The 52,500-nt window shown below is 44.0% G+C and overlaps 1 protein-coding gene across 3 annotated transcripts; it reads right to left on the bottom strand.

Annotated features, from left to right (window-relative positions):
- Positions 1 to 18,900: 18,900 nt before the first annotated feature.
- LOC134442378 (succinate dehydrogenase assembly factor 3, mitochondrial-like) lies at positions 18,901 to 39,970 on the bottom strand. 3 transcript variants are annotated; one of them, XM_063192550.1, is made up of 4 exons: positions 39,899 to 39,970; positions 39,517 to 39,788; positions 20,572 to 20,712; positions 18,901 to 20,234 (listed from the first exon to the last, which is right to left on the bottom strand). In XM_063192550.1, exons 2-4 carry the CDS (start codon positions 39,691 to 39,693, stop codon positions 20,157 to 20,159), a joined length of 396 nt encoding a protein of 131 aa, XP_063048620.1. In that variant the 5' UTR covers positions 39,694 to 39,788; positions 39,899 to 39,970; the 3' UTR covers positions 18,901 to 20,156. The 3 variants fall into 3 exon arrangements, with proteins under 3 accessions (XP_063048620.1, XP_063048621.1, XP_063048619.1); XM_063192551.1 differs by having other exon boundaries at positions 39,935 to 39,951; XM_063192549.1 differs by lacking the exon at positions 39,899 to 39,970 and having other exon boundaries at positions 39,517 to 39,863.
- Positions 39,971 to 52,500: the final 12,530 nt, after the last annotated feature.

Raw genomic sequence — 52,500 nt, 5'->3', positions numbered from 1 at the left:
GTCACTCAGAATTAAAGATGCAAAGGGAATAATTACCATAGTTATTACATACATTTTTGAATTCCCTTTGATTTACCATGATTGAGTGTATATAAGACATATTTTTGTTAATAAAATCATTGTATAGGTTCAGGACATCATGAAATATATATTGGCTGTAGTCTCACTCTAATTCCTGGAGTGCTAGAGCTATTGAAAATTGACCATATTAAGAATGCTTAATGCATGAAAATGATACAGGGGTGTAACATTCTCCTAAGCACCTGAGCTCACTTGAAATAGACCCAGAAGACATGGGAAACTGTCCTTTGCTTACAGAAGTCAGCAGAAGTTGTAGAAGTCCATTCTTTTCGACAATAATAGAGCATTGCACATCCTGTGCTACAGTGAAAATGGACCATCCAACTTGTGTTAGTGCTAGCTTCAAAAGTCAGCCTCCATGATGGCATGCGGGTGCAGTAGTGCATTGGTTAAGATGTTCTCACTCATCTGTAGAGTTAAATACAGTGCTGAATGGTATAAATGGGTTTTAAAAAGCATGAAAAGCCACCCATGCATTATATTTTGAAAGGAGATCTTCGATTACTGCCACATAGTAAGGTCAAATTGCATTCTCTACTATGTTTTAACAGTTTGGCTCCCATCATAAGGACCAGCAGGTGATAAAATGGTGGGTTTTTGGTCAAGACCTGTCACACTGTGAGCACTACAGAAAGGAAAACATTGCAAAACATGACAAGGAATACACCCACCATTTAAGCTGGTGAAATAATGTCCAAGATAGGAATTAACACTGTTTTTTATATAAAATCATCTCATCGGTTAATGTATTTAACTGTTAAGTGTTGTCTTTTGTTTTGTTTTTAGTCTTCCTCGACATTTGCTGCCATTTATTGTCCCCGTCCCAACTCTTTTGAGACGTGTTGGATTTATCAAATTAGAAATGAGTACATATGTCCCCCAAAACAATATTTTTTCTCGGTTTTAACACTTAATATGTTGTCTTTTCACTATTCTCCATCTAATGAATAGATTGAATGTTTTGAAAATGATAGCATTTTGATTTTATTCACTGTTTACCAAACGTCCCAACTTCATCGGAGTTGGGGTTTGTATGTGCAGCCTTATTTTTACGCCGTCATATCTCCAAAAGTTTTGCCAGTTGTCAGATGATATCGAAACACAAATGGCACAACCCTGCTCTTCATGTCAAAGCTGAGATCACTTTTCTAGGCCAAATGGTTCAGTCAAAAAATGGACATATTCAGGCCTATGCGCTGAGCTGTTCACACATTTGTTTGTAAGTGAATGGGGTCACATCATAGGGATTTTAAAACTGCTCTCTTTGAAACATTTTTAAGAGTTGGCTTATGATCTTCACACAGTTTGTATTCAGAGCCAAGACCTCTCTGACAATGCCTTTACCTAGTCGATACCTTGTTAAAAACCCCAGGACAGGTCACCTCTCACTCTAACTGCCACAGTTTGTGACATCATCATCTTGACCATTCTACTATTCATTTCAATGAGGGGGAAAACAGAGAGAAAACTGAGGAAAAACAAGTCTGGTGAACGAATGAAAGGGGGTAGGCCAGCGAAAAATACATCACCCTGAGCCCTTTTCGAGCCGTTCGTTTTGGCACTCGAACCGTGTCTCTATCTCGAACGCTGCAACGATTCAAAGCCGCCGTACTAATGAATGGCGATTCCCATATGCCGAGGTGAATGGGAAAATGTAGAATAATAATAAACTGTTGATGAACAATTAGTATGCTTTCCCGCAAGCATACTAAAACTGTCGGAGAACAATTAGTTTGCTTGCTGGGGGCAAGCAGAGGCCTTTGGCAAGCATACTAAATAATACTATAGGACTATTTCATACATGGTAGACACAATCATCTGCTCTGGGAACTGTCCATTTGTTACCAGCGTAGTTGACAGGAATGAAAACCAGCGTAGTTGCCAGAAATGCCTGCCAATCTGGTAACAAATGAACAGTTCCCAGATTTGGACTACACTACCAAAGATGCAGTTGCCAAAGATGTATTCCAACTAGAGGTGAAGTGCAGCTGTACTAGTACTTGTACAAATAGACCTGCCAGATCTCGGTGCAAGTGCATGAAGGCAGAGTTAAAGTGCACACGTCTGTGCAAGTGCACATGCAATTTCTAAGACTGACCACTGACTGTTTTTGCATCTGTTCTCTGTCATAGTTATTGTAGAGTGGATTATTGGAATAAATGTTAGCCCTATGGTCTTCTGTTTGCTTTTTGAATGCAGGAAAAAATGATGTTCCCCATAGTTTTATCATCATCATCATTATTATTATTATTATTATTGATTTAATTTCTTCCAGATATAAAGTGTTTAAGTTGTGAATAAAATGATGGCTTGATTGAAAAAAAGCTGGTACTCATGATCCTAAATTCATAAACTCAAAGTTGCAAGTTGGGTGCTAAATATCACATAGGCTTTATGCAGCCATATTTGTGTATAGGTATCCTAAGTATCTGTGTGCTTCAGGGATATTCTGAACAAATCAAGTTAAGTGATAACCCAGACTTTATTCACAATAACTTGTAACAATAAATTATGTTTCATTGCAACTTTGAGGGCATTTCCACCCTTTATCTTAAAAAAGCCCGAATTTAGCTGTCCATGGCCTAAAAGTGTGTTTATTACATATTGTGTCTTTAATCTGGTAACCAAATACTTAGCTCACCGGTTTCTCCTCTTCATGCTGCATCCATACATACCTCATATGTTAAATTAGGTTTAACTAATCAAAAGTTATAGCAGTTTATATATTTTAGAGCGCCCCCCGCAGGCCATTTTGTTATCTGTGTGTTTGACACTCGAACTCAAATTGTTCTATAGACCCTAAACTTCAACTTGGAAGTGAAAACCAAACTTTAACACCAATTTGAAATGACTGAGCCTATTACGACCCCACTATAAGTGTGTCCGTACATTCTGTACATATTAGGTACATGTCCTCTGTATGTACAAGCACGTCTGTACATCCATGTCAGTGCTATACCAATAGCAAGCCCATCAGCTTATGCACACAGCCTGGGCAAACATTACATAACCTACACCATCACCTCTTTCTCCTGGTGTACAAGGTTTGTCCATGTGTGTGTGTGTGTGTGTGTGTGTGTGTGTGTGTGTGTGTGTGTGTGTGTGTGTGTGTGTGTGTGTGTGTGTGTGTGTGTGTGTGTGTGTGTGTGTGTGTGTAGAGAGGGGATGGAGAGAGACAGAGAGACAGAGAGGAAAAGACAGAAAATGAAAAAGAGGGAGAGAGAGGCAGACAAAAAAGACAAACACAGAGGAGGTGTACGTGTACAAGTACGTGTACGTGTGACAAGCGTGAGAGAGACAAAGAGAGAGAGAGAGAGAGAGAGAGAGAGAGTTAGGGAGAGAATGGAAGAGAGACAGAGAGAAACAGAAAAAGAGAAAACAGAGAAAGTGTGTGTGTGTGTGTGTGAGTGAGAGAGAGAGAGAGAGAGAGAGAGAGAGAGAGAGAGAGAGAGCAAGCCTTGAGGGAGAGACAGAGTGAAAGAGTATGTGAGAGAGAGAGAGTAAGAGAGAAAGAGAGAGAGAGTACAAATGTATGTGAATGGCAGGGTCATGCGTAGCAGTGTGTTAACAGAGATAATGAATGCCTGGAGGAACATTCTGAACGTGTACGGCTCAAACCACATTGAGACTCTTTAACCCTCAGCTACCGTAACTGAGCTACTCCAGACTAAAAAATGTCATGCTGAAAGGGGCTCTAGGTAGGATTAAAAGTTAAATTAATCACTGTCCCTAGACAGCCGATACTTATTTGAGTCATTAGTAAGTGAACGATGACTCTCGCGACCACTTCCACGGTCCGCTGTCAGAAAACCCCAAATGCAACTATTGACAGAGCGACCCGAACGAGTGTCTTGGGAAACACTTTTCATACGAAAAATCGCTTTACATACCATATTCAGATTTGTATCAACTGCTGGCGTTTTGTGATGAAAAACATTTCACGGCCCTGCCGTGGCCAACCGGTAGGGCACTTGCCTGTCATGCGGCTGACCCGGGTTCGATTCCCGGCCCGGGACCTTTGCCGACACCTCCCTGTCTCTCTCCCAATTCGCTTCCTGTCCACCACTCACAATGTTCTATCAAATAAAGTTAAAAAAGGCCAACAAAAATCTTATATATATTTAAAAAACATTCTCACAGCGATTTTATTTAAAGGGACACTGTGTGAGATTTTTAGTTGTTTATTTCCATAATTCATGCTACCCATGCACTAATGTTACCTTTTTCATGAATACTTACCACCACCATCAAATTCTAAATATTCAGAATGACTGGAAAAGTTACACTTTTCTTACATAAAAAGGGGGATCTTATCCATGATCCGCCATTTGGAATTTCCAGAAATAGCCATTTTCAGCTGCAAAAATGACTTTCATACTAGGTCATACTAGAAAATATTAGTTTATTACTTAGTAAACTTTCATAAAAAGATCAAATTTGGCAATAGGCAACCCAGTTTCAATTATCAGCATAGTTGCAGTACCTTTTTTGACAATTTTCTGCATGGTGTACCTTTAAACAGCATTTTTTCATGACTGTGTAGATTTTGAGACAGGCTTGCCTCGGGCACCGCGCACACAACATCACCCTACATTGTGCCCCTTTATGTAAGTCTGGCTTGCCTGCCTAATGGGAAGGACCGGAGAAGAATTTGTTGGTTTAGGTGCAACAGGGAGTTAGGGAGACGAAGAGATGAAGATGATTAACATAATCATCACACCACCTGCCACATCTCTCACCTTCTTCAGAGGAGCTTTCCACTCCTCCTCTTATTCCCTCTCCACATCCTCCTCTTTTTTCTTCCTCCTCCTCCCCTTTCCTCTCTCCTCTTTCTTTTCCCCTCTCCGTAACCTCCTCTTCTCTTTTCTTTCATCTTCTCATCATCTTTTCTCTCGTTATTCTCTCTCTTATCCCCTTTCTGCATCCTTCTCTTCTCTCTTCTTTCTTCTTCTTTTCTCTCATCATTTCCTCTCTTCTCCCCTCTTTCTTCTTCCCTCTCTGCATCCTTCTCTTCTCTCTTCTTTCTTCCTCTTATCTTCTTCCCTCTCCTCATCCTTTTTAATCACGCGATGACACTTTTCATTGTACAGGACAGAATGCTCCCCTAGACACTCCTTGTCTGTGGGATGAACTCAAGCCACACACACACACACACACACACACACACACACACACACACACACACACACACACACACACACACACACACACACACACACACACACACACACACACCTTGCGTAATATCTTTGTGGGGTCCTCCCATTGACTTCCATTCATATTACTGTAACAACAATAGCAAAAGAATGCTAAACCCAGCCCAAACCAAAATAATACCGTAACCTGTCAGTGAGGAAATGTTTTTACACTTTTAATTTTACCTCCAACAACAAAACTACCCCAGCAAAAGGGGATGGCGTGGCCTCTCAAAGGTAGATTGGTGCAGTACACGCACGCACGCACGCACGCACGCACGCACGCACGCACGCACGCACGCACGCACGCACGCACGCACGCACGCACGCACGCACGCACGCACGCACGCACACACACACACACACACACACACACACACACACACACACAAGCAATCAGAAGTGTGGTGCAACATATGTTCCCAGGTAGCTGGTAAACAACATAAATCCTTTGCATTTGGTAATTTCCCATCTCACTGGTATGAATGAGCAGCAGGAGCAAGGAGGAGAGTGGAGAGATGAATTATAGCCTAAATGTTCACACACACAAGTGCTTTCACAGACACAGACACAGACACACACACACACACACACAGACACACACACACACACAGACACAGACACACACACACACACACACACACACACACACACACACACACACACACACACACACACACACACACACACACACACACACACACACACATATCACACACGCGCAAATACACACATGGACAGATAGACACAAAGATAGGAGAGAGAGAGAGAGAGAGAGAGAGAGAGAGAGAGAGAGAGAGAGAGAGAGAGAGAGAGAGGGAAAGAGATCATGGAATGTAAATCTACAAGGAGAGCGGCCGAAAGCAGAAGCAGAAAAGAAACAAGCATATCAATGCATCCAGAAATGTAACATGCCAAGTGAGAGAGTTAGGAAAGACACAAGGCTGAAAAGAGACAGACGGACAAAAAAGAAGCAGACGAGAGAGACAGTGGAAGAAGAGAGATAAACAGAGAGGAAAGTGAGAGAGAAAGAGAGAGAGGCTAAAACCGTTAAAAAGATAGAAACAGCCTGAGACACAAAAAGAGTCCAAGGGAGAGAGAGGAGGATGTGGAGAGAGAGAGAGAGAGAGAGAGAGAGAGAGAGAGAGAGAGAGAGAGAGAGAGAGAGAGAGAGAGAGAGAAGGAGGAAGGGAAAGGGAGGAAGAGAGAAGAGAAAGGAAAGACATGTAGAGAGAAGGCAAGTGTGTCTGTTGCTGCCTGCCTTATCTATTGTGGAAGGACTCAAGGCTTTTGACACAGTCAATCATCCAGTACTCCTCTCAAAGTTGGCGTGCTTTCAGCTGGCTCCAGGTGTACTAAACTGGATAGAGTCCTATCTATTAAATAGGGCCCAATGTGTTAAGATAAATGATAAAATATCTTCCTTAAAAGCATGCTCTATGGGGGTGCCACAAGGTTCCATATTGGGACCTTTGTTGTTCAGCACTTACATAAATGATCTTCCATCTGTATGTGAGGGTGTGGAGATACTGATGTATGCTGACGACACTGTATTATTTACACACGGCAAAGATCCGGTACAGGTGGCCAGCAAATTGACTCAAACACTAACTAAGGTCTCAATGTGGTTAAAAACCTCCTGTCTCACACTAAATACCAACAAAACTGTCACAATGTATTTTCACAATAGATTTAAACTAAATGTTGTTCCAGACATATATGTTGATGGAACAAAGCTAAATAATGTTGATGAGTTTAAATATTTAGGTGTGACCTTAGATTCTACTCTTAGTTTTAAGAAACACATTAAAAAGCTGGGTAATACTGTAAAGTATAGCATATCAAATTTTAGACATATCCGTAACTCTCTGAGTATTGATGCTGCTGTGACTTATGTCAATGCTATGATCATGTCCCACCTGCATTATTGTTTATCAAGCTGGTCCCAGGCCAACAAGACTGTCTTAAAATCCATTGATTCACTATACAAGCAGGCCCTGAAGGTCCTAGATAGAAGATCTTTTCAGTACCACCATTGTCCTATACTGAGCAAGTATAATATGCTCAGCCTTGAAAACATCATACAATTTTCTGATCTGCGGCTAATCCATAAAATTATTCACAATGCAGCACCCCCACCCCTAAGAACATTTGTTCAACCCTGCTCTGAATTGATGAGCAGAACGTCAAGATCCACCATTAGGGGTGATTGTAGTCTCCCAATCCGACGAACTGCTTTTGCTCAGTCAGCCTTCTCCTTCAGGGCAACCAAAACATGGAATAGTCTACCCAGTAACCTAAAAAGTATTACTGATTATCAGGCCTTCTCAAGGGGTGTGAAAAAATGGATATTAACCAACCAGTCTTGTCAACATTAATCATATGTTTTTAAAATATGACTCACACTGTATGCCATTTTAGTGTGTGTGTGTGTGTGTGTGTGTGTGTGTGTGTGTGTGTGTGTGTGTGTGTGTGTGTGTGTGTGTGTGTGTGTGTGTGTGTGTGTGTGTGTGTGTGTGTGTGTGTGTGTGTGTTTGACCTATGGCCTATGGATGTGCTTACTTGTTTATATCTTGTCTATGTTATTGTATTTTAATATTTGTTTTACCTGTCCAGGGACTGCAGATGGAAATTAGCTATATAGCTATAATCTGGCACAAGCCATCTTTTTACTTCTGTAATCAATGTGTATTGTGCATGGTCCCTGTTGAACTAAACTAAATAAACTAAACTAAAAAAAAAAACTAAAAAACTCTGGCCAAAGATTTCCAATATGGTCACCAAGATAAACCATACCGCCTGTCACCAGTGCAACAAAGTGGGATCAAGTCTGGTCTCCTAAAATGGGCATGATTATCCATTGAACTCCAATCATTTTCCTTAGTCTCCTTGTCTCCTAAAGGGCCATGGCCGACATAGGATTCCATCTTAGAACCTTGCGTCAAATGGATTCCGGAAGGAACTCCCCGTGAACCGTCTCTACCTTATCAATCGCCTCTGCTGCTGCACAGGGCCATCTCATCTCATCTCACGCATGTCACATCCCCTCACATCACTCCAGCTTTGTGCCATCACTTCTGATTGCCCAGCTCCAATGAGTTAGGAAGTTATGTGTGTGTGTGTGTGTGCGTGTGTGCGCGCACGTTTGCTCAGATGAGTTGAGAAGTGCGTGTGTATGCGTGAGTGTGTGTGTGCGAACGCATCTCTTCTCATATGAGTTGAGAAGTGTGTGTGTGTGTGTGTATGTCTGTGTGTGTGTGTGTGTGTGTGTGTGTGTGTGTGTGTGTGTGTGTGTGTGTGTGTGTGTGTGTGTGTGTGTGTGTGTGTGTGTGTGTGTGTGTGTGTGTGTGTGTGTGTGTGTGTGTGTGTGTGTGTGACACAAAGGACCATCTCCATCCATGAATAATTCACTAAGACCTGTAGTAATTATTTCATCAGGCGTCTCCACACATTCAATGCGTGACTGTGTGTGTGTGTGTGTGTGTGTGTGTGTGTGTGTGTGTGTGTGTGTGTGTGTATGTCTGTGTGTGTGTGTGTGTGTGTGTGTGTGTGTGTGTGTGTGTGTGTGTGTGTGTGTGTGTGTGTGTGTGTGTGCCTGTCTGATACATAATAGATGGACGTACCTTTGAAATGATAGACAGACACACACAAACAACCCAAAGTGCAGTTTTGGAGAAGGGAGTACAGTATGTACCTATAACCAGGGCTGCTGACAGCTTTGGCCAATCCCAGGACAAAGTCTTTGGAAAGGGCCCCCCTGTTCTTGTAATGAGGGCCCAGTTCTGGGGCCCCTCTCTTCCTGGGCCCGGAACAACTGACCAGTTTGTTCCCTACAGTCGACGTTCCTTACAAAGCAACCATGCTACTTTGCTATGTGGTTGTATGTATATGTTGTTACATTGTACGTAGCATCAAAATGTCTATTGTTTCACCAGTGGGCACCGGCGACCCCAGTCACTATTTGCTGAAAAAGCTTTACTACATCATAACAACATTGCTATGACAGTACAGAGAGCCTTAAGCAACAGATAGTCATTACCATTTTGTTGACAATATAAGCTATGGCTATAGGCTCTACATGAAAGGGTTAACATGGACATCTCTAAATAAAGTACAGTGGAACATTTTGTTTAAAAAAAACAGCTTTCAGGGTCTTCTTTATGGTTGTAACACAGTCTTCTATAACCTTTACCATACCCACTCATCAATGATTAAAATGCCGCTTCAATTCCTGAGTGGGATTCCAGCTCACCTCTCGGCAATGTAAATAGAGAGCACATCCCTCACACACACGCACGCACGCATGCACGCACACACACACACACACACACACTCGAAAGACCTCCTCAAGAGATTTCTTCCCATTAGACTGTCTTACTCCATCCAATCGATCGGCTTAGAAATCCAGCCCCACTTCAGGGACACTCACAGAAACGCACGCGCAACACGCACGCACGCACGCATACACACAGGCAGGCACGCACACTCACTGACACTGCAACTCCCAACCCTGACTCATTCAGACTGACTCTCCATTTTAGAATACCATTTTAGAATATGTTTACTGGCAAGTCCCCGTCCTGTGAAAGGGGGAAAGCTATTTATGAGGATGGCGTTGAAGGGTAACCAATCATATTTTCTGTCTGTCCAATGAACTTCACTCTCACCGTTCGTTCACTGGTCAGCTGTCAAAAAAATGGAAGTAAATGATAAATGTCCGCAACACTGTTAATGCTCCAGTTATTTGGTTTTGTCCTCAAGCACCTGTGCCACTGATTCGCACTCTCTGCTTTCTTCAGCTGTCAAAAAAACTCATTTTTAATTTAGAAAGTAACATTCTTTTCAACTTGAACATCACAGTGTTTTGAAAAGAGCCAAGGTCGTTCTTTCCCCCCAAAAAACACCATGTATTATAAGAATTGTATGGACTGTGAAATATTCACCAGCATCTGAGGAAAAAAACACTGAATGTGAACAGGCCCAAAGGCTACACTGAGTTTAGCATTTCCTGTAAGCAGGGGCGAATAGGGCTCCTTCCCCGGGCCCATGGGCCCCACCTGTGGAGGGTCTGTATTTGTGGGGGCCCCATCTTAACCTTGGCTGGCCGTATAGAGGCCCTATCAGTGTTTTGCCAATGGGAAATTACACTGCAAATAACAAAGAAGCTAACATAGTTAGCAACTATGGCTTCGAGAAACACACAACTGGTCAGCTCTCTGCCCTGGGCTGACAGTAGGGTAAGCGGCATCACCCGAGTTCACCTGGAGTGTGTCGGCCGTGATACCAATCAAAGGCCAATATAGAGGCGTAATTACTGTTGAAAAGGTTTGATCAACTCAGTATGACCTTTAGCTGGGCAGGCCAGGGGAGGGACAATTGCAGTACCTGTGTGTGTGTGTGTGTGTGTGTGTGTGTGTGTGTGTGTGTGTGTGTGCGTGCGTGCGTGTGTGTGTGTGTGTGTGTGTGTGTGTGTGTGTGTGTGTGTGTGTGTGTGTGTGTGTGTGAGTGCAGGGGCGCCGACAGGAGGGGAAAAGTGGTACTGATTCTAACGGCCCAGACCAACGCAACGGCCCGTCCGAGGATGGTAATGAATAGCCTAATAAAATATTAAATATTCTTGCCTTTAAAAATGTCTATTTACAAAGAAATAGTAATTGGAAATGAACGTGGGCCCATTAAACACACAACTATCGATTTCCATAACGTTTTCGTCAGTTCTTTAGGACCCTTCCCCCCTTAGCTCTTGCGAAATGGTGCGGTCCAATCTGGCGGCGCGCGAGGCGTTGAATCGCACAGCATCCGAAATACTGGCAGCAGGAGTACAGAGCGACTTGAGGTCTTCTTAACCCATAAGGCTAGAATGATAGTAATATAGGCTACAGTAGGCTACAATCTATGTCTTAACCACATGATGGTGAGCTGGTGGTGACAGAGTAGTCAGGTTGGCAAAAACTCAAGAAAAGACGGCAGAAAGAAGAGAGGGTCAGAAGCAGGCAACTGGTCACGCAATTTTTTCTCCAAGAAAGAAGGTATGCTCACTCAATGGCATTGCGTTTGCAAACGCAATCAAATGATAGGCCTAACTAACAAGTAGAATCCTCCTTGGATAAACTTCCAAGAGAGCACGTTAGCATGGCTCCTATTTAAAAATTCCACCTTTATTGTCACAGCGAGCAAACGGCCAAAGGGATAAACTTAGCCTCCAAACAAAGCCTACTTTCCCGACTACCATAGGCCTACTGTTGAAGCGATTGCAGGGCTGACAGAATCGCTTGCCTCGTGGGTATTAAGTGCCAAAATAATGTTTTTATATATATATATAACTTAATGGTTCGGCCATTATCCTGCATAGCAATGGCACAACACTCGTGATGGAGGGGTTGTTGTTTTGTCCATATCAAGTGTGCAGATAGTATCCGCGTTTCGTGATGAATGTTGCACGTCTATCAACTGTCAATGTCAGCGCGGTGTGGACCAACAGCGCAAGGGGGGAACACAACACTCGTTGACCTGCTTTTGTTTGTGTTCGGTTTTGACCCTCTCATCAGTAAAGTTTTGGTTCTCTCTGGTCACCCAACAGCATCAGTTGAAACTTAAGAGAGGGGAATGAAGGCTGATTTGACAACAACTTGTAGCCTAAGTTTTGGATGCTCTCATCAGCCATTTAATTATCATGTTTGCGCAGGAGAGCGGTGCCTTTGACAAGCGGTGGCTATTTTTACAATCATTCCTCACAACAATGTAACAACACGGAGTAGGCTAACCTAATGGCTAGGGCAAGAGATTTTCTTGTTCTCATGAAGTTACAAATAGTTTTACCCTTGGCACGAAATAGGCTAAATGCTTATCGGACGTCTAAATTAGACTAATATCAGCGTGGTGCTGATGGACAGCGCACCACAATCTGTTAGTTTCAGTCCGACGGAAAACTTGGATGCAGAAAATGAACAGCCATTTGACGAGACAGCTGCAGGTTAGATAGGCTATTGCCGTCAGTCACCAAATCATTTTGGATAATCTGCGCACACGGCACAGCCTATGTGTAATACCAGACTGACGCGGACTACCAATAAGCTCTGTGGAATTGCGTCCCGTAGGCTACCCAGGCGGCTAACCACACGGGGTAGGCGCAAAGAAAGGAAAATGGCCTCTATGTTGAGTAGCTATCTGCGCTATTTTAATTAAGAGTTCATGGAAATGATATTGGGAAATCTGTCTCATTTGAATATGGAAAAACAAAAGCCTCAGTTTTTCCGACCATAATGCTTTATGTCTTTCAGAAAGATTATTTGCCCACTCTGAAGATTCTTAACAATTCACATTAGGCCTATATAAATCTATGTGTTGGATTCATGCCCTTCATGCCCCCCTCCGCTCCCCTAAATAAAAATAGGCCTAATAATAATTTAAAAAGAAAAAAAAGAAGGGGGGGGGTAGGCCCAAAATTAGAATCTTTCATAGGGCCCAAAATTCCTGGCGGCGCCCCTGTGTGTGTGTGTACATTTGCCCTAGCGACGTTAACAGTAAGTGCCAGACCGGGGGCATGATAACCATCCAAGAGCTGGTGACAGGAAATTAACCTGCATTCATCCCTTCCACTGATGACTAGAGATGGGCACACGGCTGAGGACACTTTGCCTTTTTTTTCCATGGAAAGCCCCCCCAGCCCCCCATCCCTCTGCAGCAGGGGCGTCGCCAGACCTATTTTACCGGGGCACATGCCTGGGTATTGATTTGCTGTGCCCTGTTATGAGTTTCACAAAAAAACAACAACCTTGAATTTAGCTGAAGTTTAGCACGCAGAGTAATCTACACACACAAATCTGAACAAAATAGCGCAAATGCACTACTTGCAATAATATAATTAATAAGCTTTTAAAAATAAATGACTGCAATTTTTTCGCGCACTCGCATTATCCCTCGGTGCCCTACTGTGCCCCTTTGTAGCATGAGGTCTGCTGACGCCCCTGCTCTGCAGTGTCCGACGTGTCCGCCAACATGCCTGTCTGAAAAATCTACACTGTCATAGAAAATCTTTTTGTCCTCCCTTCACGGTTCACGGAGTGTTTGTCACCCCAGAGTACAGACAGCCAAAACGAATGTGACTATGTCTATTGCAGTAGGTTAAGTCAGATATCCTTCTGGAAAGGTTTTCTTTGACCCCTCACAACACTTCACAACGCATCTGTCAACCATAAGGTACGAGAGGCAATTTCTGACACCAGTTACAGTGAAGGTCGAGTCAGGAGAGTCCACGTTTGCCCTTAAATGACTGATGACATACCAAGTAACGGCTGACTTGTGAAGGTAATTATTTCAATTGAAAATCCTGTTTAGTCTTCCTATAAATGAAAGTCAAATCTGCTTATTTGAACTGGATTTCACTGTTATTATCCTACCCCTGGCCAAAATGATGGGATGTGTGTATGTTTACTTGTTTGAATTTGTGGGTAGTCGTGGCTAAGGTTGCCAATCACTACTCACCAGGGCTCTAAATTAACTTTTTCCACCACCAGCCAATTTGGCTAGTAGACATTTTTTCTTACTAGCCAAATGGAAGGTCAACTAGCCATTTTTTTCTCACCAAAATAAACCATGTGTTAATTATGTTGCTTTTAATTATTTTATTAAACTAGGCTATGTCCTCAACACAGATAAACAATATAAATATTATACTCAATATAATTCAGTCTATTCTATAATTATTTAGTAATTATATTTTTATTACTTGCATTTCATTATTTTTCATTCCATTTCCATATACTGTACAGACAGCCAAACACTAGCCTATTACTTCACACACCATCACCCAAACCTCACATACAGTATAGGCCTACAACTCACACAAACACAGCATGCCTTCAACACTAATGTCACAAACATAGGCCTACCAGACTTTCAACATACACTAGCCAAACACACACACAACCAAACACTGCAAAACCTCATATCCCCTACACAGCATCACTTCACACACACTGGGCCAAATACCATGGACAATGCACAGAAGAGAGGGGAAATGGAGAAGAGATGAAGGGAGGAGAAGGAGACTGAGAGGAGAAGAACAGGAGAGGACGCGTGCGCGCACACACACACACGCACGCACGCACGCATACACACACACACACACAGAGCGTGAATGATGTCTGCATTGTGTGTTAATGCTGCTGCTGCTGCTGCTGCTGCTACTGCTGCTGCGTGACACCTTCAAGTTCCTCCAGGTCAAATTAATATTAGCTTTAGGCCTACTTACAATGCGCTTGGAATGACAATTACCGCGTTACGCTATGTCAACTAGATATCCAATAACACAATGGAGACCATGCTTACTTTGTTACTTTCGTCGCTATTTTTTGTTAGGTTTTTTTCACTTACTCGTATATCCATGTCAAACTCGTGCAGGGTCTTTGCGATGGCGTGGGCATTATTAGGAAACGACAACTCCATCGTTTGTAGTTGCGAGGACCTCGCAAATATCAGACGGCTTCTGACGGCAACAACACTTTTGACAGACAGCTGTCCTGTTCCTCCACTCACTCATGCCGTTTTTGCTCCACCAATACTCTATTTCACCGTCACAACAGTTACGCTGCTATTACTTGCATTCATTGACACATAACCTTGCTTTAACCACTGCCACATTCTTTTTCACCTGACCAAAACCTACAAAACCGAAGTAATCCGTGCTTGTCCGCTCATTGAAAACATTTTATCAACACTAGTTCCAGCGCGCGGGTATCAAACATGCAGCCAATGGATGTGAGGCTGCGTTATTGTGATTAACGGTCAGTCAATGGGTGTGGGCTAGCCTACATCATGACGGTAGGACTAATGTTCATGGGTAATGTAGGCGACGTTTTAACGTTCATCAGACGGCAGCTAAAGATCTGTGCTGGCAGCTGTCCAAAGTTCAGTCGGGCGCATGCAACCGGCCAATTTGGCTTGTGGATGATTTTTTCTACCAGCCAAAATGAATTTTCGGCTTGAATTTTCCGCCAACATTTGGCGTGTTGGCGGGCGTTAATTTAGAGCCCTGCTAGCTAGTCACTATTGAGGAGAATGAATTCACTATAGTTAACCATTACGTTCATTATGTCTAACTGTTAAAGGGGCTCCAGGTAGGATTAAAAGTTGAATTAATCACTGTCCCGAGTTAGCCTATGCTTATGCGTGTCATTAGAAAGTGAACAATGGCTATCCCGACCACTTCCACGATCCGCTGTCAGAAAACCCCACATGCGTCAGACCGAACAAGTGTTGTGAGAAATACTTTTCATTTGAAACATCACTTTACATACCATATTCAGATGTGTATCAACTGCTGGCATTCCGTGATGAAAAACAGCCTCACAGCGAGTTTATTTGAACAGAATTTTTCCATTGCAGTGTAGATTTTGAGACAGACATGCCACGGGCACCGCGCAAATGACGTAATCCTACCTTGTGCCCCTTTAAATCAAGTCCTGAGTTTTTCTTTTGTTTCAGACACGGAAAAGTTGTATCCTTTACTTGACATGTTTCGACGGTGTAAATTCCGCCTGACGGACACAGGCACGCACAGACACACACCTCAAGGCATTTTAACCTGGAAAAACACACACATATAACACGGACATTTTATTCTTTGCCCTTTAGAGACACTCCTCTGTGGTTTGTTTGAAGGCTGCATCATGGTCAGAAAGTCAAGTGGAATTTTACAGCTTAGCAACACACACACACAAACAAACACACACACACACACACGCATGCACGCACGCACGCGTTCATGCGCGCACACACACACACACACACACACACACACACACACACACACACCCTTATTGATTTCTCCCAGCAGGAGATAGAGAGAGCGAGAGAGTGAGAGAGACAGAAAAAAGTAGAATAAAAAGTAGAATACTTCCACTTAAAAAAAACACATTCACATTCACATTCAGCTGCATAGACTGTCTTCACCCACACAATATCTTTTTTTTCTCCTGCATGCACATGCTGTAAACACTTGATAGTCCTTTGCACACACTCAGTGCTCTCTCTCTCTCTCTCTCTCTCTTTCTCTCTCTCATTCACACACACACACACACACACACACACACACACACACACACACACACACACACACACACACACACACTGAATAGATGTGGAGAACAGTCTGTGCAGTAATGTGTCAGACACAGTGACAATAGTGTGGGGCCCATGGGTGTTACTATAGGCGGGGCAAGCAGGGCATTTGCCCCGGGGCCCAGGGCCCTCCTGTATTGGTGGTGGGGGCCCTATTGTGACCTTAGCAGGCCATATGGGGCCCCCTATCAGTGTCTTACCCAGGGGCCCTGTCTGCAATTGTCCCGCCACTGCCTGAGCCTACTTGCGGCCTGTTTTCTTATCACTCCTGTTCTCTTGGGCCTGCACTGGCTTCCGCTCTCTCATAGAATTGATTTCAAAATACTGTTGACAGCTGCTCAAAGCCTTGGTCAGTGGTCTTCCTCCATGCTACATCTCTGTCACGCTGTCTTTTTTTATACCCCTGCTCAAGCCTTCAGATCCGCTGATCTGCTAAGTATTCCATCCCCTCCACCAAAGAAGACTGGTGAAGCAGTCATCACATACTGCTTATGCACCCAAGGGATGGAATGCCCTTCCATCGCACATCAGGGAAGCCCTACCCACTGACACCTCCAAGCGACAGCTGAAAAACCACCGCGTCACCCTCGCCTACTCTTAGCTGCATGGATCCCACATCTGACACCTGTAGAGATGCTTGCTGACAAAAGGGGACAAATGAGTCAGTTTCAGGGTTGATAGTGAAAAATCCTGAGCCTAAAATGTTTTCCCTGCTCTAACGACGACGACAAGATACTGCATAGTAACGTAACGTAGGCCTGACATATTATTCAAACATTTAATAGCCTGTGTATGACCATTATTCAATATAGTAGAAGAAAACCCTGAACCTGTAACACTTTCTGAGATAAGAATAACGTAATGGCTAATTATTATCAATGTTTTTATTTGAGCAGATGACCCTCAACCCAACGTTCTTCTAGATCTCTCTGATTACTTGTCAAACATTTGTACCAGACCTGGTAGGGAGCTTCCCTGTGTACTCGTCAGTCTCTGCCCGAGCTTGCTTCTTAAACTTAACTAAAAGGGAGTTATCTTCACCCCTGCTGCAGTTGTTTTTCTGAATTTATTTCTTGATCTCATTGTTTTTCTGATTCTTGATTTCTTTTTAACTTTTGACCCACCATAGCTACCCGACATACCTTATTATACCTTTTCCTTTGATCATAACATTAAAATCTGTTGCTGGGGCCCTTGCCGTGGCCAACCGGTGGGACACTTGCCTGCCATGCAGCTGACCCGGGTTCGATTTCCGGCCCGGGTCCTTTGCCGAACCCTCATCGTCTCTCTCTCTCCCACTTCGCTTCCTGTCTACCTCTCACAATGTCCTATCAAAATAAAGTCGAAAAAGACCAAAAAAAGAAGTGGGTTTACAAAGTTAGTTGGCCAGGCCAAGCTACCTAATAAGGTGGCTCCTGGACTCACAAGTAGCTTTCAAAGTGCTCTTCAGAAGAGCATCGTCTAGACAGTCTAATATTACAATTTTATTGCTATTCCTTAGTCATGCAAAACATAAAAAAGAAACAAAAAAACACATTTCCACAATCAAAGCCTTTATGGCAGTTGTACTTTGCAAGTCCGAGCCTTCAAACCTGCATACTGATTTGGTATGAGATTTAACTTAATCACCCTGTGATTAGTGCTGCCACACTCGATAGCAATGCAATGTGCTTTGAGAACACACATACAGACACTTGTGTAGGATCTAGTTTGAGGAGAACCGATCGTCTTCATATAGATGCCTATGGTTTATTAAATATGTAGAAGTACAGACTTAACATGCTGAATGTAGGAGTGTGTTAGTAGACACTGCAGATGGATTTTGATTTGTGTGTGTGTGTGTGTGTGTGATCCCGTGTGTACATGTATGGGTGTGTATGCAAAGCCATACTTCTGTGTGTGGGTGTGTGTGCGTGTGAAGCCGTATTTCTGTCTGTCGAGTGTGTGTGTGTGTGTGTGTGTGTGTGTTTTTCATCGTCTCCCACTCACATGTCAGCGGGGGGTCATGCTGGTATTGATTGGCTTGTGTTAGGAAGATCTGAAGCAGAGATGAGATGAGGACACACAGTGTGTGTGTGTGTGTATGTGTGTGTTTGCGTGTGTTTAGACTGGCTGCGATACACAAAATACAATAACTTATGGCCAAATGTCTGGCCACATTTGCAGTTTGTCTGAAGTCTACGAACAGAACTGCTTGAATTATTGCAAGAGGTCAACCGCTTCTCACCCCTACTGTCTTCCTTTCACTGTCATGTGCGCATGCACACGCACACACGCACACACGCACACACGCACACACACACACACACACACACACACACACACACACACACACACACACACACACACACACACACACACACACACACACACACACACACACACGCGCACACACACGTCACTTTACTTCATCCCAGTAATAGAGGAAACAATAGAAATTGAAAAATTGCAGTCAGGCAATCAGACACGACTACTCTTCTTACTTTCTTTCTTCAAAGCACTTTAATATAATTACACTTCTTGAATAGCCCATGGCAACTCACATTTACGCATTTACGTCTGACATAACAGTTTCATCTTAATCCGCACGTCAACCCTTAGACATGCAGACTCACACACACTCACATTCATGCAGGCACGTGCATGCACGAGCACACACACACACGCACACGCACACGCACACGCACACACACACACACACACACACACTTAATGATGGTTCTACCCCTTTATCAGACCCCGGCACCCAGTCCGTTACCCAATGTTCCAACCCATCGCCCAAAGCCCATCCGGCGATGATGCCATTTTGGTTCTGATCCATTACCCCCTCCCATGCCCGCGTGATGCCAGGATAGGTTCTTCTGACCAATTACCCCCCCCTGTCATCGTGATTTAACAACGGGTCATGATCCATTACCCACCCCTCCCGAGTCTTGACAGTTTCACTGGTTCCGATTCAAGCTCACCAAACCCACAGGGAATAAAGCTATGGTTATAGTCCATTAGCCGACCGGTACCAGATGATTTATCAATAGAGAGTAATGGTGGTGATTATTCTCTAGTCTGGGCCAACTCTGTATCCCCCCGCCTGGCCCATTGACTCTCATGGCATTCCAGATGAATAGCATCACACCCAGACAGACACATACTAAATCAGGAGCTGGATCCTCAAAAGCGATTCTAAACTGGGCTGGACTCGACTAGTCTCGTGGATGGTCTGGTCGGCTCTGATGGCACCAGGAATGGGTGGAACTGGATGTGTGGGTGGGTTCTGAGGGGCGTTGCTAGGTCCAGCCGTGCTGGATGTTAAACTGGTGGCTGGACTAGTCTGGTTAATGGGCTGGTGGCTCTGATGTCATGGGTGGATGGGTTCTGGTGGGGGTTACAAGGTCCTTGATGTCAACATCAGTGGCTCAAACTGGTGGTTGGACTGAATTGGACTATTCTGGTTGATGGTCTGGAGGTTCTGATGACCCCAGCATGGGTAGCTGGGTGGATGGGTTCTGGCGAGGGATTGGGCTTCGAGGTATGGTCATCATGGATGTCAAACTGGTTGCTCCAACTGATGGCTGGCCTGAACTGGCTGATGGTCTGGTGGACCAGAAGACACCTGAATGGGTCAGTCTGATCAAGCGGCTGGTTCTGGCGGAGGTTGCCAGGTCCGGCTGTTCTGGATGTCAAAGTGGTGACTAGGCTGAACTGGTGGTTCTGGTGGCTCCAGGATGGGTGGCTGGGTTAGGGTGGGTTGGTTCTGGATTTCTAGGTGCGGTCGTCCTGGATGTCAAACTGGCGACTGGGCTTAGTGGCCTCCAGCATCAACTCATACAGCTGCCCCACCTGATAGACAAACACAACATGACAATGAGTGTGTGTGTGCGTGTGTGTGCGTGTGTGTTCAGGGCAGTGGATATGATGGAAATGCACCTGCTCCACAGAACACCACAATACTGACAATGGTGTATGTATGTGTGTGTGGCCAGAATGTGGTGCTATATACAACGGTGTTACAAGAAATGTTTACCAATAAATCAGTCAGCCCAAATACAGAAGTAAAGTGTGTGTGTGTGTGTGTGTGTGTGTGTGTGTGTGTGTGTGTGTGTGTGTGTGTGTGTGTGTGTGTGTGTGTGTGTGTGTGTGTGTGTGTGTGTGTGTGTGTGTGTGTCCGTCTCATCACCTGTTCATCCTGGAAGCTTTTGAGCTGATCCTCCGAGAGCTCTGAGCCAAACTGCTTCCTCTTCCCCGGGCCAGAATCAGGACCCGAGCCCGAAGCAGCCACCGCGTCCAGAACCTGGGTCTGCATAGTGTCACGGTACTTCTACAGGAGAGGAAGAGGAGGAGGAGGAGAAGAGGAGAGGAGGAGAAGAGGAGAAGAGGAGAAGAGGAGGAGGAAGAGAGGAGATGAAGAGGACGAGAGGGGGAGAGGAGGAGGAGAGGAGAGGGACAGAAAAGGAGAGGAGACGAGGAGGAGAGGAAAGGAAAAGGATGAGGAGAGGGAGATGGGGGAGGGGAGAAGAGAGGGGAGAGGAGAGCAGATGAAGAGGGGAGGAGAGTGGGGAGGAAGACGAGGGAGATGGGGGAAGAGGAGATGAAGAGGAGAATGAGACATGGACAGGAGAGGAGAGCAGGAGAGGAGGATGAGAAGAATCAAAAAAGAAGCAGAGAGAAAGAAAATAATGTGAAGATGATCATCCGCCCATAGGTTTCCGCAAAAATGTGAGCATGTTGTCATCATTGAACCCAAACAGACGTCTCTATCGCCATGTTCCGGAATGGAATGCCAACTTTTCTGATCACATTGAGAATGCCACGTCTATTACTTTCTCCTGGATGGAATATAGAAATGGTTTGGTGTGTGAATGAGTTCTTTAGTACAGAGTGTTCTTCTTGACGTACAACACATTTATTAAATAACAATGAAGCACACACAGACACACACGCCCACACACACACACACACGTACACACTAAAAGAGAACATGTGCGTGTGCTCATTTAAAAGTCTTGAGATGCTTTTGACCTTTTTTGACCCTTCTGGGCTCCTGTATAGGGATGAGGGGTGTGCGGGAAGAGAGCTGGGCGGGGGTTGCCACGGGTTACCTGGCAGGGTTAATGGAAGTCCCTTTCTTTCCCCCTCAGACCCTCCATTAGGCAGTCACCGTCACGAGCATACACGCGCACACACGCGCACACACACACACACACACACACACACACACACACACACACACACACACACACACACACACACACACACACACACACACACACACACACACACACACACACACACACACACACACACACACACACACACACGTCTGCAAGTATGCACGTGCACACACACACATGTCATTTCTTCCCTCCCGCTCTCTGTGACACATGGACACACGTGTGTGTGTGTGTGGTACAGGTGAAGACATTAATTCACACTCAGGTGGACACAATGATACACACATTCACACCACCAGGTGAGCACATACCTGTAGTCTAATATGAGTGGGCAGGTGGATACTACAAAACAAGTACAAGCAGGCATGCGCAAAAATGCACGCTTACACACACGCACACACACACACCTAAGAAGATGCACACTAACACAGACACGAACACAGGTCACAGACACAAACACAGGCTAGACATATAACAATGCACTGTACAACAATGCCAAGGGGAGGATGTGATGGAACAGACAGACACACGCTCACACACACCCAGGCCCCCACACACGCACACACATTTGCTTTGAAGAGTGTGATGGAAGACACAGACAGGAGAGAGAGAGAGAGAGAGAGAGAGAGAGAGAGAGAGAGAGATGGAGAGAGAGAGATGGAGAGAGAGAGAGCCATGACCTCAGCACCACCTCATCAGACGGAAGCTTTCACAGAATGTTCTGGAACTCTGACAAAGGGCATTCTCTCCTTCCAATCCACTCGCTGTGGAGACTTTTAAATAGGATTCTTCTTGTCACACTTGCACATCTAGTAATGATAAAAAACTTCCATTTAGTCTCTTTTTGTCTGTGTGATTGTGGGTACGCGTACATGTGTGTGTATGCACAAAGCATGTGTGAAGTGTTTAGGGAACAATTCCTTCCCTGGACTGTCAAGCCTGGCTCCCTGCCTCCGTACCTGTCTGCCTCTGTACCGGTCTGCCTGTTCACTTTTCTGTCCATGACTCTACCTGTATGTATCCTGGTCTGTCTGTAAATTGGTCCAGCTTTCGTTATGTCAACCTGTCTGCTTCTCTGTCTGTACACATATAACCAGAGGCAAACAGACAGACAACAGGCAGACAGTTAGGCAGGGAGACACACAGAGGCAGATGGACTGTTGCGAAGGGGAGTAGAGTTGCACAGCCGGGACTCGAACCAGGACCTTCTGGGGTAGTAAACTGGGGCTCTGACTGCTACACCAAAGAGCCAGGCTCATTAGCGTGACAGTCAGAACACACCCACAACCCTAGTGAAGGTCACTCCATCACACGGAAAAAATGACAGACAGAGAGGAGAGTGAGGCAGTGCAGGCTGGCATCATGCATCAGGCGCATGTATCTCACGCCAGTGCATTCCTCATTAACCCATTGATGCCTGATGTTGCGTTGTGCAACATTGGCCCTGGCGCCTGGAGCTGCATTACGCAACATTCAGGCACATGAGATTTGAGACAATTTTATTAAAAATCTCTGTTTGTTTGAGACGAATGAACACATTATAATGAAAGATGAGGGTCTTAGTGTTTAAATGCAACTTAGTGCATATTTTTATGTGCTTCAGAAGCTAAGATATTTAGGTTTTTACAGGCTGAGGGCAGCTTTTCTTAAAAAGGGCTCAGGCATTCAGCACCCTTTTTAGCAGGTGCCTTAGGCGTCAATGGGTTAAGGTGCGTCGTGTCACAGGGGGTTGTGGATCATGAGTCGACATGCAAAGTCACGATGCACAAACGCGGCAGAGGGCCCAAAACGGCATCTTACATAGTTTTATGATGCCATGTTTGTCAGAGACAGACATACAGTCAGACAGGAATTAGGACAGACAGAAAGACAGGCAGGCAAACGGACAGAAAGACAGACGTATAGGCATACAGATCGACGGACAGACAGACAGACTGACAGGCAGGCAGAAAGACAGACTGACAGGCAGACTACCATTGGGACATGCCCACGCATCATTTCATTCATCCTGACCAGAGCCATCTAGGACGCAAGACGTACACACACACACACACACACACACACACACACACACACACACACACACACACACACACACACACACACACACACCACACACACACACACACACACACACACACACACACACACACACACACACACACACACACACACATCGCTCCTTGTCCACAAGACTCTTTTCATTCATAAAGTGAAGCAAAGACATAAAGATGCTCTTACACACTGACACACCCACCCACACCCACATTCTTGTCTGCCAGGGGTTGGGCCATTGATCAAGCCAAGCTGATGTTGGCCGCCATTCAGTTCCCTAAAGAAGGGGGAAGACAGGAGGGAGGTAGGGAGGAAGGGGAGGAGAGGAGGAGGGAGGAGGAGGTTGTTTGCTAGAGTGCTCTTCTCTTTTAGCATAATGGAATTATTCTGGGTCGCCGCCAGCCAGGGGAGTGGTGGGGTGTGTGTGTGTGTGTTCGGTAGGGTGGCGGTGGGGTTGGGGGGTTACACTCCACCAAGCCCCCCCCAACGCACCCGCACACACACACACACACACACACACACACACACACACACACACACACAGGAGGAAGGGCCTCATCATCCTTCCCAAGGGACACAAGAGTGTGTGTGTGTGTGTGTGTGTGTGTGTGTGTGTGTGTGTGTGTGTGTGTGTGTTGGCCGGGGGTGGGGGTGGGTTCCCAATGTTTGATCAGAATGTGAATGATTCCAATTTGCGTCATCCCCTAGTTGAGCCACAGGCCACTTCCTGGCTGCTCCTATAACAACGCCGCTTTCCTATTGGCTGATATCCCGCCCTTCATAAATTTGGCCACGCCTTGATGACAGCTCCAAGTTGAGCTCCTTGAATGTGTGTGTGTGTGTGTGTGTGTGTGTGTGTGTGTGTGTGTGTGTGTGTGTGTGTGTGTGTGTGTGTGTGTGTGTGTGTGTGTGTGTGTGTGTGTGTGTGTGTGTGTGTCTGTGTGTGTGTGTGTGTGTGTGTGTCTGTGTGTAGTGTAGTGTGATAATGCATTTAACTACAACCATTCCCATCTCTGGCATTGCAAGACTTTCAAGCCTCCTTCTTGAGTTTTCATGGTGCCTGCAGACATGCCCGCCTGAACATATACACTGCACTAGACTACACTACATTACATTAAATGGCATTACACTTAGCTGACACTTTAATACAAAGACTTACATTTATTACAGAGTATTGTTTTAGTCCCTGCCCTGGAGCATTGTGGGGTTAGATGCCTTTCTCAAGGGCACTTCAGCCATGGGGGGAGGAAGGGATTGGCAGAGCCGGCTGGAGAACCAAGTCATTGGACGTAGGGCTGCACAATTAATCGAAAAATAATCAAAATCGTGATAAAATAGTGAAATCGAACTCATGATTTTAATCGTGATTTAATTGTGGCAAAAGTGACTTACTTTTGAGAGCGTCCTTGAAGCCAGAACATACTGACAGGCTGGTGTTTCTTGCCAGAAATCTGTCCACTTTCATGCTATTGCCTTTACATAATTATTAGGGGCCAAGCAGCGAAGCTGGCGAAGGCCCCTAATGTAGGCGAAGGCCCCTAATGTATTAGCTGGTATTCTTATTATGTCACCTTTCCTCTCCTTAGCAAGTCTATGGCAGCCCATAGAACCGTACGTAGGAAAATGCTGTAAATCGGCACACACATTCGGGCCCGGCTCAGCATTACCCACAGCAATTCATAGGACCCCAGACCCAACGCTCTAGCGCCACCAGCAGGTCAAAGTTGCAGGTACATTTCTGCTTGTAACTTTTGAACCGCTGGGCCAATTGTCATAAACTTGGTATCCCTGGAATCCTTGGGCCAAGACGAATCCAACGCACTCTATGACGTCATTTTCCGCCTGGATAGTTTTCCAGCCATTTTGAATTTTGTAAAATTCAATAAAAATGCTATTTTTCCCGCAATGTTTGACCAATTCGCCCGAAACTTGGTATATAGTATCTCTGGACCGAGCTACACATAGGGTCTCAAGGAATATTAGATATCTTCTATCGTTTTGCCGTGACAGCCAATCAAAATTGTCGTAAAAATGGTGAAACAGGAAATGAGGTCATATCTCAGCAACCGTTTGTTGAATGAGGTTGGGATTTTGTACACACATAGTAGTCCATCCCATGACCTACCACAAAAAAAATCAGAACCCCAGCTCAAACTCTGTAGCGCCACCAGCAGGTCAAAATTTTAGCTACATTTTTGCCTGTAGCTTTTAAACCATATGCACGATGTAAAATATATTATTATCACTAGAATCCTTGGGCCAAGCCGAATTCAACGCACTATATGAAGTTATGTCAACGCAGAAGGGAAATTCCGCCATTTTGAATTTTGTAAAATTCACTGTAAGTCTATGATAGCCCATAGAACCATACATAGACAAATGCTGTAAATTGGCACACATATTTGAGGCAGCATCAACATTACCCACAGCGACTTATAGGTCCCCAGCCCCAATACTGTAGCGCCACCAGCAGGTGAAAGTCGCAGGTACATTTCTGCTTGTAACTTTTGAACCGCTAGGCAAATTTTCATAAACCTGATATCCCTGGAATCCTTGGGCCAAGACGAATCCAACGCACCATATGACGTCATTTTCTACCTGGATAGTTTTCCCGCCATTTTGAATTTTGTAAAAGTCAATACAAATACTATTTTTCCCGCAATTTTTGACCATTTCGCCCAAATTTCGGTATATTGTATCTCTGTACTGAGATTTATATGGGGTCTCAAGGAATATTAGATATCTTTTATCGTTTAGTCGTGACAGCCAATCAAAATTGTTGTAAAAGTGGCAAAACAGGAAGTGAGGTCATATCTCAGCAACCCTTTGTTGGTTTCGGCTAGGATTTTTTACACATATAGATGTCCATCCTATGACCTACTGAAAAAAAATTCAGACCCCCAGCTCAAACTCTGTAGCGCCACCAACAGGTCAAAATTTTAGCTACATTTTTGCCTGTAGCTTTTAAATCATGTGCACAATGTAAAATATATTATTATCACTAGAATCCTTGGGCCAAGCTGAATCCGACGCACTATATAACGTTACGTAAACGCAGAAGGGAAATTCCGCCATTTTGAATTTTGTAAAATTCAATAAAATGCTACTTGTCACACAATTTTTGTCAGAATGACCAGCAAAAAGGTACACATCATCTTCAGACTGATAGGCATTAGGGTATCCAGCTATTTTTTGATACCTCTTATCGTTTGGAGGTGACAGCCAATCAAAATTGTCGTAAAAGTGGCAAAACAGGAAGTGAGGTCATATCTCAGCAACCGTTTGTCAATTTCAGTTAGGATATTTTGCACACATTCTAGTCCATCCCATGACCTCCCACAGACCCCAAGCTCAAACTCTCTAGTGCCACCAACAGGTAACAGGAAGTGAGCTCATATCTCGGCAGCTCTTCAACGGATTCAAACTAAACTTGGTTTACGTGATCACACTCCCCTCCAAGGAATGCACACCAACATTGGCGAGATTTGGACTAAAGGGGGCACTTCAGTTCCTTCTGTTGCCATGGCGACTCTGGCAAGTTTACTGCTTGGCCCCGTATTGCTGCTTGCAGCTATATTTACAATTCATTTTATTATATGTAATTCATTCTTGGTTCTACTTCATCTTCTTATAATTTTCAAAAAAATCTGCAAAAATCAATAATCGTGATTAATAATCGTGATTATGATTTTGACCAAAATAATCGTGATTATGATTTTTTCCATAATCGTGCAGCCCTAATTGGATGGGCATTTGGTGGAGTATGGGGGGGCACCTTGGCGGGGGGTGTGGGGGTCCTCCCCCAGAAAATTGTGTATTTCTTAGATGCAACTTCCTGCATTTTAACCAAATTGTGGGCACAGGAACAGTACTTTTGTTTCTAAATACGGGACAATCCCATTATTTCAAGGGATCACTGTTCACCTATTATTTCACATTTAGGTCTACTGACAATGTCTAATTAGTGTAGCCGGGTCATTTCACGTGAAATCAGACACTTTGGGACCCGACCGACCCGGATTTCAATCATACTTGGTGTGCCTTTTTAGTAGCAAGGTAGCACCCCAGAACTGCATTGGTTTGAATCTGACACTAATATTAAGGGAGAAACAGACTAGGAAAGGTTCACATGTGAGGGTAGGACACTATACATTCAGCCTTGAATATATCAGTCAGTGTTAGTCACAAAAAGATGCCTGTGGTGTTATTTGAAAGCTCTTTTCTGGCTCTACATATTACACAATCAGGTTGGAATACAACAACTCTCAGAATATGAATTATGATAAATTGAAAAATTAAAAATTGAATATCTAAAAAAACTATATTTTAAAATGGCCAGTTCCTTGTCCAAACGTAGCCGGCAATGTCATTAGCAACACCTCAAATGCTGGTGTTCGGTTCTTTATTCATTTCAGAGAGAATTTGACTCACAAATATGGCATCATACAGACCACTTACTAATAATATGGTAATACCATAGTAGCATCACATGACAAAACAAAAACAAAACAAAAATGGTCAGTTTCCATGGTCCCAGGTTTCAGAAACTAAGGCAGATGTCCATTTATACACACCAAATGATGATATGTGAATGTTTGAACATTCCTTCTCTGTGTACCTGTGCCATCTTCCCTTTACCGTACTTTAAAAAGAGATAATCAATGGCTACACTCTCATTTTGTACTCTACCAGTGCATTTGAAGCAGCAGCTGTGTCTTTTGTAGATAATGTATAAGTACGTCCCGTTGCAGTTAGGTTCCACTACCAGAAGCACATCCTGATGATCCATGACAAGTCTATCTGGTCTGAAGGGAAAAGTGAAGGATGGAGATGGTCCATGAGGATGCAGGAAGTTCAGTTTCACCTCTCCAGTGCTTGGCATACATTCCTCGACACATGCTAGCCACCAGTTGCCATCATATACAGCTACAACATACCCTTTGATGCTTGAAAATGTAACACATTCCTTTACTGAGCTCACTCTTTCAACTCTGCCTTCTCTGAATGCTAAAAATGGCCTAACTTCCACTGTGTCCATTGACAATGGGCAGAAGCTGTATAGTTCTTGAGTACCTGGAATAGTTCTTGCAGATTCCAACCTTTTCAACAGGTTCTCAGCTTCATGATGGTACATCTCTGTTGTGGCAAACTGGCAATGGATGTTCTTGAGAGAGATGCACCATCATGAAGCTGAGAACCTGTTGAAGAGGTTTGAATCTGCAAGAACTATTCCAGGTACTCAAAAACTACACAGCTTCTGCCCATTGTCAATGGACATTAGACCATTTTCCGCATTCAGAGAAGGAGTTGAAAGAGTGAGCTCAGTAAAGGAATGTGTTACATTTTCAAGCATCAAAGGGTATGTTGTAGCTGTATATGATGGCAACTGGTGGCTAGCATGTGTTGAGGAATGTATGCTGAGCACTGGAGAGGTGAAACTGAACTTCCTGCATCCTCATGGACCATCTCCATCCTTCACTTTTCCCTTCAGAGCAGAGAGACTTGTCATGGATCATCAGGATGTGCTTCTGGTAGTGGAACCTAACTGCAACGGGACATACTTATACATTATCTACAAAAGACACAGCTGCTGCTTCAAATGCACTGGTAGAGTACAAAATGAGAGTGTAGCCATTGATTATCTCTTTAAAGTACGGTAAAGGGAAGATGACACGGGTACACAGAGAAGGAATGTTCAAACATTCACATATCATCATTTGGTGTGTATAAATGGACATCTGCCTTAGTTTCTGAAACCTGGGACCATGGAAACTGACCATTTTTGTTTTGTTTTTGTTTTGTCATGTGATGCTACTATGGTATTACCATATTATTAGTAAGTGGTCTGTATGATGCCATATTTGTGAGTCAAATTCTCTCTGAAATGAATGAAGAACCGAACACCAGCATTTGAGGTGTTGCTAATGACATTGCCGGCTACGTTTGGACAAGGAACTGGCCATTTTAAAATATAGTTTTTTTAGATATTCAATTTTTAATTTTTCAATTTATCATAATTCATATTCTGAGAGTTGTTGTATTCCAAGCTGATTGTGTAATATGTAGAGCCAGAAAAGAGCTTTCAAACAATACCACAGGCATCTTTTTGTGACTAACACTGACTAATATATTCAAGGCTGAATGTATAGTGTCCTACCCTAAAATGTGAACCTTTCCTAGTCTGTTTCTCCCTTAATATTAGTGTCAGATTCAAACCAATGCAGTTCTGGGGTGCTACCTTGCTACTAAAAAGGCACACCAAGTATGATTGAAATCCGGATCGGTCGGGTCCCAAAGCGTCTGATTTCACGTGAAATGACCCAGCCTATTCATTTATTTCTTTATTAGGGCTATGGTGGTTAAGCACTGGTGGCATTTTATCTTGTACTTTATATTTACTGTATTCAGAAAAAAATACTAATTTGTTGCATATTAATGACCATATCAGCATGTTTAGGTGAATAGGCCCAGGGAGGGCACAGCAGCTTGGCTGGGGTAGCAATGCCCCCTAATGCCCCCCTGTGGTGCCGGCCAGGGATTGGTAAGGGTAGGGACTGAACCCTCAACCCTGTGATCTGCAGTCCAACTCCCTAACTATTACAACACGCCAGCTCAACACTTCATTAAAATGTGCTGTCCTCCCCTCCCGGTTTGAGCGTTTCATACAAAACTGTCGACAGTCGATACATATGTGGACATGTCCTCTGGATATGACAAGTATTTATTTTGTGTGAATGAGTTAATGTGAGGCATACAATGTACAGCGCCGCCAGTTAGTATTGGCACCCTTTAATTTTATTTACAAAGTGTGCAATATATCCAGAAATACATGGAAATATACACAACTTTTAACATCAGGATCTTTTAATTGAACATTATAAGATATTTAGAATCGCCAAGTATTTATTTCCAAATGCATTTTGTAATTTCAAGCAAAAACCAGAAAAAGGGCATGTCCAGGAATATTGGTACCCCTCCTTCAAGGGTTATTAGACAGCAATGGCAGCCTCCGAAGGTTTTGGTTTTCATCAATGACTGTGTTCTTTCATTTTACAACCAATCCACTGTGCATTTGGATGTGTTCTTTGGGGTTTTGTCTTGCTGGAGTGCACACGATGTTCAACTCAAACCAAGTGTTCTTGCCATGGTTACACATTTTCCTGTAAATGATGATACCTGTCATGTCATGATGCCTGTCATGATACCTGTGATACGGTCAAAGCCTCCAATACCTGGTGCAACAATGGGGTGACATAATATTATGGATCGGACACCATGCTTGATTTTTGGTAGGGTGTCCTTTTCCTTAAAGACTTTCTTGCAGAGTATGCAAACATGCTGTTTGTGTAAGTTCACTGAAAAACTGTGCTATTGCTTCATCTGACCTTAAAACATTATTAAAAGGGCTGTGCTATGCCTGTATTTTCTCATACAGCCGTCAGGTGTTCCCTGTTATGACTTTTATTAAGCAATGTGGTCTGCCTTGGTCTCCAACCAAAAGGCACTACTTTGTGTAGTGTTTAACACGGGGTGCTCATTGAAAAAAACTACCCAAAACAGTTCACAGTTGACAGTCAGGGCTGTAGATGTTAGCCCCTGTGTTTTTTCATTATTTGCACCGACTTCCAAATACTTTTATCATAATTTCTTCCCCTACCCCCCACATCCAAGGATGTTCTCTACAGCTCCATGTTTGGCAGATTTCTGAATAACTCAACACAGTGTTGAAAATGTTATACCAAGGTCTTTTCAGATGACCTTTTATTATTTGGAGGTCTTGTTTTTGCAAATGATAGTATTCGTGGTGTCCTCAGGCAGGTCCTCTGTCTTCACATTGGTGAAAGACACACAAGCTGTAACACGTGGTTATTTAAACACAAATATCATAATTCCTTGCCTAATTCATGTTCTATGGTCAAAAGCAAGTAGTCAAAGGTGATTCCCATTTGCGATTTACCATAATTGAGTCAAATTAGGTTTCCACAATGGTATCCAGTAAAGGGTGCCAATACCAGTGATCCAGGGAGCTTTGCCGTCTTCAATTTTTTCCCTCTCATAGTTTAGTATTTAATGCTGTTGATTATTTTTACATTAGTATCAACCACAAGCTATCTATAGAAAAATCATGGTTGACCTTATTATTTGTTGTCTGGAGATATGTCCCATAATGTACTTAAACTTCAAGGGTGCCAATAGTAACTGGCGGCACTGTAAAGCACAGAGTGCTCGAAGGAGTGGAAAGACGCTATAGAAATGCAGTCCATTTGCCATTTACCAATGATTAGAGGAATGAGTTGAGTAAGTTTTGTTATGCGGGGACACTCTCTCGGAAGAGATGACTCTTCACAAGCTTCTTGACGGTTGAGAGGGATGCTCTTGTAGGTATTAGTAGCTTATTCCACCATTGAGGGACAATGATAGAAAACCATTTGGACTGAGATCGCCTTGTGTAAGTAGAGGGCAAGGCTAAATGGTTGGTACTGGAGGAACAGAACACCATACTAGAAGTTATAAACTTCTGTCAATTGTATGTTATTGATAAGAAAAATGTTCATGTAATAGTGCAGAACTGTACATGTAAAGGGCCAATGGAAATATGGATGCTCGTAATTTGAAAAAAAAAAGTGTTGTATTAAAAGCTTTGTGCATGAAAACTACCTATAAATAAAATAATGACAAAAAAAAGCTATAACTGACAATTTCATTTCTGACAGCGGAAGACCTTGAGGACAGGAGAGTCACCGTCTGCCTGTGACTCCTTTAAACATCGGCAGACTCGTGAAAGTAAGGAATTACCTTGAAAATCCTGTCTAGTGCCCCTGCCTAGGGTCTAAGGGGTGAAGCAGCTGGCAAATGAGTTGCACAAAAATACAAACATGCACATCCTCCTGGCCTCCACTCCTTTCAGTTCAAAACCTCAAGGACATAGGACTCAAGGATTTTACACCTTATGTGGTTTTTCAAGAATCTTTCCCTCTCTCTTTCTCTCTCTATCATACACACACACACAAACACACACACACACACACACGCGTGTGTGTGTGTGTGTATGAGAGAGCGAGAGAGAGAGAGAGAGAGAGAGAGAGAGAGAGAGAGAGAGAGAGAGAGAGAGAGAGTAAAGGGTTGTTATGTGTATCAATGTGTGTGTGTGTGTGTGTGTGTGTGTGTGTGTGTGTGTGTGTGTGTGTGTGTGTGTGTGTGTGTGTGTGTATGTGTGTGTGTGTGTATCTGTGTGTGTTTGTTGTGTGCGTGTGTGTGTGTGTGGATGCTGGGTGCTGGGGTGCGTGGGGAGTATGAGTCTGAGTCTGTGCACTAAAATGGATTAGAGTGTCCGTCCGTCCAGAGTTCTAATCACATTTTCCCGTCTTACTGCTCCCCTGCTGTTTCGGGTCCCAACCGTTATGAATACACACGCACACACACACACACACACACACACACACACACACACACACACACACACACACACACACACACACACACACACACACACACACACACACACACACACACACACACACACACACACACACACACGCTGTCCCTGACTGACTCATTCCCTCACCTGCAATGCCCCGCCCAACTCTGCCCAGCTCCCTGCCCCTACCCAACACACACACAGTGCCGCAGCCTTTATACATGGGTTGCACGTAGTGTTGCACCGATACCATTTTTTGGCCCCGATACCGATACCCGATACCTGTCTGTGCAGTATCGGCCGATTCCGATACCATACAGATACCGATACCAGCCTATTTGAAATGTATATATATGAAGGGCTGTATTGCATAAACTTGGATGTAAAATGATTGCATAGCTTTGTCAGGCTGCTGCCTACCTTTGTGAAACAGGAAAAAGACTAACACAAAGTGAATCCTTTTTATGCTTTTTAAATACCTCTAAGATATAACTAATTTCAAGGCTGTTTAAGTGTCATACAAGCACCTGTAAATGGTATCGGTGCCCTATTTGTTGGTACTCGCCGATACCGATACCACCATTTTAGTGCCGATCCACCGATCCACCGATACTGGTATCGGTATCGGTGCAACACTTGCACGTTTGTAAACACCCCCAGCTGCGCACCCCTGGCTGCGCACTCTTCAACCTCTGATTGTTGGAAACTGCTGTCACACAAAAAAAAGCGCTCACATGGTTGACTGCTTAGCCTCTTGCCCCTCGTCACAAAACGAATGTTTGTAAACGTTGTGAAACCTATCTATAGGAGAGTTATGACAACCGGAGGAACCAGAACTAGATTTGTCACTTGTTTCAGTGTCTCCAAACTCCAAACAATGTACGGAAGCAACTTTCCTTTCGCTAGACTAACAGAGAACAACTATATTACAAGCCAAAATGAAGGAGAAATAAATGACATTTCTGGGTTATTACCATCAAATATACTAGCAACTGACTAATCTATGATTAATTTGTCAATATTCTCAGACATAGCGTAAATCTGTGATAATAGACCTATTGTAGGATATTGGCTATACATGGGTTCTCAGTGTTTATCAACACAATGTTATGAGGAGGGGCAAGACACTGGCAGCCAACCACGTGAGCTAATTTTTTGACTGACAGCGGTTTCCAACAATCAGAGGTTGAGTTGTGTGCAGCTAGGTTCGCGCAGTCAGGTTATAAACAACATTTAGAACCCATGTATAGATGGGTTTTTTTTTGTTTATCAACACAGTGGTGTGAGGAGGCACTGGCAGCCAACAACGTGAGCTAATTTTTTGACCGATAGCGGTTTCCAACAATCAGAGGTTGAGTTGTGCGCACAGCGCAGCTAGTTTCGCGCTGTCAGGAGAAAACAAAAATTTCGAACCCATGTACGTATACTACACCCTGCTGTGGAAGCCACTTCCTGGCACTAACAGAGGACCATGAGCAGTCCTGAGCCACCGTTTTTTATACACAAACTCTCCTATAGGGTCATTCCATGTCTATTCTCTTTGGCAAAGTGGTCAGAGTGTTTGTTAGGTACTATACAGTATGTACGTACCCCTATGGCCTGGGTTTGAAGGCAGGTGATGGTTATGTTTGGTTTTGCAAGTAGAGCATAGTATGTCATATGTGGTGCATCTGTGGAGGGCATGTCACGGTCATGCCTTTATATTGACAAGCCCACAACTCTTCCTCTTGGCTGCTCAAACATAACAGGCACAGTCAGTCTGTGTGCACGCTGCGTGTGCGTTGCCTCAGCCGATGCCAACACAAAGGGACTGTCTAATCTGCATTGGTGCTTCCCCTGTGTGTGTGTGTGTGTGTGTGTGTGTGTGTGTGTGTGTGTGTGTGTGTGTGTGTGTGTGTGTGTGTGTGTGTGTGTGTGTGTGTGTGTGTGTGTGTGTGTGTGTGTGTTTTACCTAAGCTGATGCCAATACAAAGGGACTGTCTAATCTGCAGTGGTGCTTCCCCTCAGCGTCATTGCCGCGGTGATTCCATGGAGAAGGTTCCGGAATGCTCTGTCTAATGGGTGATGGGCTCGTCTACTTAATTAGAGTAATCAGGAACAGGTGGGTGATACCCGTCCCCTATCCTTCCCAACCACCACTGTCACTCTATAAACACACACACACACACACACACACACACACACACACACACACACACACACACACACACACACACACACACACACACACACACACACACACACACACAAAATGGTATGGTACACACACACACCTTCTCGAGTACGCACGCACGCACGCACGCACGCACGCACGCACGTACACACACACACACTCCCTGATGACTCACAGACAAACAGCCATTCCCCATGCCCCACAGGCTTTGATGGAGCTTGTGTGAGCGGGGGGAAACACTGTTTACATAAATTACGGAGGTATTTAGGGGAGCGCTGCCAGTCACTGTAGCCATTTTAGATGTGTGAGGCCAGCCAGTCAATACACAGTGGGCGGCCTCGGGATGGGTTACATCTGTGGTTTCCCAAGCTGGGGGGTGTTGCGGAGAGAAGGCACGGTTTGATGCTTTCATATGGTATTCTTAGGACAAACCAGAGCGTCCCAGCAGAAAAGGTTTGGGAATCACAGAGTTGTGTCGTGTCTCCCCATTTTCACAGCACCTTCCAGACCATTATGTTCAAAACTGGGATGCGTTTCTCGAAAGCGTGGTAGTTAGCCAGTTAGCAACTTGGGTAGTTGTCAATGGGCAATAACATTGCAAACCGCAAAGTAGTTAACATACTTAGCAACTATGGTTTCGAGAAATACACCCCTGAACAGGCATCACTGGGCTTTCTCCATTGGCTTACATGTACATGCGCTCGGCATGAAGGGAGTGCCTAGCTTTGGACGCAGTGGACCGAGGCCACAGGCAGCTGGGTTCTATTCTTTTTTTTAAATAGTTCATTACTTTATTCATGAGAGCACAGTGACAGATTTTTTAACAGGAAATGCGTGGGAGAGAGATGGGGAAGGTTTGACAAAGGACCACGGTGGGAATCGAACCCGGGTCGCCGGCACAGCAGCCCAGTGCCCACCTGCTAGAGCCACGGCAGGCCGGGTTCGATTCTGACTCAAAGTCATTACCCGATCCTTCTCCATCTCCCTCCCTGCCCTCTCTGGTTAATAAAGGTGTAATAACCCAAAAAAATGCATGTCTGAGAGTGTCTGTATATCTTTATGTTTTTATGTTATATCGTCTGTAAAGCGTCGTTGAGTGTCTAGAAAACGCTATACAAATCCGATGTATTATTATTATTAAAAAATAAAAAATATAATAGAGAGTGCCTGACCGGGGGCGCCGTGCCTCAGTGGGGATGAGACCACAAATCCATGGACGATTCCGATCCGATGTGATTTTCCAGATCCCTCCCTATAACCAATAACCTGTCTCCCTCTCCCACGGCTCTCTCCTGTCACTCTCTCACGCTGTCCTTTCCAATAAAGAAACGCAGCGCCATCCTGCCTCGGCACTTTTCGACTCATTGACCAGGCGTCAATACTTGACGGCAAGACTACACCCCTTGCATCTAAAACTGACACTGTGCTCAAAACGCCAACGCGGCAACATGACATGTGACTGGTATGCCCTCAGCGTCAAATGTTACTGCCATAAATGACGCCAGATGTATGGGACAAGGCACAAGGCATAAGAAAGCCCAAATGATTCTTTAAAGAGTGCCTGGCCAAATTGGCAGAGGTCTGGCCCAATCGAACAAATGTACTCAAAGTTGAGTTAGTAGCTTAACCTTCAAAATACTTCCTACCTGCCTTCAAAACTTTAAGGTTTACATAACAGGATTAATGTTGAAGTTTAAAGTTGACTTATAATGGGAATTTTTAATAACCATCTGAATCATAGAAACTTTTTCAAAAAAGTCCACGTTCATCAATTATTCAAGTCTAACACTGCAACTAGCCTTCACTTAATCAAAGTATTCCCATTGTCTCTTGTGCAGTTCTGAGTGCAAATATTGGTTTTAAAAGAAGACTCTTTTTGAAATCTTCTTGCATTGCCTCCGGCTTCTAAGCTCTTATGGACTTCAAGTGATTTGTTCTTTTAGAACAAATATTTGCTTCCGCACAGACTGTCAGTAAAATGCTGAACTGCATGCAGTATTCTCAGTACAAACACAAGTACAATAAAATGTATTAATAAGTATAAATCTATAAATGTGTGTGTGTGTGTGTGTGTGTGTGTGTGTGTGTGTGTGTGTGTGTGTGTGTGTGTGTGTGTGTGTGTGTGTGTGTGTGTCTGTGTGTGCGTGCGTGCGTGCGTGCGTGCGTGGAAACTATGAACATCTTGCAGAAAGTCCAACTTCAAGAGGTCCAGTTGTATGGAACTAAACTCTTTGGTTAATGGTTCTCCAACAATTTCAGATTACTAACTAAACAAACCCTAGGGGCAGATTTTCCCCTGGAAAGTTGATCTAGCACTGCACTGTAGGAAATAATCCAAAAGGATGCCAAATCTATCTTTCAATCACAATCTTAGTCTGGGCTCCCAGGCAAACTTCATAACCTATTTGTCTTTTCTTTCATACTCTCTTCCTCCCCACGTTCTCCACACTCCACCACTTGTTTTGACAGTGGCTGTCTTTGTCATTGTCATCTTGTCATTTTGCTTGCCATTTTATCCTCCCTCTCCCTCTCTACCATCATGACCTGTAATGTGTGGCGACTCCCAAAATGACACAAAAAATATATGATGCATAGTGTCTTTAAGATGCCAAAAGTCCACGGTCTCCTTAGAACGTCCATCTTCCATCTTCCATCTCCAAAATTCTCTGCACACACACTTATTTTGACAGCAGGCTGTCTTGACACTCTCTCTCTCTCTCTCTCTCTCTCTCTCTCTCTCTCCTCTCTCTCTCTCTCTCTCTCTCTCTCTCAATCTCTCTCTCTCTCTCTCTCTCTCGCTCTCTCTCTCTCTCTCTCTCTCACACACACACACACACACACACCATGGCTGTCTTCATTTTCAATGTGTGATCTGTTGCCGAGGTTACTAACACTACTCCACTCTGAGCACTGCTCTCGTGGTGGCGAACGTGCGTGCAAAATCGCACCGTGGGCCCCTTGAGCGTGTGCAGATGGAGCTGCTCGTAGGGGCCTCCACTCAGGTTCTCATTGCTCCATTAGTCATGCCTCGCCTTGGGTTGGTTTGGGAAGACTTGAGCAGTGTTTTTTCTATTTTTTGTGTTTTTCCTTCATGTCCTATACTCTACTACGTGTATGTTGATTGTTTTGTCTGAGCAATCTGACTGCACATTAACTGGTCCTGCAATTATATAGGGGTAGAGACTGAGAGAGACAGAGAGAGAGAGAGAGAAACAGGAAAAGTGGCAGGTATACTCTATAGAAAAAGGAACAAATATCCGCACACCCCACAGCTCCCTTGTCGTGATGTAGTGAGTGAAAAATGGGCATGTTTTGACCTGTAAAGGTCTTCGTCAGGTGCCTGAGCAAGCGATGAGTGGGCAGGTCTACATATAGATACAGGGGCAGAGCCCTTATACATCAATCAAATATCAACATTCACCATAGGCTACCTACAGAGTGTCTACTGGTTGATACTAAATAGACAGATCAGAAACCCCAGTGTGCTCAATGCCATCACATCCAAAAAGAATTACAAACATTTAAGAAAAACACAAAAGTTTCCCACAAACACTAGTGCACATAAAATTATACTCTCTCTCTCACACGCACACACACACACACACAGAAATCAGCAACGCAGATCTTCACACACTTCTCCAAAAATCCCTCTCTGTCTCAGACACTTCATGTGCAAGTGTCAAGATGTGCAGTGAGGAGCCAACTGAGTGAGTTTGGTATGAGACTTTGGGGCCTATGGCTCTGGTGTGTTAATGGACTGAGCACCACCGTGTGGACATTAGAGGTCATAGCAAGAAAGAAGAAAGAATAGGATGGCTACTACACAGCTGACTGATAGGATAGTGCATTTTCTTGATTCTATTACTATATTGAGTTACTGTTATTTATAGGGCATTGGTTACAGCCCCTGCAACATTGTGGGGATAATTGTTCAAAAGGCAATCCAGTCATGGAGTGAGGTATGACTGTGGAGGGTGGGTGGGATTCGAACTTGCAACCATCTCTAAAGCTCATCTCCTTAACCATTAGACCTAGGCATCCACAAGACACATATTTGTTCTGTGTTTATATTGTATACTCATTATGAGCGGTGGGTAGGCCTAAAGTCGACTCCATTTTTGTTTGCATCAGATGTGTTATAGGTTAGGCAATTCAGTGACACTAGTCAGTCACGTCAGAAGCAACCCTGGCTGATCCATTCCGGCCACTGTTTCAGTCAGTGGCATACGAATAAGGAGTCAATTTTACTGCTCAGATAACATTCAAATCATCAAGTAGGCTATACAGAATAAAAAAGACCCTTACTTCCCACTCGACCATGAAGACTTTCACCTCCTCGGGGGAGGCGCCCTTGTTTCTTCTGAATTCATCTTTCACGTACTGGTCACCCAACGCCTTCAGTTCCAGCGGCATGAAGCGGTGCAACACGAGGATGCGCTTGTAGAGCGAGCGAACTCTTGAGAGGTGGGTTACACTCGCCATTTAGGTGACAGGGAAGGTGACAAGACGCACCGTGCCTTGTGCAATAGCCTCTGACAGTTCTACACACGAGGACCTGTCCAGTCAAAGTTGCACCACTTGCAGACAAAAGACAAAAGCGCGTGAGCGGTGTCAGTCTCCCCCGCCAAATCTAAAGTTTCATAACTGGCTGTAGCTTCCAAAGACGTTAAAATGTAAATGAAATTACCTTAGTGACATTGAAACTTGCAAAACCTCTCATTACCTAACTAACGTGTCCTTGTTTACAGCGGAACTAGATGTTTACTCTGTGTTCCCTCTTCACGTCGATTTGTTAGCATATGCTGACCTCTTGCGGTGTGGAGTAGTGCAGCAACCCCTCAAGAATCTTTATCAAAGGTACTGTATAGCCTAGGTGAGGCCCCCATAGGCCTACCAGTAGAGTTAGGCCTACATTTCAGCTAAGTCCCCCTAATAGTAAAACAGATAACATAATGTAAGAAGCATAGCAGTGATCATAGAAAGCACGAGTTTACAAATTCAGGACATTTAAAGGCCTTTTTCTTAACTTTATTCAGTAGTTTATATTATGTTGCTGATTTTGTCTCTGATTTGCCACGGCTCCCCCAGCACCCCCTTGCGCCCCTCCAGGGGTCCCCGGCCCCCACTTTGAAAACGGCTACACTAGAGCTGACAGCAGATCACAGAGTAGAACTAAGCATTGTTACACAAGGCAATGTCACTGTCGTAACATGTGTAACATGTAGGGGCCTAGTTGCCTATAAATAATACGATACGGTGGACCTACTATAACCCTCCACGCCTTATTTTTCTGCGATTTCCCTGTGTCCTAACTTTTAGGCCTTTGTCCTCACTTTTGGGCACAAGTGTAGGCCTAATTTTCAGAATCATGCCGGTGGTCAGCCTAACTAGCCTGGCGACGCAATCCTACTACTTCCAGCCAAAGATTTTTGCTCCGTACATAGTCTGGCCCAACCCTCCTAGCTCGGTTCGGTCATGGTTTTGCCAATCAGCAAACAGCTGAGCGTGATGACGCAGAACTCACCTCATTAAAGCTAAGAGGAATCCGTCTCCATGGAGGGTGGGAGATGGCCTTACAGTGCCATTTAAATTCATTGGAGTTCCAAATTCAATTTCAATTTGTGCTTTATTAGCATGACTGTTACGATAGTGTTGCAAAAGCATAGAAATAACAAGACAAAAGTGTGAATAGTTACCTTAACCAATCAGTAACAGACTCCATGGATGAGTTGTGCGTCACCACTGAGTTGTGCGTCACCACACACCACCACCACTCACACACAGTACATAGGATGGCATCGATAGGCTAAACCTAACTGTCTGTCAGCCCAAATCTTCCACATTTCATCATGGTATGAGACAGATGCCACACAGCCTAACACAGGGCTGTTCGTTATAGCCTTCTGTAGGCCTATTTTAGACCGCTTGCACCGTACGTAAATTTCACTATTACATAGATACGTACTATCTGATGTCTTCTGACACAGGCAACACATTTCTTATATCTGGGGAAAAAACATAGTAACCCCCCTGGCGTCGGATCCTGAACCTGGCACCCCAAACCTACAGGTTAGCACTGTGTGCTATTGATGTCCGTTTTTTAATCATAACAAAACAATAAAGCAACGTTTAAAAGGACATTTTATTTATTTATTTCAGCATGATCCTGAAACATTCATTTAAAACCATGTTAATGGCACTGTGGAGACTGTTACACATTCTGACAGGCTAAGCCAGTAATAAAAATGGTTTCAAAAATAACGTACTTTTGTTTCAGACAGTTAAAAACTTTAGTTTGTATACAAAACACATACGTTACGTACAAGCATAGACAACATATAAATTACAATTTTGTCAATTGGTGTCAGCAATTGTTATTGTTAAACAGTTAATAATGTCAGGCTGTAACTCTACAAAAAATATATATTGTAAAATATATGCATAATGTTTATAATAATGGTGTGCACAATGTATAAGGGTTTAAACAGCTGTGTCAGTTCGCTAAAGTCGTGCTTTGAGTTACTAATGTACAAAAAAAGTCCAACTGAGATTGTAATCCAGTTTGCCTCACAGTGGTCTCAAAGCTCCCAAGGCATCATTATTACGAAGGCACTTCAGCTTCTGATACCCTGACATCTAAATACTCTATAACAACAGTACTGGCCTCTCTGACTAGGCTATGCTCTTTATTTCAGTATTTACAACATCATAACAAAAAATAAAGCACCATTTTAAAATTCTTAAGTGATAACACATAGCAGTACATAAAACAATGGCATTTCGAAGACGTGTGTGCGTGTGGTGTTGTGTGTGTGTGTGTGTGTGTGTGTGTTGTGTGTGTGCGTGTGTGTCGGTGTGTGTGTGTGTGTGTGTGTGTGTGTGTGTGTGTGTGTGTCTACTCTACAATACAGTAAACTGAAGTTACAGGACAATGTGCTCGTGTTTAGTGCTAGCGTAAGTGCTAATCAGTCAGTATGTGTGAGTGTGGCAGTGAGAGGTTATGTATGTAGTGCCTCTAGCTACCTAGCGTGCGTAGGCTAGCGTAGGTTAATTATCATTTAGCATCAGAGGTTAAGATTATTTAGACAGGTTGCGATGGGGTAAAAGTCAAGTTACTCAATGACCTAAACAGCTTTCAGTGTAAGAGTAAGTATGTTGATGCTACTTAGGATTTATTTATTTTTTTAGCTAGACGTTACGTGTGTGGGTGTTTGCCTCAGGTGCCGGTTACACGTATGCGGATACTATTAAATGCAGATTTTTAAAAATCCGTTTACGTCTTAACACGATGTGGGTAAAAATAAAAACTCCATTGTGACAGGTGCGTTTTAGTCCTGTTTTGAAATGTGCGTTCTGAAACTCCATTTACATGAAAACAAGATGCCAAAACGGATGCATTTTCAAAAATATCCATATACGTGTAAACAGCCTCTGTGTAAGAAAAGGTTATCATCTGCAATATTGTCCACATCATTCTGTGTCCAAGTTGCGCTTGTTTTTGACATCATCAAAAGTCGACACACTGTTCTGTGCTCTCCTCTCAAGCACCACATGTTGTCACACATATTTCACAAATCCGAAGCATTCACTTGTTATTACCTGCCCAGTGCACAAGCCAATCAGGCTTGTGTAGTGGGCAAGCCAATCAGTGCCATATGTAATGAATGAGCCCAATATAGCAGACACAGTAGGCTACATAGTGTGCACTACATAGTAAGCGACTGAGGGAAATCTCAGGACAGACGCCGGTGTCTGTTACGTCTCACACAGGCATTCTCGCAGTGGTCCTCTGACTGAACCTGTTCCTGTTTTCCCTGGCAACCGCCGTACCAGAACTGGGCGCAGGAGTTAGCTTCGGGGTCGTAGTACCACATGACCACGTACTCCCGGCATGGACCAGGGTCCAGGTCCTGACCGCAACCTGCCTCTGTACAGGAGACATGGACAGGCGTGTTACTGTGAACCAAGTAGCCTACATACAGTAAGAGCCACCTCTTTTAGGTCCGCATGCTTTCTTGGACTGCCCATGGTTGCTCCTTGCACGGTCATTGCAAGCCAATCAATTCATTTGCTAATAGGACTTACTTTACATTGTGAACTTCATTTACACAAATACACGTATCTGTTTATTTTCTAGCTATATATCCAAGCACTAGAAAAGTGGACATCATGAAATATCCATGACCACAGCGTGAAATATTGTCGGCGCTCATAACAGCATTTTCTAGCATTTCTAGTTCCGATTAGGTCTTCCCCTAGTCCTTCTGAATGACTTTGCACTCACAACTGCTAGCTATGGGACTGGCCCTTGCAACTGTGGATAGTCCTCTTATGTAGGGCATTACTATAAGAAGTACAGGTACTTCCTTGGATAGCACTTTATTGACGCCATAGGTGTATGGTGTGACATGGCAGAGTGCATAACCGTGCGGTGACCCCGTCATGGTGGACATGTTAAAAACAATCAGGTCATGTCATAAACATTTTATATGACTCTTGTCATGAAGTGGACATTCGGTTATGTTAAAGACAAGTCAAATAATGTAACTTTTCATAACCATAAAACATTATGAAATTGACATAATGTGTTCTTTGTCAAGTAAAGTGATACCCTTCTCTAAGATGCTACTGTCCACTTACCCTGTACTAGTTCCGTCGGCCACACGCGGTGGTGACGGGGGCTTGGTGGGCGGGAGTGGGGGACGAGCGGTGCGCCGGCTCGGAGCCGCCAGCTGGTAGGCGTCTGAGGCCCCTGCGATGCGAAGAGCTCCGACAGGTGGGGGCCTCGGCCGGTGATCTCTGGAGCTTGTCGAACGGGTCATCGTACACAGATGGTGGTGCGTGCGGTCGCTCTCGATCTCATTGTCATCGAATGGTGTTGCCCTCACCTCCGGCGTCGTCTGGAATGGCCGGAGAGGAGCGGTCACGTGTCGCGTTCAGTTCATGGTTGGGAATGATGGCGACGGTTTCTACTGGAGCTGTGGCTAAGAGGGACAGAGAATGAAGAATGGACCCACTTTAGCTGGCACTGTACGCATCATGGAATACTTAAGCATGTCTAATTTGGACATTTCCTAACTGGGTCTCAAATTTGTAATCATATAAAAAGACTACCAGGAGTGTCAAATGATCCTGGATTTTTGACAAATTTCCCCCTGTGCAGTAAGGTTATGGATGGACTTTGACTAAGCATTTGGCGCTAGCAGCAGGAAGAGAAGAAAGCTTTCGTATCTTTCACTGTTTGTCTGGGTGATGAAAGTTCACTCTCCCGGTTGATAGGGAGAAGGCGTGGTTCAGTGTCGGGGGGTAGAGGTCGTTGTCAGGCGATACGGTGTGTTGTCTGGCGATAGGGTGCTGTGCTCAGCCGATAGTGGTCGTTGTCGGGACGATAGGGTTCATTGTCGTAGGGGGGTTTGTCCACCCTCGTCTGGCGAGGGGCCATGGTCATTGGGGAACAGGAAGTTGGCACGATTCGGAAGAGGGCCGGAAGAGGTGGAGAGCCGTCGTCGTTGTTCAACAGATTCGGATAAGGAGCTACTCTCCAGCGGCTGTCGCGGGGAGGTAAATTTGAGAAGGAAGAGCAAGTTTGAACATCGTCATTTTCCCAATCATACCTGTCAACTCATTAAAAAAAGGATATTTCCCTGATGAACTCCAAAAATAAGGGGACATTTTCAATAAGTTTGTTTTACAAGCAATAAGCCCAGTTGGTAGAATGTGATTTTGCTGGCTAGTTTCCTTATTGTACTTTCGAAGTGGTAGATATCTGTTTACCGCCCGAGACCGCTTATGCACACCACAATTTCATTCGTAGCCGAATAGTAACGTGTGAAACCCCGGCTGTGGGCTCAAATGGTTAGGGGGAATCGACTGGCACGCTCAGGGGGGAAGTCGGGGTTTGATTCTCGGGAACGAGTTGGTGGGGGCATTCCACGTCGATCCTCTGCCATCTTTATCCCGGTCTCCTGTTGACCATTCACACCATTATCAAATACATGCATAAAAGTCCCTGAAAATCTTTAAGGAAAAGAAGAGGACGGTAATTATCATCGTGGGGTGTTCCTGCGAGTGTTCGAGGCCGTTAAGCGAAAGTACTGGGTTTTTTGTTTCATGTGCACAAATTTTGGCCTGCTGTCTGATCTCTTCTCAGGGTGCCTGTATGAGCGACATAAGAGTCATTTCGCATTTCATTAGCATAATAATTATGAATCGTTACATTAATATTCGCCTGGATGTAATATGTAATCCGGGTCAACGGATTGTTTTTTAGTAGCATACATCAGGTAGTACAACCCAGCTTTAGGGGCACTGTTGTATTACTTATATAATGCCGTAAAAGTGGCAATGAACGGGGGTTTTGGTACCAGAAAGCAACATGCTTTTTAGATAATCCACTAAAAACTAAAAATAAAGTACAATCGCTGTGGTGGATCACCTGTTGTCTTTTAATGAAAATGGCAATGATCTTACGAAACCAAATCTGACTCCCAAATCATCAGAGAGGCGTTTCTGCATAATTGCGGAGCATCATGAGTTGTGTCACCAATGACGTGATGAAAGGCCATGTCTACCTATCCATGTATCGCATGTTACTAAGCAACCAACTCTTACTCCCAGTCTAGAGATTAGATTTTAAGAAGTATGACAGGTGACCACAGTTTCACCTTTTGGAAGCTGCACGTTTTGTGTATCAACGTGTTCACTGGCTATTATCTGCAAATATCTCCCCCTGTTCTTGTTTAAAAATATAAGGTAGGGGGCTTTTCTCCTTTTTTGCAGATGGTATAAGGGTAAAATGGTGGGACAGGATAGTAATGATAGAGAGAAGGGCTAAAAAGGATAGGAAACTGACTCGGCATGGAATCAATTCCAGGGGGTACCCAGTGTAACCCACTATATGTGCCTAGCCATTCTAACCAAACGTCATGGCCTCCTTGTCTTTTTTCGTTGAAAATAGAGTCGGGGAAAAAATCAGAGGGCTGGTGGGTGGGGGGGTTGTATCCTGATTCATCGGGAGGGTCATGAAGTCATCGATGAGGTCGAATTAGACATGTCCAGGTCGGGGGTCGGGATGCCTTATGGTGTTCATCTCGCTTTGTGGCGAAGATCGGCGTAGGTGGCTCGTTCCTCTTCCCACGCCGATATGAAGACCTACAATGCGGCGGCATGCGATGCTCAGGCTGCGTCCTCCGTTTCACGTGGTCGCGCCGGTCCGCCTGCCCGTCCGTCAGCACCAGGGCCCACGCGCCGCACGCGTGGATCGGGGCCGCCTGGAGCATAAAACTGATCAACATATCGTCATCCTCATCATAGGATAGTATGCACTTCAGGATTGTAGAACATAGTAGTGGTAAAAAAATCACGTACAGAAATAATAATGAATGAAGATGACACTTTCGGTCAGACCTGACATAAAACTTTGTACATGAAACAGGAACATTACTCTGAGCATGGGCAAGCCGTCGTTTGTGCTGAATCTGTGCTCGTGTTAATTTCCATACCTCACTGGCGCCTTGTCACTTCCACCCCGGGCACCTATGTTCGGTTAGGTGGATACAACACGGAAAATTCAGAAATTCAGTGCATGAGAGTGCCCGGATGCTGCTCAGCCAATGGTCCAACTGTGTGATCAATGCGACACCTTAACACACTAACCGGGCTGGCCATGTTCTTAATGTAAGGAGAGATGTGGTTCGTTCCAGGGGGCGGAAGAGTGTGGATCAAGGTTCTTACTCTGAAGATGGTGATGAGAGCCAAACTCAATCATGTTAAACCAGGCCATTGGATGCGAGATATTACTTCTTTGGGGTGATGGTCAAACAATTAGCCAAACCAAATTTTGGCGACCCTAATGCTATGCTCGTCACATCACTTCCGTGAGGGCACACCGTTAGTCGTCCAACATTTTCCCCACACCACAACATCCAGTGCCCTGTGTGCATATGTTAGACGCCAGTTCACTGACACCAATGGGGCATTGCCTTGTAACGTTCACTTTCACACAGACGGACGAGCTCGGTGGGCGGTTGCGCAGGGCGCTTTGACTGGGTGAAGGTGCCTCCCCAGGCAGGGCGAATTTCCTGACGGCCGCCCTTGACGTCCTCCTGCCGACCAAGGTTCTGCTGCAGGCTCACCACACCGGTCGTGGCTGACAGCACCACGGCCCCCACGCGCGTCGCCTCACGGCTCACCGCCGCGCGATCAATCAGCGCTCACAAAGTCCTGTGTACGTACAGAGACACAAATTAGCGATGAATGCACATTGCATAACTGAGCCCTTTCGTCCACCACCCGTCAATTTCCATGCAGGCTAACTCGTATGCAGATTGACTGCATGTTTTTTCCTTCACCACCTCGAATTTTCCCTTGCTCGGTCTAACTGTGGCAGATTGACTGGATTTTGTTTTTAACTTCACCACTCGAAGTTTTCCTTGCTAGGCTAATTGTATGCAGATTGACGGCATTTTTTTTTTACCTTCACCACCCTCGAGTTCTCTGGGCCAACACTCTCAGAGCTGGCAATCACAAACACCAGCTCCAAGGGATGTTCACGGTAACGGATTACCGCATGCTAGTAAAAAATGGACAACAACAGGTTAAAAACTCACAAGATTTCAAGCCTTTATGTCATTATACAATGTACACTCACACTGGAAATGACAAGTGACACAGCGGTATAAAGGAATAATACTCTACAGAGGGATTTTCGTTAATTTCTCTTAGTTGGTTTTGACGCCGATGGTCAGTGGGTGGTTGATGTGGTGGCGCAGTCTGTTTGCTGGAGTGAGTTCTAATTACTATAAATTGAATTGAGGCTACCACATATTCCTTATGATACTTTCACCTCTTCTCTCTGCCATGACAAAATGATCCGAATTCAAACATCTTAAGGTTTAAAGATTTGTGGAGGATTTAAGAGTAGATGGTTGCATAGCGTCATAGAGTAAAGAGTTTGATGACGGACTAACTCTGCCTACAGGCATGACATGGCGACTTTAGTTTCAGTTTCTTGGTCTAGAATAACACTAAAACCGCAGCTTTAAACTTAACATTGTATACAGACCATCGGCTCCCTGCTCTCACTAAAACCCTACAAGAGAAACCCAGTATCACATCCTTACTGTTCACTTCAGACCATACCAAAACAAACAACCGATTTAGTGGAAAAAAAAAAAGCAAAAACAAAAAAAAGTGTCACACAAAACAAAAACTTTGACATTAAACAAACCCAAGCAAGCTTTTTCTGTAAGCACGGATCTCTTAGTCTATGTCATTGGTGGAAGTTACTACTGTGGGTGTCATTTTCACATGGGGTGTTGAAGAATTTGAAGTGGCCCCTGGTATGCAGTTGTGCTTAGACTAAAAAAAGGTGCAAAGTTCGGAAAACAAACTTCCTGTTGGTTTCGCTGGCTTTTCCCCAACGTTAGTTTAGGCTTGTGGCGAGCTGCTTCTGGCCTGTTTGAAACAGTTTCACTTTTGTCCTACATATTCAAATAAAACAATATGACCAAATAATAAATAAAATAAAAAGTGATGTCATACCGCAGCCCGGTCCCGTCTGCCCTGGGGCCCAATTGCACCGCGCTCTTCCTTCCTCGCTACTATGGGTTACACTGTTCTTGGAAAAGAACATCAAGCGAACAGTCAGGGGCAGAGTTAACGAGGAACACTTTAAAGGATTTATAGTTCTTATGATGTGTTGCTTAAATATGATGGAAACCAAACACAACACTGGGAACTTTTTCGCCTTGACTTAAATCTCCCTTGGTTTGTGGGATGTCATGCTGCTTCAGTTTTCATTCAATATAACCCCACCAGGCTCTGTATGAGGTTGCTGATAACCAATGGGGAAACGTGTTAAACTGAAAACTGCTTTTGAGTCTAGATGTGTAAAGCAGTGACCAGCCAGAAGCCAAGTCCTCCGCCTTTCCTGTTTGTTTGTGGCCTTTCCTAATGATCTCCCTATTCCCTGCTGTCCGCTTCCCTCTTTGCCTGTCTACCGTATATTTTTTATCAATATTCGCATTGTGGTTTTCTGCTTACCAACTTCTCTCCGGGGGTCCGTCTCCTGAGGCGTCCAGTCGTGGTCCTGTTGCGCCTGAAAAACACTGGTTCACCGTAAAAAACACCCGACGCAAGCCGCCGCACGTACGCACACAAACATTTCAGTCTATAGCTGACAAACAGATGGATTTACAATCCAAACATGACATCGAGAGAGATGAGAAGACGAGGAGCGGGAGTGCGTCTCGTGTGTTGTCCCCTTGGGTCATGGATGCCTCTCCTGGGGTCCTGAATGGTCCTTGAGGCCCTGGCTGGCCTAACGCCCCCCCCTACTAGGTGAAACAGCCTCATTATTATGCCGTATTCATCATTAACAGCACATCCATAAACTCGTCGCTTACTTACTACACTTAGTGACGCTTTTTATCCAAAGGACAGTGGGGTTTAAGGGCTTGCTCGATGGGCACTTAAGCCATGTGATGATGTGTGTAAGGGGCGGGAGAACCCGCCAACGGGACCTCGCTCTAAAGGGAGCGCTCTACATGAGCATGGCTGCGGCTTCATCACTACAAAAACATTTGATTATTGTCCTGGGGACCAGGATATGACAACAGTGGATCAAGCTCTCCACCCTCTCAAACTATGTACTCTTATTTAGCGAATTCTTGAAACGTAATATATCTGTAGATTGTCTACCTCGTCGAGGAGAAGAGAAAGAGATTATATAGAGAAAGAGAATATAGCGATAGAGGGGCAGATTAGCAGAGAGAGAGAGACGTAGATGAGAGAGGAGAGACAGAGAGAAGAGACGTGCGAGAGAGAGGGTGAGAGATGGAGACGCAGACGAGAGAGGCGACGCGGGAGAGAGAGAGGTGGAGTGGAGAGAGCGAAATAAAGGCCAAATGACTTCGAATGGTGGGTCTTCAGTCCACTTTTGATACTTTTTGAGACAGAGTGCTGTGATCTTGTCTGTTCGGTTGGCACGTCCGTACGTACGATCAGTAAGATCTTTGACATGTGTCATCAGACCAGATTCAGCTTCTGAAATATTTTAAGATGTGAGAAAAATGACGTAACCACATTTTGTTTTAGTGCAATTCGTTCCGAGAGACGGATGCGCCACGGCTCTGCACTCAACTATATATTTTATTTTTGTTGTTCCCTTCGATGTAGTAGATATGTATGTAATATCTACTCTGAGTACTACTGTTTGTAAGGGTTAATTAGAAGGGACCACAGGAAAGAATATAATGCTAACTCTGTTTGCCGCCACGTCCGTGGTGATATTTTTGTTTGTCATATCATGCAAAGACCCCAGGAAAAACAGACACTGCGAAAAGCAAAGTAATGGGGATTAATAATGGCCATAAAAAAAAACCCTTTTCCCCACATCAGTCCCGATCCAGGTTTTGCCCAGAGGGCCCTAGGGGAACCGTTTTTGTACTGGTCTCCCTGCAAAGCAAGACCCGGTCATTAATTCACATTGAAGATTCATGTTTATTTTTATAGCATACCATTGATATGGTGGCCCACCCTGAGGATAGAAAAAATGAAAAAACATTATGTCACTGATTCTGAGGAACGTGGCTAAAACAGGTGGTAATCTTGAAAAGAAAAAAACCGAAGTGACTTACAAAATAATATGTATATCTCGTAGAAAGGGTTGGCTTTTCAGAATAGACAGGCAATCTCCCCCTTTTCCATTTTTTCAGAAATCATTTTTTCTCCGACATACCTTGTTTTTTGTCACACCGTCAGACACAATTAAGCAATATAAACGTTTCGTTGTGCTTTGGTGGATATGTATCGGAGTTTTTAATAATTGTGTGTGTTTTTTGGTCACACATAGCCTTTAAATGTTGACAATTTCACTGTCATTCTTAATTTTTTTTCATACTGTCTTTGTTGTTTACTTGAAAAATATGTGCTGTCAGGAACACGCCTTACTTAATGCCTAAATAGATCAAACATTTTTTTGTAATTTCACAAATATTTGTGTAGGCTTAAATTTGCTATTACTTTGATAATTCAATAATTCCAAAGGAAAATTTTGTAAGCACATTCATTTAAAATGTTCAAAACTCCTTCTTACGGTGGTGACTTAAGAACTGACAGTGGTGACAGTAATCTGAAGGTGGTGAAAGTGACCTAATTATTACCTACATTTAGCAAAATGAATAGCCTTCTCAAGTCAATGACATCTAGTGTAAACACTTTATTTTTGTGTGTGCACAGTATGTTTGTGCATATGTTTTTTTCTTCATTTGTTAGATACTCAAGGAAGTAGGCCTAGATTATTGAAAATGTGGCATAAACAGGTTTTAAGTTGTTCAAATCCAAATTATAGAGGTGTATTATCATAGATGAAGGTCTTCGCTGTGCAGTGAATGTATTGGCCAAGCTCCCCATGTTTTACATTTTTCATAAAATGGGCTCGCTCTTGGTTTTGTCACCAGCGTCAGACAGAATTAGAAGTTAAAAAATATGTTTACTGTATTTAAGTGAATTACTTTTGCAATTCAACATAATTGTAGATACTTATTGGAAGCATATTCTTAAAACTTGTTAAAAACATGTAAAACACATGTTTTTTTGTGAACTACATCAGATGTCACCACCGTCAGGTTTTGTGACAAAAAACCCTCCAAATGCACCTCAGTGGAGGCTGGAGTGTAAGTTTGGGTCACAATTATTACTAACATGTCTGGTAATGTTTCATTAACCAGCACAATTTAGTAAAATATGGAACAAGATGATGAGCGGAACAAAATCTGACGGTGGTGACATCTGACGGTGTGAGACAAAAAAACACTCTTTTACATATTATGCATTTTTTGCTCACATTAGCCACTTCGTTTTCGCTCTGTTTCTTAGGGGCTTCATGCCGCTTCTGAAAAAGTATATATAATTAACATTAATGTAACATAATAGTATTAAAACCCCTGACGGTGTTGACAGTTTATGGTTGGGACAGTACCCGTGTCCAAACAAATCAAGAAATTGAGGAGAAATTCGTAACTTACAGGAGCTTCAGTGATGGTGAAGTATTCAGTAGAGCTAAAGGTTTGAAAAGGGGTCCTAAGTAATGACAATGACCTTGTGCATACCTGATTTTATTGTCTTTTTTAAAAAATCTGACGGTGGTGACTAATATGCTGGACACACTTTGAGCAATCAGAAAATAGTAGTAGTAAATATTACTTTACACACACTATGTGCATATCTGCAGAACCACTTCAATATGGACTTTCACATCATGGTGACATTATTCAATAATATCAGTGA

The sequence above is a fragment of the Engraulis encrasicolus genome, unplaced genomic scaffold (assembly GCF_034702125.1).
Source record: "Engraulis encrasicolus isolate BLACKSEA-1 unplaced genomic scaffold, IST_EnEncr_1.0 scaffold_146_np1212, whole genome shotgun sequence".
In the NCBI taxonomy this organism is placed as follows: Eukaryota; Metazoa; Chordata; class Actinopteri; order Clupeiformes; family Engraulidae; genus Engraulis; species Engraulis encrasicolus.
This window is presented reverse-complemented; position numbering and strand designations above follow the sequence as displayed.

Coding starts and splice junctions, on each gene's coding strand:
- LOC134442378 (XM_063192550.1), bottom strand. CDS start 39,693: ATGGCGAGTGTAACCCACCTCTCAAGAGTTCGCTCGCTCTACAAGCGC. Junction 20,713..39,516: donor TCTTCATGGTCGAGTGGGAA/GTAAGGGTCTTT, acceptor CCTCTCCTGTAG/AAGTACCGTGACACTATGCA. Junction 20,235..20,571: donor AAAGCTTCCAGGATGAACAG/GTGATGAGACGG, acceptor TTTGTCTATCAG/GTGGGGCAGCTGTATGAGTT.